Source organism: Dromiciops gliroides, chromosome 3, assembly GCF_019393635.1.
Source record: "Dromiciops gliroides isolate mDroGli1 chromosome 3, mDroGli1.pri, whole genome shotgun sequence".
Taxonomy (NCBI): domain Eukaryota; kingdom Metazoa; phylum Chordata; class Mammalia; order Microbiotheria; family Microbiotheriidae; genus Dromiciops; species Dromiciops gliroides.
In genome coordinates, this window is record NC_057863.1 from 489,845,010 (window position 1) to 489,917,098 (window position 72,089).

At 39.6% G+C, this 72,089-nt stretch overlaps 2 protein-coding genes across 6 annotated transcripts; both read left to right on the forward strand.

The window, feature by feature from the left end:
- Positions 1 to 17,842: 17,842 nt before the first annotated feature.
- GJB6 (gap junction protein beta 6) lies at positions 17,843 to 32,372 on the forward strand. Of its 5 annotated transcripts, none has more exons than XM_043998113.1 (3): positions 17,843 to 18,509; positions 21,348 to 21,545; positions 30,651 to 32,372. In XM_043998113.1, the coding sequence occupies exon 3, from the start codon at positions 30,669 to 30,671 to the stop codon at positions 31,452 to 31,454; it is 786 nt and encodes a 261-aa protein (XP_043854048.1). In that variant the 5' UTR covers positions 17,843 to 18,509; positions 21,348 to 21,545; positions 30,651 to 30,668; the 3' UTR covers positions 31,455 to 32,372. The 5 variants fall into 5 exon arrangements, with proteins under 5 accessions (XP_043854048.1, XP_043854045.1, XP_043854044.1 ...); XM_043998109.1 differs by having other exon boundaries at positions 18,003 to 18,509; positions 21,348 to 21,502; XM_043998111.1 differs by lacking the exon at positions 17,843 to 18,509 and adding an exon at positions 18,655 to 18,947 and having other exon boundaries at positions 21,348 to 21,502.
- A 31,753-nt stretch (positions 32,373 to 64,125) lies between these two features.
- Positions 64,126 to 71,334, forward strand: GJB2 (gap junction protein beta 2). The gene is made up of 2 exons (XM_043998354.1): positions 64,126 to 64,669; positions 69,059 to 71,334. Exon 2 carries the CDS (start codon positions 69,081 to 69,083, stop codon positions 69,759 to 69,761), a length of 681 nt encoding a protein of 226 aa, XP_043854289.1. The 5' UTR covers positions 64,126 to 64,669; positions 69,059 to 69,080; the 3' UTR covers positions 69,762 to 71,334.
- The last annotated feature ends 755 nt before the right edge of the window (positions 71,335 to 72,089 follow it).

A 72,089-nucleotide genomic window follows, 5' to 3' on the forward strand; every position in this document is an offset into this window, starting at 1 on the left:
CTTAGAAAAGATTTCATCTGAGGTGGGCCTTAAAAAATGAGCAGAATTAAAATAAGCATATTGGGGGGGGGGCTCAAGAGAAAGGAAACTCCATAATTAAGGAATAGTGTTAGCCAAGGCACAGAGGTAGGAAAGCATTGGATATATTGGATAACTAGCCATGTAGAGTAACTAAAGGTTAAGTACTTCAAAGACTTTTACTCATATTTAACATTATTAGATCTCAAATATTTATATTGAGGGGTGGAAAAAAGGTGCATATAATACAAATCAAAGCCAAAATATATAGAATTTGGAATAATGACAATACAATTATGATTCAATTAATGCATAACTATGATAAAAATGGAAATGGAATGAAATTTACCCTTTGTATTATTTATTTTTAAGTATTTAACAAATTAATACTACAAAAAAGATTGAGGATATTAAGTTACTAATGATAATAAGTTTTGCTAAGACCTGTACAAGAATTCTAAGTAGTCCTTATCTAAAGTTTATTAAGATAAGTCTTCTAAGAAGCTCTATTAGTCAGTCCATTTTAGCCCAGTTCTAGTTACTATCTATCCTCAAAAATAACAAGACTGAAATTATTTTAAAATTCTCTTTAATTTAATCTTTACTACCTTAGGTGATCTTCCCAATCAAAGCAAAGTGTTACCTTTTTAATAATAATAGCTATTATATAAAATACATTAGGATTTGTAAAGTACCAATAACTAATTGTAGTGTCCTCCAATATTTCCTGTATATATATACATACATACATACACATACATACATACATTGTTGTTCTTGAGTCATTCTTCAGTCATGTCCAGCTCTTTATTTTGAGGTTTTCTTGGTGGAGATTCTGGAGTGGTTTGCCATTTCCTTCTCCAGCTCATTTTACAGATGAGGAAACTGAGAGAAACAGGGTTAAGTGACTTGCCCAGGGTCACATGGTTCATAAGTGTCTGAGGCTGGATTTGAACTTAGAAAGAGGAGTCTTCCTGACTCCAAGCCCAGAACTCTATCCATTGGGCCACATAGCTAACCCACAATCCATATCCACATGTATAAAATCTCATTTCATTAAACAGCTTTGTGAGAAAAATGCGATTATTATCCTCATTTTTCAAAGGAGGAACTGAGACTCAAAAATGTTTAGTGACTTTCCCAGGAGCATACATCTAGTAAATGTCTGAGATAAGATTGAAAAGCAAGTCTTCCTGACTCCAAATCCAGCAACCAGTCAGCCATACTTTGTTGTCTCAGAATTAAACCACATTACTAGAAATGAGTGTTAGACATTCTCAATACCTCAAACCAAATAAGGCATTCACACTAGGAAGACAACTCCACAAGAAACTAGAAAATTGCCCAAGTTTCCATTTTGTCTCCAAAACCTCCCATCTCAAGTCTACTTGAAGTTTGCTACTCCAGGTAGATGAGTTTTATCACAAGGAATATCTGGTATTTGAACTTTGACTGTCAGGCAGGATTTAATGGGATAGGAGAGGCCTCCAGAAAAAAATAATCAAGCAATTTAAAACTTCAACTAGGCAGACCTGCAATTTCAAGCCAGCCACATTCAAAAAGACAAACAAGAAAAGAAATATTCCCTGAAGAATGTACAAAATAAGTAAATGACAAAAAAGAAAAGAAATCTACGTGAGCCACAAGAACCAGGAGCACAGGGTGTTCTTAAAACCCTTTCCCCCCCCACACCCAATCCAGCCCCTCCTCAGCAAAACCACTCAAATGAACCACAGGACTTAAAAAAAAAAGTCTCCCTGGAATGTCTACAGGCTGAAACAGACAACCTAGAAGCATCTGATACCATAAAGCCAAAGTAAACAGTAGAGCAAGCCAGCTTCAAAATACCAAAGGGCTGATTGACGTAGGCAAAAAGTAAGAAACAAAGAGACTGATGTATCTCAAAAAAAAACCCAACAACAACAACAAGAAAAGCATCTGAGTTTAGATTAGAAACTGTGCCACCAGAACCCAGAAAATTAGGCATTGTGGAAGGACCATCAACAACATCCTGCGAAGGCCAGAAAGGAAGAAGGGTGAGGCAAAATTTATGTGAACAATTGATAAAGAGTTGAAGTGCAAGGGAGGTCGGCTGAGAAAACAGTCAATTCATTTAGAGACTAGAAAACTAAAAAAAAACCATCCTTGACCCAACCAATAGTTACTTAACAAGTATCTCCTAGTTAAGGATCCTAAAACAGGATTGTGCTACAAACAACAATAAATACAATGAAATATTAACCCCAAAGATCTTAGAATAGATTTGGGATACAAAATCAACATGCAAAAAACAATTCTGTGCTAAAGTGCATAGTGGTGACTCTAACTGCAATGGAAACTAGGAAAAGGGAGAGATTAGTGTGAATTTGAAAACTGAACTCCATTGTGTTAAGTCCTTTAAAGAGCCCTATAGTCTGGCTAAACAAAATCAGGGGTAACCATGTCACATGTCAATGTTTTACTCAGTAGGGCTTTTATTCAAACTTTTATCATAGAGCTTTTACTCAAACTTTACTCAAGGTTAAGTTTGAGCCAGGGAAGGACTTGATTAAGGATATTTGTTAACAGGGATATTCTACAAGAAGACATGTATTTCACCCATGATCATCTCTGGTTCCCCACAAGCATTCTGAGGTACATCACAGTACAGCATCCACTTCTGCCAGAGATTATTGATTTTTCTATGAAGTGTCAAAGTACTCAGATAGGTGGTGGTTAGATTCAGTGTTCAGTGTCTTAGCTTAGTCTGGAGTCTGCCACGAAAAAGGACTCTTCTCTGATCTTCATCTGTCTTGGGAACCTGCCATATAAAGTAATTAGAGCAATGGGCTGAGTTTATCCATCCATCCATCCATCCATCCATCCATCCATCCATCCATCCATCCATCCATCCATCCATCCATCCATCCATCCATTCATCCATCCATCACATCCATCAAGCAATTGATAGAAATTTCTTTAGCACCCACTATAAGCCAAACACTATACCAAGCACCAGAGATACAACAACAAAAAGAAACAATCCTTGTCCTCAGTGAGCTCACATTCCTTCAAGGGAGATAGCATGTACATATATAAATATATTCAAAATAACTAAATTAATACAAAGTCATTGGGGGGAAGGCACTAACGGTTGGGGGATCAGGGAAGGCAACAGGTAGAAGAAGACATTGGAGATGAGCAATGTAGAAAGCAAGGGATTTGAAGAGGCAGAGGTAATAACTGTGATCATTTCCCATCCCAGCTGCAGGACTTTAACAGCCTCCCTACCTCCCCACCCCACTTTCAGCTTCTTTTATGTGTTTTCTTTCCCCATTAGATTTGTGAGCTCCTTTGAGGGCAGGAACTGTCTTTTATTTTTCTGTATATTCCCAATGCACAGTGCCTCACACATAGTAGGCACTTAAATGGCTATCGACTGACTAACTGTACAAGTGCATAGACAGTGGAGATAGGGTATTCATTATAAAAAATAGCAGCAAGGCCAGTTTGACTGTGTTTTAGGGAATGTGAAGGGAAGTAATAGAGATAAGGCTGGAAAGGTAGGTTGTAAAGGGCTTGAAGGGCCAGGCAGAGAGGTTTGAATTTGATGAAAGAAGACACAGGTAGGGGGCAGCTAGGTGGCACGGTGGATAAAGCACTAGCCCTGGATTCAGGAGGACCTTGGGTTCAAATCTGACCTCAGACACTTGACACTTACTAGCTATGTGACCCTGGGCAAGTCACTTAACCCTCATTGCCCTGCAAAAAAAAAGAAAAGAAAAGAAAAGAAAGAAAAAGAAAAAAAATTAGTTCCAAATTTTCTCTCTCTCTCTCTCTCTCTCTCTCTCTCTCTCTCTCTCTCTCTCTCTCTCTCTCTCTCTCTCTCTCTCCCTCTCCCTCTCCCTCTCCCTCTCCCTCTCCCTCTCCCTCTCCCTCTCCCTCTCTCTCTCTCTTTCCCTTAGTCTTATCCATGGATTGGGTAGGGGAGGCGTAGGTGGGCATTAAAGAGATTAAATAGCTGGAGGATTTTTGTCTCTGTTAGCCCTATTCAACAAATTCATAATGTTTGAAGAAACCTAATTAAGTCCATCCCAAAACAAAAACATGTCTTACTCCAAGATGCTTTACCACCCATACACAGTCATTTGAACAGTGTTATCCATACAATACAGTACAAGATTTTTGAGGGGGAAAGTAGTACTTAAAACAATAAAATAATCAAAGGGGGTAACAACTGTTCAGTTGTTTCACTCAAATTTCTAGGATTCTAGTACATACTGTTAATGAATAGATTGTCTTTTATGATACGAAGGGGATTTTCTAGTTCTATTATTTCATTCTACTTGACAATATTTTCTTGTTTTAATACAGAAATGTAGAGAACGGGAGCATGTTGTTTATTTCAGAAAATAGAGACTCCTAATGACTGATTGCTCAGGACTGCTGTATATGGGTAGGACTTACATAGGATTAAGAAAGGAGAGAAAACATTCTGGGTAGGAGCAGAGCAGCAGAATGAGAATCTAAGGAAGTGGGAGACAAAGGAGGCATATGTATACTTACTTATATGCATAGATGCATAACACATACATATACACATACATAGTCTATATCTATAGATAGAGATGTTACAAAGGTGAAATTGACAGGCCTTTCAAGACATTGAAATATGGAGGACGAGAGATATTGAGTTGAGGATGGCCCCTGGGGACTAGGAGAATGCTGGTGCCCTCTACATTTATAGGGGAGTTTAGAAGGGAACAGGGTTTGAAGGAGAAAGATAATGAGTTCAGGTTGGGGCATATTGAGCTTGAGGTGTGTACAGGACATCCAATTCAAGATGTCTAATAGGTAATTGGAGATGTGGGACTGGAGATCAGCTGAAGTTAGAGGTGTATAAGTAGATTTGAGCATTGAGATGATAATTGAATTCATGGGAGCTGATGAGATCAACAAGTGAAAGAGTACAGAAGGGGATGAGAAGAGAGCCTAGGACAGAGCACCTGAGGGACACCTAGGGTGAGTGGGTATGACCTGGCAAAAGAAAACTGAGGAGTGATCAAGATAGGAGGAGAAACAGGAGAGAGGAGTGTCCTAAAAGCCTAGAGGGTTTTGAGAAAGATGAGAGTCAAGGAGGATGAGAATTGAAAAAGGGCCATTAGATTTGACATTTAAGAGATCATTGATAACTTTGTCTTATGGAATTATTTGAAGGGATTTAGAGGGATTCAGGAGAGAGCTCTCTGGAGTCACTGCCTGTCCTCCACCATCTTGGCTCTGATCATTGGTAACTTTAGAGAGATCGGCTTCAAAGTAGCTGAGGAGGCTCCAAAGGCCTAGATTCAAATCCTGGTTCTGTTAGTTTCTGTGAGATCCTAGGTCTCTCTAGGTCTCTTTCTTTATCTGTAAGATAAGGAGGTTGAACTAAATGATATCTAAATTCCCTTCTACCTCTAAAATCCTTTGATTCATTGATCTGGAGCTGGCACGGACCTCAGAGGCCAATTAGTTCAACCTCTTCATTTTACAGACCAGGAAACTGAGGTCCAGGGAAGTTGTAACTTGCTCCAGGTCCCCTGACTCCCAGAGCCAGTTAATTCCAGTTTATTACCTTTCATTTTAGTTGTGTCCTGTTCTTTGTGACCCTATTTGGGGTTTTCTTGACAAAGATACTACAATGGTTTGCCATTTCTTTCTCTGTCTCATTTTACAGATGAGGAAACTGAGGCAAACAGAGTTAAGTGACTTGCCCAGAGTCACACAGCTAGTAAGTGGGTGAGGCCCAATTTGAACTCAGGAAGATGTCTTCCTGACTCCAGGCCCAGTGCTCTATCTTCTTCACCACTAACCAGCTATAATATCCTTCCTCCTAATTGTTTATGACCTGTCACTAGGGTCCTGATTTGCTAAATTCTAATTCCCCAAATACAGTCTTTGGGACTCTGGTGTGCAGAAAATAGTCAAAGAGAAAACAAATAAAAATACCATCTTTTCTCTCTCTTAGATCTCAATGCCAAGATAAAAGCAGGAAGGGCCATGAATTTTTTTTTTAAGAGGATAAAAAAGATCACTTAATGACATATATTTGGGGGGACAGCTAGGTGGCACAGTGGACCTGAGTTCAAATCTGGCCTCATACACTTGACACTTACTAGCTGTGTGACCCTGGGCAAGTCACTTAACCCTCATTACTCTGCCCCCCCAAAAAAAATAATAAAAAATAAATGACCTATATTTTAGAAAGAATGCACAGAAGATGATTGCAAAGTTCACATGGAAAGAAATAGAGAGAGGCCTGACCTGAGAATACATGAAAAGTGAACTTTATTCTCTTTTTAGTACTATTGCTGACCTCATCTAACTTGTAGTGTGTTCCAGTGCCCTTTGCTCAGTGCCTTAATTCAGGTTTCCCCTATCATTTATCAGTCAAAGGTGGAGTAAGCCTCTTCATCCTGGGTGTGATCTCAAAGATTTAAATTCCATTGTTAAAATGCTTACTATGTTAAAATAATCCCATGGCAAGACTGTCCTATCAGGACTTAGGCATGTTGTGGAATGACCAAAGAAAAAGTAAACAAAGAAAACAAAGTCTCCTGAACGAGGGGGTTGCTTTCAAGAAAGTCATGATAAGAATCGAGTTGAATAATCTGGTGTTTTGTTTTCAAAGGTACTATTTTCTGCACTTCCAATGTAACTCCCCTGGATCTCAGTGGTAATCAGAAGATAAATTTCCCTGATATGCTTTTCATTATACTTAAAAGGATGTAGAAAATGGGTACTCTCAAATTCAATTCAAACATTTATTAAGTCCCTACTGTCTGCAAGACACTGTTAAGCTATAAAGGCAAAAATGAATTGGCCTCTACACTCAAGAAACTTACATCCTACTCATAGTAGAAGGAGGTTGGGGGACTGGGGAGCAATATAGCAAGTATAAATAAATGAGTACATGGTGATTTGATGATGGAGAGAGCAGTAACAACTGGCAGTACCCAGAAAAGACTTCATGGAAAAGGTAGTAATTCAAAAGTTATCAGTGACCTCTTAATACCAAAATCAGAGTCCATCCTCATCCTTCTTGACCCATCATCCAACATGCTAGTCACCTTTTCCTTTTTAAAATGATGTCCTGTTTCTATTCTTATCTCTGAAGCTTGCTCCTCTGTCTTCCTTACAAATTCTTCTTCTTCCTCCCATTAGCTAATTATGGACTTTCTTCAAGGCTCCATCTTTGGCCCTAATCTACCCTCTCTCCACATATTTGCCCTCACCTCTATGCTCACAATTCCAAGTGTCTGGCCTTGCTCTGAAATCCATCATCTTGTGATACTGGATATTTCTTCAACAACTTCTCACTAAATATTGACATGACTTTCTTCTGGCAGCAATGTGATAAGCATTTATTAAGTGCCTACTATGTACTAGGCACTAGGAGTTCACAATCTAACAGATGAGACAACATGTTAACAATTATGTACAAGCAAAACCTATACAAGATAAATGTCATTCAGTTGTTTCACTTGTATACAACTCTTTGTGACCCCATTTGGGGTTTTCTTGGCAAAGATACTGGAGTGGTTTGCCATTTATTTCTCCAGTTCATTTGACAGATGGAGGACAGCTAATGTCACTGGAAAGGGATCTTAATTCATGATAATTCATCAAGAGTTGACTAATGCAACATGATTCAATTCAGAGGCAATATATAATAGAAACACTACTGAATTCTGAGTCAGAGGACCTGAGTTCAAATTGTACCTTTTCTATTCATTAACTTTATGATCTTAGGCAGGCCATTTAACTTCTCTTTGCCTCAGTTCTCCCATCTAAAAAAATTAAGTCCCTGCAAAGACTAAAATTATGAAATCACACATCTTCCTTCCTTCGTTTCCCTTCCTTCCTTCCTTTCTTTCTTTTTTTCTTTCTTCCTTTCTTTCTTTCCTCATTCCTGAGCTCCAGGCCAACGTCTACACCTATCTACAGGACATTTCTACTTGGGTGCCCCATTTTAAGCTCAAACTCAGTAAGTCCCTAACTGAACTTATCATCTTTCTTCCCCCCCCAAACTAGTTTAATTCAACAAACATTTGTTAAGTATGTACTATGTACAAGTCATTAAGCTAAATACTGAGGAGTCCAGGATGATTTAGATCTAATCACTATCTTCAAGGGGCTAATCTGTTGGCAAAATTTGTGGAAGACATAAACAAAAATAAATAAACAGCAGATGATCAATGTAAAGGATATATCTACATAGGATTCTAGGAGACAATTGGAGGGGGTAAGCTCACTTTCAACTATCACTGTAAGTACATGGAGTTGTGAAGGAAGTAACAAGGAAAGTTTCATGAAATAGTGACAGCTTGAATTGAACCTTAAGGATGGACATGAATTTTAATAGATGGAGATTTGATGAGGAAGAGGAGCCTATTCTAGGCACAAATGATGACTTGAGCAAAGATATGGTAATACAAGAGGTTGGGAGGAAAATGGGTCAATGTATAGTTCAATCTGATTGAAAGGTACAGAAGTGGCATCAAATTCAAATAAACAGTTTTAGTATACATAAGGATCCTTGGGGCGTGCACGTTGACTTGGAAAACCACATATTAACATTATCTGTTTTGTTATACTCTAATTTATTTATTTATTTATTCATTTATTCATTCATTCATTCATTCATTCATTCATTCATTCATTCATTCATTTATTTATTTATTCATTTATTTATTTATTTATTTATTTATTTATTTATTTATTTATTTATTTGTTCATTCATTCATTTATTTGTTTTTGCAAGGCAATGAGGGTTGAGTAACTTGCCCAGGGTCACACAGCTAGTAAGTGTCAAGTGTCTGAAGTCAGATTTGAACTGGGGTCCTCCTGACTCCAGGGCTGGTGCTCTACTCACTGTGCGACCTCTCTGCCCCTATTTTTATTTATTTTGTTAAATATTTCCCTATTACATTTTATTGAGCCAAACTCAGAAGTGTTGAAGGAAGCAATGCAGCACCAGGGGCCCCATGTTTGAAAATTCTGATGTATGGTTTTTGAAGGGGTGTAGAGAGAGATCATGTCAGAAAGGCACTATTGATGAACTTAGTAGATAATAGAGAAACTTCATACCAAAAGTTTTTTTAGCAGAGGGAGGGGTGAGGTGATCAAACAGGGGCATTAGCAACATTACTTCGGCAGCTTTGTGAAAAATGGATTGGAGAGGGCAGAGATCAGAGTCAGAAAGATCAGTAGGGAAGCAATTACTATAGTGTAAGGCAAGAAAAGATAAGGGTATAAGTGAAAGTGATGGCAATGAGAGGAGACAAGAGGCAATAGATGCTATTGTTGTTTTGTCCTTCTTTTCAAAGGGAACAATGAAATCATGGAATAATATCTTGACTTGAACGTGAATTGGATTTAAAGTGAGGGAGAATTGCACAAAGTTGTCAGCTTCATTCTCTCTTCCGGGGTCATCAAAGTCCAGTGGCAAGACAAAAGTCAGAATGACTAGGGATGACCCAGAATACAGGGGATGACCTTGGTGTTTTCAATGCTTGACCAAGGTCTAAGCTCTCCACAGTACCTGCTTCAACCATCTTCATGGCCCATCTGCTGAGATGGTTTTACCAAGGTGTGGCTATATTACATCTTCTTGGAACCACAGGTAAGAGTTGAGTGTGAGATGGATGCCAAAGGTAGATGAGCATCCCTGAAAAGGTCTTGGCAAGCTCTCACACCAGAGGTCCTAGTCCCCATTGAACTCCCCATACATCCCAATGAATGCAAGAGATATTTCAAAGGCAGAATGGACAACATTTGGCAGTAACTCCAAAGTCTTCAGCTTGAATGACTGGAGGGTCATGAAGCCACCAAAAAAAAAAAAAAACACCATAAAATAGGGATGGGGCAGATTTAAAGGTGGGGGGGAATATGATTAGATAAGTTTTAGATGTATTAAATTTGAAGTGAAGGTAGGTAGTAGATGCAGGAAAAGGCATCCAGGTGGCAATTGGAACTGTGGGACTGGAGATCTTCAAACATTAACAGAAATTCATGGTATCATCTTTCTCCCAATCACCCTGAGTTCAAAATTTTCAAATCATCCTTCATTCATCAGTAGAGTCAGTCAGGGGCAGCTAGGTGATGCAGTGGATAGAGCACCAGCCCTGGATTCAGGAGGACCTGGGTTCAAATCTGGCCTCAGACGTTTGACACTTACTAGCTGTGTGACCCTGGGCAAGTCACTTAACCCCAATTGCCTCACCAAAAAATCAAAAACAAAAACAAAAAAAAATAGAGTCAGTCAATAAGCATTTATTAAACATCTATGTGCCAGCCACTGTGCCAAACGATGAAGATACAAAGAAAAGTATAAGAAGCTCCCTCAAGGAGCTCACAATGGAATGGGGAGGAAGGGGAGAGAAAAACATAAGATGGAGCTTGGGGGAGAGGGGAGTGGATTCTGTAGGGGACATGAAGTCCTGCAGCTGGATCTGGATGACCCTCTCCAATGTACACCCTTCATACTCTTCAGTCATAGGGAGGAAGGGGGCCCAAGGGCAGGGAGTACTGAGGAGATATGAATTTCAGAGTCGATGTCATCTTGTAGGATGCTAAATTTCTTAAGATCATGAAGTCCAGAAGAGTATAAAAGAAATGTGAGTTTCAGAGTTGATTCATCCCTCTCCATCTCCTATATCCAATCTATCAAACATATCATGTGACTCTTCCTTGAAATGTGTTTCATATTCCACTGATCTAACCATTCTGGAGAGCAATTTAGAGCTATGCCCAAAGGGCATACCCTTTGACCCAGTAATACCGCTACTAGGTCTGTATCCCAAAGAGATCATAAAAAAGGTGAAAGGACCCACATATACAAAAGTATTTATAGCACCTCTCTTTGTGATGGCAAAGAACTGGAAATCGAGAAAAGCCCATCAATTGGGGAATGGCTAAACAAGTTGTGGTATAAGACTATAATGGAATACTATTGTGCAATAAGAAATGATGAGCAGACAGATTTCAGAAAAACCTGGAAAAACGTAAGTGGACTGATGCTGAGTGAAGTGATCAGAACCAAGGAGAACATTGTACACAGTAACAGCAACATTGCGCAATCATCAACTGTGATAGACTTAGCTCTTCTCAGCAGTGCAATGATCCAAGGCAATTCCAAAGAATTCATGATGGAAAATGTTCTCCACATCCAGAAAAAAGAACTGTGGGATCTGAATGCAGATTGAACTATACTGTTTCTACTTTTTGGTGGTGGTTGTTGTTTTTTTCTTTTTTGAGGTTTTCCCCTTTTGTTCTGAATCTTCTTTCACAATATGACTAATGCAGAAATGTTTCTTTCTCCTTTCTAGGTGTAAGTGCAGATATTACAATTACTCAGGGACTGTTTCAATTTTATTTCCATTTACATTGTAAACAAATCATCCTTAAACATCTCTCCTCTGCCAAAAAAACTTCAGTTACTTCCTATAACCCAATAGGTCATATTTAAATTCCCCTGCTTTGCTTTGAAATTACTTTATAATCTAGGCTCATTCTATGTATTCCATTTCACTTTCCATAATTTTGTAACTGTGAGAATATGGGTAATTGTCTCCTCTCAATGAGGATTTAACAATCAAGCATATTCCTCCTGACCTCTTTTTAGGACAAAGGTCTCAGATCCCCTCCTCCCCCTCTGGATAACAAAATCACATGGTTCAAGGAGCCCTGGTCTCAATAAGGTCCACTCCTGAGTTGTGTCCATATAAGGAAGAATAAGGTCTGCTCCTGAGTTGTGCCCATATAAGGAAGAACTGATTAGGGATGGGAATACTGCATTCTGATTAGCTAGGTTTTGCGCATAGATTGTAACCCTTGAGTAATCGGACCAATGATGAAAAAAGGGAGAATCCATTCACATTAGAGACTAGAGTTTAAAAGAGGGCCTTCAGCCCCCATTCTTTGCACCCACTAGCTGCACACTAGGGTACCCCCTTCTCACGAGAAGGAAAAAAACGAGCCTTTGTCACATTGCTGCTGAGTTCCTGAGAATTATTGAGAAGAGGATTGTTTTCCCTCAGAGTAACACACATGATCTACTCTAGCTAGACCAAATTCCTAGGCATCTTGCTTTGTCCATAATACGTTCTAACTAAATGTTTAAATTGCTTTGAATATATGTGCACTTTTATGCACTTTCTTCAACCATTTTGATCCACTTACAATACTCGAAGCCTCATGGTGTTTCAGTTAAAATCCTACTTTCTCTAAGAGGCCTTACCCACTCCCACTTAATGCTAATGCCTTCCTTCTAAGATTCCTTTTCTATTTATCATGTGTATAGCTTGTTTGCACATAGTTGTTTGCATTTTGTCCCCTTAGTAGATCTTGAGCTCCCTGAGGGCTTTGTAGCACAAGCTTAGCACAGTGTCTGGCACATAGTAGGTGCTTAATAAATGGTTTTTGATGAACTTGACCTGGTTTAATGGATGCAAAATCAGAAAGACATGGATTCTAATCTCACCATTGACTCTTAGAAACATAGAAGAGATAGAAAGGTAGAAAGGACTGAGGTTCAAGAAGGTTAAAGTCACTTGCTCAAGTTCTTACTGGTAGTAGGCATTAGAGGTGGGATTTGAACCCAGGTCCTCTGATTGACTATATTGATATTGCTATTTCCCTCCCTGGTTATCAGTATTTCATTAGCCATTCTAAGCTTCAGGCACCTCTTCAATGCTTATCTACTCAACTACAAAACTTGAACCAGTTTTTAAATGTCTTCAAGCTTCAGGCAACTCTTGGATTTATCTACTAAATTATCAAGGATTGTAATCTGCATTTAGAGGAAATCACATATGCTTTGATGTATTGACTCATCATCCTTTGTCCTCTACCTATACAAATATTCCCCATTCTCAAGGTCCAACTCCTTGACGTTTTTCCTAGCTACCCTCTCACTGATCTCTGCCTTCTCTGAAATATCATTGCACTTATCCATTGTGCCCCACAATTTAGCATATAATTACATCCTACCTTATGTTATGCAATAATTACCTTACATCTCTCTTATCTCAATTACAAGTTCCCAGAAAGCAGGAGCCATGTCTTATACACCTAATCACCAAATCCAACGATCTTTATTTTCTATCCTCACTTGTATACTGTTGATCCTTCCCTATTCCTGGATATTGTCTTGCCTCCCCCACCTTCAGAGATATTTTGAGTTTATTCAATTAATTTTTTTAAAATACAGATGTACAACCATTATAATGTCACCAAGGTTTCAGTCAAAAATATCCTTCTAAATAAATAGATAATAATGATAATACATGGTAGATTGCATCCATTTAAAACCTATATATGGGCAGCTAAGTGGCACAGTGGATAAAGCACTGGCCCTGGATTCAGGAGAACCAGAATTCAAGTTGGACCTCAGACATTTGACACTTACTAGCTGTGTGACCCTGGGCAAGTCACTTAACCCTCATTGCCCCACCAAAAACAAACAAAAAACCCTAAATGCAGATATGGTCAATATGTGTATCTAATATAAAAATAATAAAGTAATACTTACAATGACTCTGTAACTGCTTCCCAATTAAATGAGACTGAAATAATTATGCTCTGCTAAAACAGTAAAAAGATCTGTCTTTCTTCACTTATATCCATTAAACTCTCCTGGTTGTCCTCCTATCTCTCTACCTAACTGCTTTTTTCTCTGGTTCTTTGCTAGCTGCTCATCCTCTAAATCCCTAAATGTGAATGCTCCAGAGGGATCTGTGTGTGTGTGTGTGTGTGTGTGTGTGTGTGTGTGTGTCTATCTGTCTGTCTGTCTTTCTGTCTCTATCTCCTTGTCTCTTTCTTTGTCTCTGTCTCTGTAGCTCTGTTTCTGTCTATCTCTGTAACTCTCTCTGTTTCTCTATCTCTCTGTTCTCCCTGTCTGTCTCTTTCTCTCTCTCTTTCTCTCTGTCTCTGTCTCTGTCTCTCTCTCAACACATTCATTCTCATGGTTTCAACTTTTATATTGAGAACTAACAACTACCTCTCTCAGTCCTGACATTTCTTCATACCTTCAGCTGCTAATAGAATATCTACATCTAGAGGTCTCTGTGGTACCTCCAAAGTGAGACCTGCTCCTCTTTCTGAATTCATAATTTCTGTCTACCCATACTGAAAATTTGGGAATTATCATTGGCTCTTCCATCTTCCTTATCTTGGATACTCAATCTGATTCCACATCCTAATGATTCTACCCATCTTGAATCAAGATCACCAAAATCATTGTAAAGGTATTCATTATCACTCATTCAGACTATTTGTATTTGCTTCCTTAGAGGTCTTCCTGTCTATACTCTCTCCTCCTCCAATCCATTTAACTTATTGTCACCAAAATAACTTTTCTTATGTATAGATACAGCTGCTGATGAGGATGAAAATAACCATATTTATAAATTACTTTATGATATGCAAATCACATTATTTCATTTGATAATAGATCTGATAATCCCATTTTTCTGTTCAAAAATCTTCAATGGCTCCCTATTTCCAGTCAAATAAAGTTCAAAACTCTTCTACCTCCACCATACCCCAACAAGAACAATAATAGCTATCATTTGTACATTACCTTCTATGGGCTAGGTGCTTTGTAAATATTATTTCTGCTCCCAAACAGTTTTTTATTTGTGACTTTGTTATCCATGTATGCTTCCTTGTTTTCACCTATTGAATTTTAAAGGATTATCCCATTCTCTAAAGCCCATTTCAAAAACCATCTCCTCCAAGAAGCCTTTCCTGATTCTTTCCAGTCAGTAATGACCTTCAGTCTCTGTCTTCATATAGCATTGTTATTTTATATGTTTCTAAGGTACTCGTTATGTAACAATTTGTATTTTGGCTGTCTGTGTTGGTGTCTTACCCCACTGTCAGACTGTAATCTCAATGAAGGCAAGAATTTTGTTAAAAGATCCCCTCCAATTCCTTAGAACTGTAGTCAACACTGATCAGGGGCTTAATAAATATTTGCTGTTGTTCTGTACCTCCATAACACTAAACACCTAGAAGGTTTGCAGACAATTCTTCCTTCATTGTACAATAGGAATTTCATTTATTCAGTAAGCAGTCACTGAGCCCTTTACAATCTGGTTGCAGTCAGCCATTCCAAGTTTACCATACATTACTTTATTTCATGTACTCTATGGTCCAACCAAACTGGCTTTCTTGATCTTACTCATAAATGACACTTCATTTCCTGTCTCTATAACCTTGTATAGGTTGTTTTCTATGACTAGAATGCACTCCCTCCTCTGTCTGTCCTTAGAATCTCTAGCTTACTTCCAAGTTCAGATCAAGTACTACCTCCCACAAGAGGCCTTTCCTCATCCAAAGGCTATTGCCTCTCCACTCACCCCTCAAATGACTTTGTATTTATATATATTTTGTAAATCCCTATATGGATCTATGTTGTTCTTCTCTTCCTTCCCCCAAAACATTGTAGGCTCCTTAAAGGCAGGGCTATTTTATTCTTGACTTTGTATCCCTAGTTGTTATTGTTCAACCGTGTCTAACTCTTTGTGACCCCATTTGGGGTTTTCTTGGCAAAGATACTAGAGTGGTTTGCCATTTCCTTCTTCAGCTCATTTGACAGATGAGAAAACTGAGGCAAAAAAAGGTTAAGTGACTTGCCCAAGGTCACACAATTAACAAGTGTCTGAGGCTGAATTTGGACTTAGAAAGATGAGTTTTTCTGACTCCCTGCTCAACATACACTTCACCACCTGCTAGCCGCATATCCCTAATATGTAGATAAAATGTTTGGAACATAAAGAATACTTATTAAATGCTAGTTGATTGATTGATTGGTTAGTTAACTAAATAAGTATTGTGAAAGGTCTGTGGTTTTTATGAGTCTAGTTTCTCCTAATGTAAGACAGTCAATAAAAGTTTATTAAACACCTACCATGTGCCAGGCACTGTGCTAACAATTAAGGAAACAAAAAGAAGCAAAGGATAGCCCCTGACTTCAAGAAGCTTACATTCCAATAGGGGAGACAACAAACAAAAAGATATGTACAAACAAGCTATAAACAGGACAAATAGGAAATAATTTTAAAAGGGAAATTACTAAAATTAAGAGGGTTTGAGAAAAGCTCTCTGTACACAATGGGATTTCAGTTGGAACTTAAAGGAAGCTAGTGAAAGCAAGAGAGCATTCCAGGCATTCGGACAGCCATGTCATAGGTACCTTCATGCTTTCTTAGTCTGTGTAACCATACTTTTTCCCCCAGAAGTTTACCAAAGTACTAAAAGTCTCTTCATTATTTTGTTTTATCTCTGGGTTGCCGTATTACCAGTGTGTCTGTACATATATTGAATGTCATTCTCAACATGACCAGACCACCCCTTTTCCAGCTATATATTGTCCTTAATGATGTCAGTTCATGATGCAAATCATCTCTGTTAACATGCTCTGGCTCATGTCTGTCATGAATCTTTTCACTCTTACATGTAATTTTTGTTGACTAAATTAACTTAATAGAGATAGGGACTGAGGATGTCATTGATAGACTCCTGAGTGAAGAAACTATACCAAATTCTCCTTCACCTTTCATTGTAGAAAGTTGCCTAGAGCAGTAAGAAATCAAAGGAGGTTAAATGATTTGCCCAGAGTCCCAGAGAGGGAAATAAAATTTTAAAAGACAATACAGGGTTGGTATATACAAAGAATAGATCTTATTTGAAGGAAGTGGAGATCACTTTGCTAAAATAATCAGAGATGGTTTCATGGTGATGAGACTTGGAACAGGCCTTGAAGGATGGATTTAGACATGAAAAGGAGAGAAGAGGGCATGGGAGTTCTTGTTCTCCATAGAACATTTCAGGATAGAATGTACAACCCTACTCGAACCTCTGTGACTTTGAATAGATGTCTAAAGACTTGCCACTGGACTTGACTGCATCAGAGAATCTAATTCAACATCAGGGCAACGCTTGGTGGGTCACTTAAATACTTTCATCTTTGTTGTTGTTTTTAAATAAGCAAGTCTCATATCTCTTGTCTGATTTAGATCAGGTTAGAACCTGTAGGACCAGATCCCTAAAAGGCCTTCAACAGTTGTCTTGGCTAACTTCCTCCCAAATATGACTACATCACTCCTCTATTGTTAACCAATGATTGGCTGGTCTCTGTAAAGGAGAGCATCACAACTACAAACCAACTGTTTCTCCAAGAAGGAGCCAGACAAGTATGGAGGTATCTAATTTAAATGATCACTAAACAAAGGCCAATGTATCTAAGTACCATAAGGTAGCATTAATAAATAGTAACAACAACAACGATATTTGTGTCCGTAGGCAGCTCTTCTAGGAAAGCCGAGGGCGAGTTGTACAAGGTCTTGTACAAGGTCAACGGCATGGCCTAGTGGATAGAGTTCTGGATTTGGAGTTAGGAAGACCTGTTTGAAATCTGACAGGTACTTAGGAGCAAATTACTTAAAGCCTCCAATGGTCTCAGTTTCCTCATCAGCAAAATGGGCATAATTATAACACCCACCTCAGAGTGCTGTCATGAAGCTCAAATGAGATACCATGTCAAGTGCTTTGCAAACCGTAAAGTTACATACACGCTAACTATCGTTGTTATTGTTGTTATGCTAGGAGAGAATATGAAAAATTAGGTCCGGAGAGGTCTGGGCCTAAAGGCAGTGAAAAGGGTCCTTCTTTATGAAACACACACACACACACACACACACACACAATTAAGGTCCTGGACTGCGTAGAAAGCTCTTGGCTCAAGGGAGGCAAAAGCGTCTTTGCTCTGGTGGCCAGTGGCAGGAGCATCCATCTCTCCTTCTGGTCCTCGCCTAGAGACATCTGCGCAGACCCCTTGCCTAAGGAGATTGAAAAGAGAAGAGAGAATGAATGGCACCCGAAATACAGCAAGCCGTGCCCCATCGGGCTAGCTGCACCGGCCCGCTGGCAGCTGACCTCGTCAGGGCCAGCGGGCGGAGGCGTGGATGGAGTGCACTGGGTGTCGCCCTTCCTTCGCGGTGGGCGCCTGGGGCACTGCCCTCCACTCGTTGCTCAGCCGCCGTCGCGCCCGCTGAGCTCCGCGGAGCTGGAGGGCAACGGGACTGGAGTCCGCCCGAGCCGCGTCAGGGAAGAGGCGGGGTGGGGGGTGCGGTTAAAAGGAGCTGCAGGTGGAAAGCGAGTGCCCTAACCTAAACTCGGCAGGAAACCCCTGAACTTCGTACACTCAGGCAAGAGCCTGGGCTAGAGCCGGGGACGCAGCCGCTGTAGAGAGAGCTGCCAAGTGGCGGCCCCCGGGGGGAAGGCAACGACCCGGGCGCCCGACCCCGGGAGCAAGCCCGGCACTGGAGGGCGCGCGCCCCTCGCCCCTTCACATGCTGCCCAGCTGACCCTCCTCCCCTCGCTCCCCTTCCCTCATCATTCCCTCCCGTCCGCCCCCTCCATCACTCACGGATTGTCCACACGCCTGCCACACGCCACTGACACAGGTAAGCCCTACGCCACTACCAGCCTGCGCTGGCTACTAGGAGAGGGGTTTGGGGGCTGGGGTCCGGGTCGGGGTTGTGTCAGAAACTGAGAATCTGTGCGCCCCGCCTGTATCCACACCCCTTAAGGAAGCTCAGTATTCATAGGATGGTCAGTCCCTCTCCTTCCGGTCCTCCCTCCCCATCTCGACCCTAAAATGGGAAGACCCCAGGATTGCAGGGATCGATTCCTCCCTGGAGAGTTATGTGCTGGTGGAGAATCCGTTAGCGGCTGCTGAAAAAGGAGGAGGAGAGACCCTTTGCACTCATACAAACTTGCCTGTGGGGCGTGTGTATGGGGGTTACCATCGAAGGGGGAAAAGGGGTTCGCTGATACAAAACTGAAGATGCGCGTTGGATAGGGGCTCTGGTATCTGCCTAGTCATCTGCATCCTCCACCAGGTACACCTGAGCCAGCGGCTGTGCCAGTTAGGATAGGGGGAAAGAACCCAGGGTGTTTTCTTACTAAAGTGACCCCCAATGCTTAGTCAAGAGGATGTGTCTGGTTTGACTTTTAACCTAGGCTGCTTCCTAATTGACTTGCACAACAGGTTTTATAAACGTATAGTGTTTAAGCAGGCAAGAGTATGGTGTCTGGCCTTTCCCAACCCCTTCTTGTTTGTCCTGATTGCCGTTCTCTTGTATTTGTGGGGTCTTGGCATTCGTGGAGAAAAGGTAAGACGACATTTCAACCAGTGGTAACACCCAGATACTTCTAACCAGCTTGCCTCCATGGCATGCAGCTTCAGAGACTTGTCAAACCCTGATGCCTAGAGTCGTGGACAACAATAATTAAGGGTAATTGTTGACACACCTGATTATAAAGGAGGAAACTGAGGAAGGACACTTCCCTGTCCAGTAAAGGAGACCCATCCCAAAGTATCACAATGTGTCACCTAACTTCCCTTCCTGGAAGAGCATAGATGGAGTTGAGGTGAGTGCATGGTTGACAAGCTCTCACATTCGGAGGCCCAGCCTGAGCTGAGTGCTGGCCAGCCTCACACATAGACAGTGAAGCTAGGGCTCCAAAAATTCTATTGTCCCAGCCTTGCACCTCTTTATAGATCGAATCCAGTTGTCAACTTACTGCACAACTGATTTGATTGTGGACTCCAGGGCCACTGCTTTATTTCCCTTAGTTGAATGTGTTTTCTAGTATAAAGTACATTTCAGTGCCCCAGTTTTCATCAAATATAGCCTCTATGTTCTAGAAGAAAATGTTCTGCCCCCATTGCATTTCCCTTAGAATTTCTGATCTTTGGGATGCAGCTCAAAACTGTTCTTGTACAGACCTTTGTCTCTTGTTTGGATCAGGCACAGTCTTTGGCAGTTGTTTTGATTCTGCCAAGAGAAAACCCAAGGAGGCGTTGAAAGCTGGAGGGAAAGGGTTAGTCAAGTCCATAGGTAATTGGCAATTTCAGCACTTCTAGAGTCTAATTTACCTTGGCAGGATCTAAAATCACTTCCTCCCTTCCCAGTTTACAGCTGTAAACTGGTGTGTGTGTGTGTGTGTGTGTGTGTGTGTGTGTGTGTGTGTGTGTGTGTTTTAAACAATTGGATTGCTTCAAGAAATTAAACTATATTACTGGTTTTTGGTAGCTTCTGGGGCTATATATGAAGATAAGTTCATTCCATTTGTTTTGAACATCTTTTCCACTTAAGTAAACCCAAAGCTGGGAGATGGTGTCAAGAAAGTGACACATGGAGGCTGACTAAACATTTTCTGGATCCAATGACATAATATTTGTAAAGTGCTTAGTATAGTTTCTGGCACATAGTAGGTATTTAATAAATGCTTGTTGAATTAATCTAGAGGGGAAAAATCTGCATCCTTCTAGTCTCATCTTTTCGTGTAGACCATTGTGAATTGCTGTGCAAAATTCTTGGCTAAATTATAATTGGTGAAGCAGCATTTTAAAAAAATTTTCATTGGTTGAATCTGCATATTTCATGAGTTCATACTGATTCTTCTAAATTAGTAATAAAAATATTAGAATTGGGGCAGGAAAGAAGTTTTTAGTCAACTTTTCTAGTTGATGAGCTCTGAATCTTTTAAATGACTCCCATTACCTCCTCTGGAGGATAAAATTAGGTACACAGAAAGACTTCTCATTCTTTATTCCCAGGGTCATTTCAACCTGATTATACTAAAATAGTTGGAAAGGAAACAGATTTGCCTGAATGAACAGAGACTTTGCTAATAAGCCTTAGAGTGAAGACTTAACTTTATGGGAGTCAACAAGAAGAAATTTTAAAAATAAAAAAATTATCCTATTTAGATTATTAAATATCATAAAAAACTTAGGTAATAATGCACATCTCAAATGTCAACTAATTTTCCACACATCTCCATTGGAATTCTGAGTTTTAGCAAACAGAGAAGAACATATAAATCTATTAATATGTTTGATCAATATCATAAGTTACAATAACTAGGGATTCACTGAAGTTTCATTTTAAAGGGTCTTTATAAACTAAAATTCATGAAACTTGATTTCTTAGGAGACCAAGAAAAGGGTAGGGGTTTTTTTTAATTTCTAGTAAAGGTGATTTGAAAAAGGAGAAATTTTTATTTTTAAATTTTGTTTAGAGAATTTTGTTTTCAATTAATAACAGTTTCAGAAGCCAAAAACTTACTAACTTGGGAGAAGTTCTGATTTTTAAAAAATTATCCTATTAACCTTGCCTTTTTCTGAAGTCCTGTAGATACATAAAGGGTTGGTCCCAAAAACAGAATAGAAATTCATTTTTTAAAATCTTAGGGTAAGTTAAAAACAATTACTGTTTCTTATATTTTAACAGGTGGCAATAATCCTGAAATTCTGAAAACAGAGTAAAGAGTTGCATTATGATGCAGCTTGGGACTTCTGAGCAATCCACTGGTGTAGAAGATTAAGGCTCCCACTTTTTAAGGACCCAGACCTTGATCTAATTATCTTCTCTTCACCAGAATCACTGTGAGTCCCTTGAAATAAAGCTTGAACAACAACAACAACAAAGGTCAGGGTAGGGGGAATTATTTTGTTTTTTCCTTTTTTTTTTTTTACCAATATAGGCACCCAATTTAAACAAACTGGGAATTAAAAGGCCTATAATCTAGTCTCTAGTCTATTAATTATTCACTAAGTGACCTTGATTTCAAGTCTTTAACTCAGTTTATCTATTTTTAAAGGGAAGTAATATTAACCAGAACAATAAAGAACTATCTAACTCAGTTCTGCTGAGAATTGATGAACTACTTTGAGATAGCTTGCAAAGTTTGGTGAGGGGATTTTTGTTTTTTGGTTTTGGTGACTTTTACTGTGACGCTAAAATATTATTGCATCTACAAGTTACAATTGTATTATTGTAAAAAAAGAAGAATTGAAATTAAGATCTCCCTAAGTACCTAACACAGTGCCTGGCACATTGTATGCACTTAATGAATATACCAGTTATTAGTGAATAAATATATCTATTTAAAAATTATACTATTTTGGTAGAATTCTGGTATATCCATATACTTCAAAGCAAGTTAATCTGGAGTAGGGAGAGACAAGGACTATCTCCTTATTCACAAAGATGCCTAAACTTTGACATCACCACTGTAGTCACAGATTTTCTTTTTTAGTTAAGTGTTTAGCGCTGTGATTATGGCTTTTGTAATATGGGTGTGATGCTGAATTACTCAAGTTAATTATGCATTTCACATTTTTAAAAAATTCTACCAATCTCTTGTAAATTCAAATGCCACCATATTTTCTTAAGTTGAATTATACTGAAGCTAAGAAGTATGCTCTTTTCCCTAAGAGGTAAGTAGAAAGTCCCCAGTTAAAATGAAATTTTGTTTAAATAGACAAAGTTAATATTTTACTTTTTACTGCAGTAGTTCCTCCCATAAGGCCCATAGCTCTCTTGAGGAAGAAAAGGAAAAAGGCATTTTGTTTATTGAAATTCGAAAGTACTTAGAAAAGTGAAATTCACTTTCAGAAATTTATTTTTTAAAAAGCAGAGGGAAATTCATAAAGCATGTTTGACCTATATTTTAAATCTTCTATAACTAATAAAGAATTTTTAAATGGATATATTTATTCACTAATAACTGGTATATTCATTAAGTGCATACTGTGTGCCAGGCACTGTGTTAGGTACTTAGGGAGATCTTAATTTCAATTCTTCTTTTTTTACAATAATACAATTGTAACTTGTAGATGCAATAACTTCTATAACTAATAAAGAATCATGCTAAATGAATTATCTTTATTTGAGAGAGAAATAATAGTTTGGAATTTATTTCATCTGTTCTTCCTTCCTCATGATTTACAATTTGATTATGTTACCAAGATGCAACAATGACTTCCAAACATTTTAGGCTTACAGTACATTAGTGCCATTAAAGTGAATTGAAATTTATCTTGAAATCAACTAAAATACCCCTATCTGAAAACACACTGAAGTATTCTAGGTTCATCATTGGGAACCATTGCATTCTTAAAGAAGTATATATACATACATCCATACACACACACACATTCAATATCAGTTAGATTTACCTAGTAATATAATTTCATTTGTTTTCTTCCCACTCACTAAAGGGGTGTGTGTGTGTGTGTGTGTGTGTGTGTGTGTGTGTGTACTCAGTATCAGATTTACTTGGCGATATAATTTCATTTCTTTTCTTCCCTCCAACCACCCTCTCAGACCTGTGATTTTGTTAGTTTAGGTCAGTGGTGTCAAGCTGAAATAGAAATGACTAGTATATAAGGATCCTTGGAGGCTGCATATTGACTTAGAAAATCACAAAGGTTCAGCAACTTGCTTATGGTCACACTGCTAATATGTATCAAAGATAGGACCTGAACCCTTTATTTACCATGTTATTCTGCTAGATTTAAAGTTCTAAGGGACCTTAAAGTTCATATTCTAACCTCTTCATGTTTCAGGAGGAGAAAAACCCACTAAAAATCTTCCAGGCTCTTATTATTATTATTATTTTTTTTTTTGCGGGGCAATGGGGGTTAAGTGACTTGCCCAGGGTCACACAGCTAGTAAGTGTCAAGTGTCTGAGGCCGGATTTGAACTCAGGTACTCCTGAATCCAGGGCCGGTACTTTATCCACTGCGCCACCTAGCCGCCCCCCAGGCTCTTATTATTAAAACTCATTTAACATTTATTATTGGGGCAGCTAGATGGCAAAGTGGGTAGAGCACCAGCCCTGGATTCAGGAGTACCTGAGTTCAAATCCAGCCTCAGATAATCGACACTTACTAGCTGTGTGACCCCGGGCAAGTCACTTAACTCCAATTGCCTAAAAAGAAAAAAAAAACATTTATTATTAAACTTCATTGCATACTTCTCCATTACTTATGGCAGGAAGAATTCAGGGGCCAACCTGTGCTTGGGCCTTGGTTTCCTGATCTATAAAATAAGGGAGTTGGAGCAGTAATCTGTCAAATCCCTATGAATATATATAGGACTTCATAAGATTCTAGTTTCTAGTGAATGTATAGTAAATTATATACTCTCTTTCTCTTCATTCGAAATAGTTTATCCATTATGCTTCTGGGATAGCTGTCCTCTAACAAGACCACAGAGAATGACAGAGATCATTGAGGCAACGGGTGGCGCAGCAAATAGAGCACTGGGCTTGTAGCCAGAAAGAACTGTGTTCAAATGTAGCCTAAGACACTTATCAGCTGTTTGACCCTGGGCAAGTTATTTAACGTCTGTTTATCTCAGTTTCTTTTATTGTAAAATGGGGATAATAATCACCATAATAATTACCTCAGAGGGTTATTGTGATGATCAAATGAAATATTCACAAAGTGCTTAGCACAGGGCCTAGCACATAGTAGGCACTATATTTATTGTTTGGTCATGATTGTTCATGACCCCATTTGGGGTTTTCTTGGCAAAGATACTAGAGTGGTTTACCATTTCCTTCTTCAATTCATTTTACAGTTGAGGAAACTGAAGCAAACAGGGTTAAGCGACTTGCCCAGGGTTACTTAAATAGTAAGTGTCTAAGGCTGGATTTGAACTTAGGTCTTTCTGACTTAAGGAAGCTCTACCCGATGATGATGATGATGATGATGATGATGATGATGATGATGATGATGATGATGATGATGATGGTGGTGGTGGTGGTGGTGGTGGTGGTGGTGGTGGTGGTGGTGGTGGTGGTGGTGGTGGTGGTGGTGGTGGTGGTGATGGTGGTGGTGGTGGTGATGATATGATGATGATAGAGAGTAGCTAGGAAGTGCTTATTGAATGACTGGCACACAGAACACATTTCTAGAATTAAATTGTCAAGTTACCTAGTAATGATAGTAACTAAATGGAAGGCAATGCATGATTGGAAAATAAAAATCTTCACTATTAGACAAAATCAATGCAGATTTATTTAACATCCTTTGTTCTGTATTTGGCGGTATGTGTTGATCCCAGAATCTTTCTGGGTCTTGTCTTTATCAAGTTGACAAGTGGATATTTGGATCTGATTATTTGTTAATTGGATTAGTCATCCTGAGTGACCACAGCATATCAGATATAACTGCATTTAGTTTTCAAATGGACAATTCATAACAATGACATTCCTGTCTCCCAAGCATACATCTAAATGATGCAAAATTCTTTGAAGATGTAATGTATGCACATTAAGTGACTTCCATATACAAAGCTTTCTACTAAGGCCATATTCCTATGACTCATTATGCCAAAGAATGAACTCTAGGCTCCTGTAGGCTCTCACAAACTCCTTGGAGGTCTTACCAAACTGAAAAAAAAAATGCTTAAAGAAAGTCCCAGTAACCATTATATACTTATCCTTCAACAACCAGCTTTGGAGTTGTTCATCACCAGGCATTTTGCTGCTAGGTCAAGAATGAAGGCCTTTTGGTCACAGCAGTCTACTGAGGAAGACATGAAAGAGAGGAAGTATCAGCTCTATAAAAAAAAATCACAGATTCTTGAAATATTCAATTAAGTTTATGCAAAGTAATGTGCAAGGCTCTGAGAGAAATACTAAAGATGTTAAGATATAATACCTACCCTCAAAGAACTTACCATGTTATAGTTCTGTCCCTTTTCCTAAAGGTATGTGTTAATTATGATGTAAACTGCAGTAAGACATGTATGTCAGCTGGAGCCTTCTCATTTAGTTAGTGCTCCCCTCTCCTCTGCTTCACGGCCATAAAATCTCAGTTGGAAAAAAACTGAGAGGCTATTTCAGTTTCTATCCAAAGTGGATCCCTCCAAACCATCCCTGACAAGATGTCATCCAGCCCATTCTAGAAGGCTTCCAGAGAAGGGAGAACACATGACCTCTCCAATCAGTACATTCTACTCTTGGACAGCTTAAACTTTCTTTCTGCTCTGCCTCTCCCTCACCCCCCGCCGCCATTTCTTCTCCCCTTTTAGCTTTCTTTTCTTTTCTCTCTAGATCACATGTGCTGGGGGCCCAGAAAAAGTCTAGAAAGGAAAATGTAGCCCACCTCCCTCATTTCTTTTTTGGTGGAGAGAGGCCCAAAGAAAGCTGATCTGAACTTGGGCTGCGGAACCATCTTTGCCCACCCTCTCCAGATGCTATTATATTTCCCTTCAATTTTTCCTTTGAGGTGTTCCCCACACCTTGAAATTCATTAGAGCCAATATGCGTTTCATAATTTTAAGTTGACACCATGATTTGCTTGTCTCTTGAAAGAAAAGCTTCAAATGTTTGAGTTTTTTTGGTGAGTATGTAATAGGGATAAGTAACTTACTTAGTATGATTTTACTGGTATCAGGAACTTCCAAATGAGGAAAATCTATGCACCAATGCAGGTCAGTACCTTCCCAGTGACTTGAGTCTTTGAGAGTTGCCTAGAGCAGGGCTTCTTAATCTTTTCCCCCTCCCAGTCCCTTTCCACCCAAGAAATTTTTACATGACCCCAGGCATATAGGTATATAAAATAGGTATACAAATCAAGTATTTACTGCCAAATTTTTCATGAACCCCACATTCAGTTATACAACCCCATATGGGGTCTCCACCCACAGTTTAAGAAGCTTTGGCCTAGAGCATTGCAATGTTAAGTGACTTGCCCAGGGTCATACAGCCACTGTGTCAGACTGAAACACTTGAACCCAAATTTGCCTGTATCCAAGGTCAGCCCTCTATTTGCTAGGGCCATAGTTCCTCTTGACAAACATGTAAGATAATGAAATGGCATGTAGAGAAAATTTTTAATTCATACAGTATCACCAGAAGAATATTATTCATATGATGGGTTTTGCTTCAGGGAGAAATTCAGTTACTAAAAGTGTTGTACCTTTTCCCAAGGGCAATCCAGCCATTCCTCTAGTCAACCCTGGGCTCAGCTCATTGTCCATGTATCTGCCTAAGATATATGCTAATAGACAAGCTCTATGGGTTGTCCATCTGACTGCATATCATAATGTGAACAACAGGTATATTTTATCTACTTTTTATGCATATAATTAGGCCCAAATCTTTTGAGAGATGAAGGAAACAAGACATTTTTGAATTATTGCCTACAGAAGACCTTCAATTTATAACTAACTACACAATGATACAATGCAAAAGTACAAAGAATATAAGATCCCCATTGTGCTTATTGTCTGTTGACTATTTTTTTTTTAATTTTGATTCAGTAAAGCAAAATACTGCCTTAAGGGTTTTCTTCCAACACAATATCTCCCATGAATATATCAAAAGTATACAGGATTCCTAAAAGATGCAACAACAGAGCGACCTTTGTTCAACTCTCTGGTTGTTAGTGTCGAGCAAGGCTTAAAACAAGGAAATGTATGTTTACCAAAAGTGTTTGCCACCATCGTGGATGCTTTCCAGCATAATGTCCAAATGGAAAATGTTCTCCAGATTTTCCTGTTTAGAGGTGACATTTTTTCTGCTTGCATCATATTTAAATGCATAAAATAAAATATATAGGAATACAAAGATTAATTTTGAAATATGTTATAAATATATTATAAGGAAAAAAACACAAAACAAAATTTGAAGATTCCCAGACAAGAACTCTTGGACTAGATGACTTCTGAAGTCCCTTCCAGCTCTAAAATCCCCTGGCCCTATTTCTTTTGTATCTTTTGGAGTACCTAGAAGACTAGTTCAGTGTAGAGTAAGCACTGTGGAGGGAAGAATTTTCCCATAGTTTGCTTCTGTATATTTTGGCAAAGGGAAAAATTAGGGATGGGGGAGAATGGTGGAGAAGGTCTTGGAATGTGTAGCATGGAAATTCCTAATTGTACTTTTGCAAGCCTTCTCCCAGTGGAATATGTGTTCCAGCATCCTCATGCTCTTGTTTAAATGCATGAGAATTGTAAACAAATGGTCTTGAGTCTTATGAGGGAAGAGTGTATTTCTAGCCCCCATACTCTCATTATCTGAGTATGATCTTTTGTAAAGACAGAAGGGAGGAGTGCCCAAGAAAAGTAATTGAAATGGCAGCCAGCATTGTTTTGCAAAAAAGCCATGTTCCAGGGCTGTGATGACAGAGGTATATACACTTTAGCACCCAAGTGACTCCCAGAGGTTAGGGGCTGGATAGTAGCAGAGGAACTAAGAATGTTTGAGGAGATAATAATAGTGTTGCCATCATTGAGATAAGATTATCCAAGAGAGCAACTTATATCCCTGGGAGTCCAAAAAAGGCACAGTATTTGGAAGGTACTACTGATATATGCAAGGTGAGTGACACTAGGGACAGAAGGAGAGTGAGCTACTTTGTTAGAGCTTGTGTTACCATTTTATTAACCTTCTAAAGATATTCTTCCTTATGCCAAGAAACCTGTTGCACTATAATCGAATTCCTCCTCTTTCTCCATCTCCATTACCATGAGAAACAACAAATGAGAGAGGCCATGAACTGAAGACTTCAGCAACTTTATTTCTTCCTTAAGCTTCCTGGTAGGTGGTACAGTGGTTAGTGTGCTGGGCCTGGAATCAAGAAGATCTGAGTTCAAATCTAATCTCAGACATTTACTAGCTGTATGATGTTGGCAAGTTATATAGCCTCTGCCTCAGTTTCTTCAAATGTAAAATGTGGATAAAAGCAGCAAGTAATCAAATGGCTAAATATGAAAACAGTAAAAACAGTAATCAAATTATGTAACATTAGATTTAGAAGGGGAGTATCTTAGGCATCATCAACTCAGTATCACTATGACTTCTCAGACTACAATTCTTTTCCTTTGCCACCCACCACTCCCCTATATTTAAAAAAAATATTTTGATAGCTATATTTGAGTACAATTGGTTTCCTTTACATTGCTATGCGTTTTATGTTGTGCATTAAAAGACCATGTGTGGTTTTCCCTTATAAGCTCCTAGGAGGCAGCTTTTCTCTCTATGTTTGTATCTTTCTAGACCTTAACATAATTCTTGTGCCACAGTAAGAGCTTAATGAATAGCTTTTCATTCATTCAAAAGAAAAGGCCAAAAGGTCCCATAATCCATGTATAAGAAGAGTTGTTTTAAGGAAACTTTTGAAAAGCCTCAAATAATTTTGTTATTAAATTTTTTTTAATCTTATAATTTATTGGTGACCACTCATTAGATTTTTTTTAATTTTGGTGAGGCAATTGGGGTTAAGTGACTTGCCCAGGGTCACACAGCTAATAAGTGTCAAGGGTCTGAGGCCGGATTTGAACTCAGGTCCTCCTGAATCCAGGGCCGGTGCTCTATCCACTGTGCCACCTAGCTGCCCCTTTATTAAGTTTTATGAAATAGAGGAAGGGATATTACAGACATGGAATGTACCATGCACTTTCAAATGAGGCTGCAATGTTATAAGTTTTAGTTACTTGTTTTACTTTGTTACAAGAGACTTCATGGAGTGGGGACAATCTGTAAATATTTATAATGTAAAATCAAAACACATCAATAGTGGATAAAGCACTGGCCCTGGATTCAGGATGACCTGAGTTCAAATCCAGCCTCATACACATGACACTTACTAGCTGTGTGACCCTGGGCAAGTCACTTAACCCTCATTGCCCTGCAAAAAAACAAAGAAACAAACAAAAAAAACCCACATCAATAAAACATTTTTTAAAAAGAAAGTAATAATCTGTTGGGGGTGGGACTTCTATGGTGATGGGGAATGAGGAGGAATTCGATTATAGTACAACAGGTTTCTTGGCATAAGGAAGAATATCTTTAGAAGGTTAATAAAATAGTAACACAAGCTCACTCTCCTTCTGTCCCTAGTGTCACTTACCTTGCATATATCAGTAGTACCTTCCAAATACTGTGGCAAATATTTGAAGCAGATGACTGAACACAAGCTTTTGGCAAACATTAATGGTATACATAATGTATAATCACAGGCATTTGATTTCTATTTTATTCTTCTAATCTATTGAACACGATTCTATACAACTTTGAAGGATGACTTTTTATAAACTATCAATAGCTTTTTAAAATTCATTACATTTTAATCCTTTTAGAAAAAACAAACTGATTACATAATACATATTTACACAGTGAATTTAAAAAAGTGACAGGAATTAATTTGTTTACTTATGTTTCTGGATTAATTCCAAGAAGCCATTCAAATGCATAGAGCCTTGCTTTTACTTGTATTAAGATGGCTGAAAAGGAATAGTTGGTACCAGTTTTGTTATTGGATAAAGAATTTCCCATAGGACATTCTGTGAACCTCCTGTAATTAAAAGCTACCAGGAAGGGGGATAAGGAATAAGTATTTGTATTATCATCTACTATGTGCCAGAGACTATACTAAGTGTTTTTTATAAATATGTCATTTGATCTTCACAACAACACTGCAAGGTAGGTGCTACTTTTATCCACATTTTACATTTGAAGAAACTGAAGCAAAGGTTATATATAACTTGCCAACATCATACAACTAGTAAGTGTCTGAAATTAGATTTGAACTCAGATCTTCTTGATTCCAGGCCCAGCATACTAACCACTGTACCACCTACCAGGAAGCTTAAGGAAAAAATAAAATTGCTGAAGTCTTCAGTTCATGGCCACTCTCATTTGTTGTTTCTTATAAGATCATGCCTTTCTCTGTCAACCCTTCTCCAAAAATACCTGCACATATTTTGAGTGACATTTGCCTTTTTTTTTCTTATTAGGAATAAATCTGCAACAAGATGGATTGGAGTACACTGCATACCTTCATTGGAGGCGTAAATAAACATTCCACCAGCATAGGAAAGGTCTGGATTACTGTCCTCTTCATTTTTCGAGTCATGATCCTTGTCGTAGCAGCCGAAGAAGTGTGGGGAGATGAGCAAGAAGATTTTGTCTGTAACACGCTGCAGCCAGGATGCAAAAACGTGTGCTACGACCACTTTTTCCCTGTTTCTCATATCAGACTTTGGGCTCTGCAACTGATCTTTGTCTCCACTCCAGCGCTTCTGGTAGCCATGCATGTTACATACAATAGACACGAGAAAGTAAGACAATTTAGGAAAGGAGAGAAAGGGATTGAATACAAAGACTTAGAAGAAATTAAAAAACAGAAGGTTCGAATAGAGGGGTCTTTGTGGTGGACTTACACTAGCAGTATTTTCTTTAGGATTATCTTTGAAGCCTCTTTTATGTATGTCTTTTACTTTCTTTACAATGGCTACAACCTGCCCTGGGTGGTGAAATGCAGTATTGATCCTTGTCCCAATATCGTGGACTGCTTTATTTCAAGGCCTACCGAAAAGTCTGTTTTTACCATTTTCATGATTGCGGCATCTGTGATTTGCATGCTGTTAAATGTGGCTGAATTATGTTACTTGCTGATGAAATTGTGTTTCAGAAGGTCCCGAAGAGCACAGGTTCAAAAAAATCACACCAATCATACCATAAAAGAAAGCAAGCAAAATGAAATGAATGAGTTGATTTCAGACAGTGGACAAAATGCAATTACAGGTTTTCCAAGTTAAAAGATTTTAAATGAAAATAGAACTATTAATGACAAACCTGTAGTGTTCATCTGGATACCAATGCCAAACATTTATTCCCTAGGCTGATTTTTTTATAGCTACCAATGAAATTCATAACAAATAGAGACAAAATATTTTAGGAGAATTAATCACCTACATTATCAGAAATGTAGTAAACAATTCTGTGAAAGTGGAAAGACTAGATAGGTGATTGTGTACTAAAATATCTTTAAGTCTACCTTGAGTAGACATTCTAGTCTGTCTCACCTTCCCAGGAGGTGTGTTTCCTAAAAGGTTATTAAACATTTAGCTGCAAAGAGTGAGAAAATGTTTTTTGTCTAGTGATTGATACTATTATGATTACAAATGTTTTTTTATAGTATTACATGTTTTAGTGCTGAACTCCTATTCACATAAAAAGTATTTTTATAATGCCAGGTGTTCCATATTACTTAAGTACAACATAGTACACAACTGACTCATGAAAATAGCTGCAGTATTCTTATGGGGGTGGGCGGGGGGGGGGAGAATAAAACATGAGTTTTAATAATGACACTGCAGTTATCTAAACCTTGAAATTATAAGAAAATCTGTTTTGTAAATGCAATATGCTACACAGCTCAATGACAACCATATGACCAATAGTGATACTATCAAAATGGGGGTCAGGGGTTGGGGGCATGGGGGAGGAGGGAATGTTCTGGCTAATGTGTGTGCTCTTCAATACATTTGAAATACTTTGCTTGTTGTACAATGTGTTTTCACTGCCAAGATGTACCTTTCAGAAGGTAGACAGGACTATATGAACCTGAGTGCCTTTTCTTTTTTTTTACTTAGCTTGGAAACTGGATTTCAGCCTGTGTGAAAAGTTGAAATATGAATGTGATCACTTGAATAAAAGAAAAACTCTTCTATTGCTTAAAACACTGTGGCTCTCTATGGGGTCTGTTATCTGAATACCTAGTGTGAAGTGTTATCTGAATACCCCATTAGTGTGAATATTAGTGGGGCCCATAAATAATTCTTCCCCAGGAAGCCTCAAATTACTATGGGTGGGGGCGGCTAGGTGGTGCAGTGGATAAAGCACTGGCCCTGGAGTCAGGAGGACCTGAGTTCAAATCTGGCCTCAAGACACTTGATACTTACTAGCTGTGTGACCCTGGGCAAGTCACTTAATCCCAACTGCCTCACCAAAAAAAAAAAAAGTTACCATGGATGGAACTTCCAATGGGCTGGAGGTTGTTGCTACCCCCACTTGATTTCAGAAGATGTGGTTAAGCCAGCTGTTCTTTCAGCTCCTCAGCCCCATAAAAATGCACAACTGGCCATTAGTTAAATAGCTTAGAATCATGAGATGTAGAACTCTCAAAAGGAACTTAGAGACCATCTTGTCCAAAGTCCTCATTTTAGAGATGAGGAGCCGAAGGCTCCTCTGGGATCGTTCTGCACTGATAGTGAGAAGAATGGTTGGTTTCATCAGCTCTTAGATAAACTCTTTCCCTAAAGGCTCATTATTATGGCAGATTAGAACAATGTATCTTGTGTTACTCCTGTCCTCGTGCCCAATTTTCCCAGGTGGGCAGTATGTTACAAATGAAAGGAACACTGGATTTGGATATATAGGCTCCGAATTCAGGTCTTGATTCTGCCATTTCCTATCATGGGCAAGTCACTTTACCTCTCTAGACCTCAGTTTCCTTAACTGTAAATTTAAGAGGATGAAGTTGGATAAGATTATTTTTTTAAGTGAGGCAATTGGGGTTAAGTGACTTGCCCAGGGTCACACAGCTAGTAAGTGTTAAGTGTCTGAGGCCGGACCTGAACTCAGGTACTCCTGACTCCAGGGCTGGTGCTCTATCCACTGCGCCACATAGGTGCCCCAAGATTATTTTTAATATACCTTCTAGCTTTAAATCTGTGATTCTATGACCAATAGATAGATGCTATGACCTATAGAACATTACTAATGGCCTTGGTCCCATGGTTGGGAAACCCTTTTTATCAGGTAAATAAAGGGATGTTAGCATATAATTGTATGTATAATGTAGTAAAGAAAAATGACATTTAGGTTTTGAGAAAGTGGTAGTGCCAGTAACAGAATTAAGAAAACCAGGCTAAGGAGCTGGTTTGCATATAATAAATTCATTCGTAGACATATTGAATTTGAGGGTCAGATGAGGCATTCAAAGTAGAACTGTCCTGTGAGCAATTGGAAATGTAGAAATGGAGTTGAGGAGATAAGTCATGTCTGAAGAAGTAAAGTTGGGTGTCATTAATTAAAATGTGAAAGTTGACTCCATTAGCATAAATGACAGCACTAGAGCAGGGACCATTCCAATGGAGATAGCTAGCTGGACTAGACTAAAATTCAGGAGAGATATTGGTGCTAGAGACAAAACTAGGTGGTCACTGGATAGAGTACTGGACTTGGAGTCCGGAAGACCTTGATTCAAAGCATTCTGCAAGGCAGAAAATGTTTTTAAAAAAAAAGCCTTATGAAAGAACCTTGGAGAACATCCACATTTAGGGTGCAAAAGAAACATGAGAAGGCAGTGAGGGAGAAGATAAGGGACTGTCAGAGGGAAAGGAGGAAAGCCAAAATGCTGTGGTATCATAGAAACTATAAGAAAAGAGTTTTTGGTGTTTTTTTTCTTTATTTATTATTTTCCCAAATTACATGTAAAAACAAATTTTAACATCAATTTTTAAAACTTTGTGTTCCAAATTCTATTCCTCCCTCCCCACCACTCCCTTAAGAACTCAAGCAATTCAATATAAGTTATACATGTGTAGTCATGCAAAATATTTCCAAATTAGTCAGGCTGTGAAAGAAAACAGACCAAAAAAAAAACCTTTAGAAAAAAAGGAACTAACAAAAAAAATTATGCTTCAATCTGTATTCAGAAGCCATCAGTTCTTTCTCTGTAGATGGACTGCATTTTTTCATAAGTCCTTCAGAGTTGTCTTGGATCATTGCATTGCTGAAAATAACTAAGTCATTCACAGCAGATCATCTTACAATATTGCTGTTATTTTGTATTCAGTACATTTCATTTTGCATCAGCTCATGTAAGTTTTTCCAGGATAGAAAAGAGTTTTAAGGAAGAGAAATGGGTATTCAAAAGTGAAGTGCTAGGGTGACTTCAAGTAAGATAAGCTGGAAAAAAATGGATTTAGTGAATAGGTGGTCACTGATAACATTTGAGATAGCAGTTCCTGGATAATAGTGGGAGATAAGAAAAATTAAAAGGGTTAGAGAAATAGGGATGGGGAAGGAGAAGGCAATGGAAATTGAGGAATATAGTGTAGAATATCATTGTAAAAGATGGTAAAGGGAAAAGGCCTATACATATGCCTAACTTTCTCATCCTCAAAAGGTCTCAACCTCCTATAGCTCTGATTATCATCTCTATGTTAGAAGCCGCAAGATTAGCATTCACACCAAGCTCTAAGACTTACAAAGCATTTTATGAAGCATTTTACAAAGACATGTTCTCATTTGACCTGCAAAACAACCCTATCAGGTAGGTGTTATTATTGCCCCATTTTACAGTTGAAGAACCTGAAGCAGACAGAGGTTCTGTGTGTTCCCCGGGGTCATACACCTAAGTGTCTGCAGCAGAATTCAAAGAAATGCATCTTCCTGACCCAAGTCAAGTGCTCTATCCATTGTCACCTAATTTTATCTCTAGCACCAATGTCTAGAGTTCTAGTTTAGTCCAATTAGACATCTCCATTGGGATATACATCTCTCGGACAATCTCTGACACCTTCATTTCTTGTGAGCTATATCCTTGGATTCGACTCTACCATTATGCTCTGCCTCCACTCCTCCCAGTAAAAGCTCATCACCTGGAAACTCATCATCATGAAGATTGCATCACTTTTGGTATTCATACTTCATCAGTACCCTCAGTTGCCTCTGCCTCTATAATTGGAAGGATAGATGATGGAGCAAAAAAATCCTCCAAAAGCTTCCATTTAAATTGGGTTCAAGAATTTAGCACAGCTTGAAATATAGTAGGTCCATAGTAAATATTATATTGTATCAACACTTTAAAACTTTTTAATTCAATATGCTCCAAATTACTCCCATCAACTTCCCCTCAAAATTTGTCCTTCTTCCCAATTCCCTATTTCTGACACCACCATTTTGTCACTCAGAATCAAAATCTCCAAATCTTTTTGTCTTGTCTACTGTCTCTTTTGATAAATGACTAGTCTACTTTTCCAGTCATATATCTCTAGAAATGTATAGTCAAGCAAATTTCAAAGGGCATATTATTAACATATAAGGAAACATAATAATAATAACCCCCTCAAAGTCCAACCAATCATCCATCCATGTTGCAATTTAGAGACAGCAGCAGCAGCAGCAAAAAAAAAAAAAAAAAAAAGAAAAGAAAAGAAAAAGGAATACTAGCTGGAGTGGTATATAGCAATGACTCTTACCTAAGATCACTCTGGTAGCTGGAAAGGCCTCATATACCAGCTGCTGATTGAGTTGGTAGCCTGGCTAGTGTGCTATAACTACCATGAATCTAAGATATAGACAGGGTGGCATTGGGTTGCAGGTTGGCTCTATTCAGAGCTATAATGATGATTAGCTTTACCCAGAGGACAGAGTGACAAGATATATTGGAGCAAATTGGAAGTGTGGCACCAGCTTTAGACATGTCCTTGCAGATGGTTCTGACCCCTAAAATAAGCAAGCCACTGGTATTCATTAAATGAACTAAGGATATGAATGCTTTTATTCTGCAATAGTACATAAAACAAAATTGGAAATAAATCTAGGCAAATATCCCATACTGTTTCTTGTCAATATCTTTAGCTCCAAGTTACACAACAATGGATTGGAAATGAAGGGCAATCATAAAAATTGACTTCTTTCCTCTACCCATTATTGTGGACTAGGCCTAAATTTGATTTAGTCTAGCAGTTTTTAGGGTTGGTCTGTTTGTTTGGGTTTTGTTGTTGCTGTTGTTATATAAAATACAACAAGAACCATAAAATTAAATTAAAACTTTTTAATAATTGAAGTTTAAAGCACACAATGCAAGAATAAAAAGGATATAAAACATAATCACAACACCCTTTCCAAAGTTAAGAACTGAAGGAAGCACCCTGCAGTCAGCTCCAGCTCAGGAAAGTATTTCTGACTCCCTTCCAAGTCCCTAGTTCTTTTATAATTTTTATAATTCCTTTTGTAATTAAAGCCATCAAGTTTGCCAAGTGCTAGGTGGGGCTGAGACTGAAAACTGGGTGCTTTGACCATAAAAGCCAAAAAAGCCCCAAGAGCCTGCCCAAGACCCCACCACACCCAGATTTGAGATTTTACAAAAATATGAAAATTTGAAGGTATTGAAAATCTCCTACAAAACTCTTAAAGTAATACCTAATTATGAAACAGATGGCAAAAAAGTCCCTATATGTCTTCATTTCTCACCCAGCTGCACTCCTTTGAACTTATCACACTGTGTTTATATTTCCAGTGCTTATCACAGTGAGTGAGATGTAGTAGGCATGTAGTATTGACTGTCAAAATCACTTTGAAAAGGAGATGGGAATGCTTAGGAAAGAATTTTTAAAAGCTTTTTAAAATTTTTAGTTTGAGGCACAAATCCAACCAATAGACCAACTACACCAAAATAAAATGATTGAAGGAGGTGCTATCTGCCACCACTATGGTGAAAGAATATATTCTCCCAAATATTGGATATAAGCAATTTAACACCAATCAATAATAATACTATAGAGGGGGAGTTCTTGACCTTTTTTGTACCCTTGATCCCTTTGGCATGGACTGCGTCTGGCAAAGCCTATGGACAAAGCCTTCTCACAATGTTTTAGTTCAATAAAATAAAATACATAGGATTACAAAGGAAACCAGTTAAACCAAAACAGAGTTTTAAAAATATGTATTTTTTTAAAGTTCACTGACCCCAGATTAAGAATCCCTGCTAGAGAGGATTGTGAAGAAATGAAATTAGAGTAGAAAGAGAACTTCCCAAGGAGGATGTTGAAACTTTCTGGTCATCTATGTAGTCAAAAGAATTCTAACACAACAAAATCTAACTTGGATTTAAGTGAAAAATGAAAAGTTTGTGCCCTGTTCACATAATAGGAGTAATAGGTGGCATAGTGGATAGAGGGCTGGGCCTAGAATCAGGAAGATCAGAGTTCAAATCTGGCCTCTGACAATTACTAACTGTGTAACCCTGGGCAAGTCATTTAATTTCTGTTTGCCTCAGTTTTTTTAAGTGGTAAAATGGGGAATATTGTACCTGCTTCATAGTGTTGAGTGAGAATCAAATGAAATAATAATTATAAAGTACTTAGTAAGGGCACATAGTAAGTGCAACTATGAAGGTGAGGGACATTGCATCAGATCTCTAATAAATTAAAGATATAGAAGGAATTGACACAAATTTACAAGATCAAGATCCATTTCCCAAAAGATAAGTGGTCTAAGTATACAAATAAATAATTTTCAAAAAAAAAGAGAGAATACAAATGAAATAAAAATGCACCAAATCACTAAAAAAGAGCAATGAAGAGTTAATCAATTCTGAGATTTTTTTTTACTTTACACTCATTGAAGGTCAAAGATTAAAAAAATAAAAGGTCGATGTTGGAGGCTGAGGGCTGTACGAGGGAAAAGACATACATTTGGAGGAACTATGAATTGGTTTAACTTTTCCATAAAAACTATTTGGAATCATGTAAAAAAATCACTAAATTGTTCATGCTTTGATCTAATGATTCCACTGAAAATAACAACAATGAAGTCAACAGGAAAAAAATCAAACATACATTTTCACATCAGCAATTTTTTGTGGTAGCCAAAAACTGGGGGGAGGTGGGAATGGCACCCATCTTCCCATCTTTTTTTTTTTTTTTTGCAGGCGACAGGGGTTAAGTGACTTGCCCAGGGTCACACAGCTAGTAAGTGTCAAGTGTCTGAGGCCGGATTTGAACTCAAGTACTCCTGAATCCAGGGCCGGTGCTTAACCACTGCGCCATCTAGCTGCCCCATCTTCCCATCTTTTAAGGAATGGTTGAATAAATTCTGGTATACGAACATAGTGGAATACTATTGCATTGTAAGAAACAATAAATACGAGAAATTCAGTGAAACCCCAGAATACTTATATGGCCTGACGCAGAGCAAAGTAAGCAAAGCTGAAAAAACAAATACGCAAGGACTACAAAAGTAAAATAACACCAAAATCAATCAATCAACCAAGAAGTAATTTTTAAGCTCCTACTATGTGCCAGATACCATGCTAGGCACTGGGGATAAAAGTACAAAGAATAAAACAATCCCTTTTCAAAATGAATTTACATTCTAGGGGAGAAAACAAGTACATATAAAAATAAGTGTAACATAAATGCAAAATTAATAAATACATACATATATAAAGTTAATAAATACAAATATATGTAAAGCCATTTGGGAGAGTGGACAGTACCAGGGGATGGGAATCAAGAAATGCTTCATGCAGGAGATCATGCTTGAGTTGCAGGAGATGTTCAGATGATTGTTTGGGATGTTCAGGGAAGACTAGGACCTCTGGTGTGAGGGCTGCTCAACCACCTTTGGTGTCCACCTCCAACCAACTCTCACCTGTGGCTCCAAGAAGCTGTAACATACCACATCCCAGTGAAACCTTCTCAGCAGCTGGGCTAAACCAGGTCAAGGATAACTAACAGGCAGAGTTGGGAAATTAGGGAAATGTCTACCCCCAGCAGGATGAGCCGATAAGAAAAATGTGTTTCAACAACCAGGAAGGCAGCTGAAGCAGGCACTATGGAGCATGTGGAACATGGTGAGCCATCAAAGACATGGAGTTCATCCATTGCATCCCGGATGGTCACTAGTTGTCCCGATTTTTGTCTGGCCACTGGACTTCAATGGCTCTGGAAGAGAGCGAGGCTGACAACTTTGTGCAGCTTTGCCTCACTTAAATCCAACTCACCCACAAGTCAAGACATCACCCCGTGATGTCATTAGTCCTCTTCAAAAAGAAAGGCAAAGAAGGAAGAACTATGTGAGGCAAAAATAAAGAGAAAGAGCATTCCATACATGGGGGATGATAAGTGCATAGGCGTGGAGACAGGAGATGGAGTGTTCTGTGTATAAGAGATAGGAGGCCTGTTTGGTTAGATTGCAGAGTGGAAAAGGGAGTATGGTGTTCATTGAGGTTGGAAAGATAGATTGGATCTAAGTTGTGTAGGCTTTAAGAGCTAAACAAAGGCCAACAAATTCAGTGATTACAATGATCCAAGGCAATGATCATTCTTGGTCTCAAAGAACAAATAATGAAACACATTTCCTCCCATTTGGTGGAGAAAGGAGAAACTCTGAAGGAAGAATGTAGCATTCACTCTCAAGGGCAGTCATTTTGTCAGTTGCTTTTGACTGTTTTTTTTTTTTCTTGCTACAAGCGAGAATTGGTCATTAGGATAGATCAGGAAATGACCTCTTTTTTAGACATAAATAAAAAATTAAAAGTAACTAGGCTCTAAGTTGTAGAGTATTATTATTATTCATAATGCTATGCCTCAACAAAGTTGCTTCCCAGTGGGGGTCAAGTCAGTCTGATGGCCAAGTCCTAATTTCTGGTGGATGGAGAAAAAAGCAGACTGCCCTTCAGAAAATTCAGTTCCTCAGGTGATCCTTCTGACTTGACTGCTGATTCAGAGTTTGAGGAATCAGGGAAGTATGGGGTTGTGTTCACCTGTTTCTTTGTGGCATGAAGTACAAGGGTTTAATAGATCCTCCTTTAGGGGACTATGGGAGTAGAACGGTACTCTTCTTCAGTCTTGGGAACATACATACATGATTTAGAAATGAATAGGCAACAAAGCCTTGCTTTAAAGACATAAGATTGACCAGGCAGAGTGATGCAAAACGATCACTTTCAATTGTCCATTGACAATTGGTAGACAAAAGGTTTTGATGAAATATTTAATCTTTTTTTTGGTGAGGCAATTGGGGTTAAGTGACTTGCCCAGGGTCACACAGCTAGTAAGTATTAAGTGTCTGAGGCCAGATTTGAACTCAGGTCCTCCTGACTCCGGGGCCAGTACTCTATCCACTGTACCACCTAGCTGCCCTGAAAGATTCAATCTTACCAATTAGTGACCCTTTCTAACCCTCTGGTCTTTAGCCACTCAACCTTCTTCCCCTAGAGAAGATGTGGTTCTGAATCTTTGTGTGTCATGGACCCCTTGGGAAGCCTGGTGAAACCTATGGTCTCCTCAGAATAATGTTTTTAAATGCATAAAATAAAATATGCAGGAGAACAAAGGAAACTTCCCATTTTAAAATACAATAATCAAAATCATTTTTTAAAACCAAGTTCATGGTCCCCAGGTCTAGTGATCTTGATCTAGAACCATTTCCCATAGACCACTGTAGCTGTGAAGCGCCTTCTACTGCTATCCTCAGTGTTAAACTTTCTGGGATCTTGTAGGCTAAAGGAAGGGGGAAACAAAGCAAATATGCTTTTATTAAGCACCTAACTATGTACCAGGCACTGTGCTAAGCATGTTACAAATATTATCTCATTTGATCTTGACAATAGCCCTGAGATAAAGGTGTTATTAACCTCATTTTACAGTTGAAGAAATTGAGGCAGACAGGTTACATGACTTTCCCAGGGGTCACATAGTAAATATCTGGGGCTGGATTTGAACTCAGGCCTTCTTGACTCCAGGCTCAAAGCTTTTTCTACTCTACCACCTAACACTTGTAGACTGAAAGATGATATCTTGTCTCTCACTACAATAATAACTATCATTCACATTTATAGTGCTTTCAGGGCTCTTAAAGCACTTTCCTCACAATATCCTTTTATTTGGGGGGGGGCCATGGGGGTTAAGTGACTTGCCCAGGGTCACACAGCTAGTAAGTGTAAAGTGTCTGAGGCCAGATTTGAACTCAGGTCCTCCTGAATCCAGGGCCGGTGCTTTATCCACTTCGACACCTAGCTGCCCCCCCTTTTTTTTCAAGGACAATATCCTTTTGAGAAAGCCATTATCCCCATTTTATAGATGAGGAAACCTCGATTCAGGAAGATCAAACAAATTGCCTAGAGCCACAAAGCTAGCAAGTTTAATTTCTACTCATACCTAGAATCTGGAGCTAGAAGGCATTTTAGGGATCATCTAATCCTCCACACTCATTTTGTAGATGAGTCTAAGGCTTTGAGAGATTAAGAGCTTTACCCATAGTCAAACAGGTGCTAAATTGCAGAGCCAGTACTTGAACCCCCAAGGTTTCTTGGCCTCTAAATCCAATGCTGTTTCCATGATACTTTCCCAGTTACTGGAAACTGATCCACCTCCAAGATCCCAAACTCTGATACGATTAAGTAATGATTTCTTGGCATACGCTGTCATTCTTATTAACAAGAGCTTATTTTCCTCATCAAAAGTGGTAAAGTTGCCTGAGATGTAATTAGAAATTAATGTTATGGAACCTCAAGGCAATCTTCCAGGAGGCATTGTGGGCCTCAATGATCATGGGCATCTTTTTGGACTTTTCAGCATTTGGAAAGAGAAAGGCAAAAATAAGTAAAAATGTGTTTAACTCTGAATTAACTTCTTCCTAGAGCAAGCTTTAGGGATATAGGTGCCTCCTCATTTTTGTTCTTTTTAAATAGTTTCTTCACTTGAGGTTCACAGACCCTTAAAAGATCTGTGGATAGATTTCAGAAAGTCCATCAGTGAAAATGAAGGGGAAGATATCATCTTTGTTTTCAATAATCTCTAACCGAAATTCAGCATTCCCTTCCATTACTTAGTCAGTAAATAAACATTTATTAAGTATCTACTATGTTCTGGGCACTGTGTTGTCAGAGGGAGGGAAAAGACCCAGGGGAGGAGGTAATGCTGAGTTGTGAGTTTCCAAGGTTGATGTTGGTTGTTAAACATTTACCAGCCTAACTCCCACATATCTATTCCAGGTTGAACCTGAAATTTGTAACAGATCAAATAATGACAAAGAAATCTAATGAGAAGCTATAGTAAAAAAAAACAACAACAACAACAAAACATAAATAACAACAACAACAAAATCACCATTATTATAAGAAGGGATCCAGAGGCTTCACCAGGCTGCCAAAGGGGATCCATGACAGAAAAATGGGTAAGAACCCTTTTCTAAAAGCAAATTCCCAGGAGACCCCTGAGCATGTATGAATGAGCAGCACATGAGATGACCAGTACATAGAGTATAGAGTACCTAATCTAGGGCTCTTCACAAGGGAGGATGGGAGGCTCACTGGGAGACACCACTGACCCTGATTGCTATCACATATGTCTGATTCACCAACTGGACACTGGATTTTGGAGAGTTCACAAAATTATACCCTGACACCTGTGAACCTGACAAAGATTCAACTTCCCTCATAAGAGCTAGAGCCAGAAAGGAGCCTGAAGGTCATTCTTAGTCCAATCCCCTAGTTTTAAAGATGTGGAAACCAAGGTGTAGAAAGGTGGTTATTTGCCCAGTGTCACACTGGCATTCAAACTTAAATCCAATACTCTAGTCAATTCTCGATTAAGGACTTTGAAAAAAATTGAACCATACCACATTTGACGCCTGCATTTGACTCCCTGCCACCTTAGCTTAACAGCTTCTGCCACTGAGGGCCAATCAACCATATTTCCTGGGAAAAAAAGTTCCTCACTCTTTCCCTTCAAGCACTGTCCCATTGGACTGATTTTATGCAGTTAGAATAGGAAACTATTTACAACTGGTGTTACTTGAGGGGAACCAAAAGGTCCCATTGTCTTCAGGTTGGCCACACCACACTGTCTGACATTTGATCATTAGAAATTTCTTTTCAAATGTGAATATTCCTTTCTCCCACAGAAAGAATAATGCATTAAGCTGCTATGTCTATAAAATCACTGAGGTTGAGGTACTAAAGAGAGTATGAGGACACTATGGAATGTAATTGTTGTTTGTCCTTCATTCTCAAAGAGGACCATGACATTGGGAGGTGATGTCCTAACTTTCAGTGAATTTGATTTAAGAGAGGGAGGGCTTTGCAAAGTCACCAACCTCACTCTTTCCTTAAGAGCTATCTGGATCCAGTGGCAAGATGTATATCAGGACAACTGGAGGTGGCCCTGGATGTTTAAGGCAATTGGGGTTAAGTGACTTGCCCAGGGTCACACAGCTAGTAGGTGTCTGAGGTCAGATTTGAACTCAGGTCCTCCCAACTTCAAGGCCAGTGCTTTATCTACTGTGCCACCTAGCTGCCCCCTACTATGAATTGGGGAAAGGAGGGAGCACAGGGAGAGATTTAGAAGGAAACTGACAGATGACAGGGAGATGGAAAGGCATTGAAGATGTACTTCACAATTTTGCCTAAAGCCATCCCTGACCATCACCAAAAACCACTCTCCCCCAAAAAACCCCAACTCACAACCTTGCCGCCTACAGTAGTACTGTGTCGACAAACTATGTCAGAAACTTGTGGGCATGATGGAGAGACTGGACTGGACTGACCAATGGCATGTGTCTGATGGGAATGAAAGGGTGACATTGGATATGGATGATGAATGTGAGTCAAAGGAACTTTTAGTGGGAAAGGATTGGGAAAAAACCCTCATTAAGAGGGACTTTTCCAGTAAGCATACCCTAATTGATCCTAAGATTTCACGGGTGACAGAAATACAAACCCACGTATAATTAATGAGATTTCACAAAGCTATGTCAGCTGGCAGGTAACCTAAGCTGCCAACAGTTGCTCACAGGGTAGTGAACAGTAAATGGTCCCATGTAAAGCATAGGGAAAGTATGGGAATTTCCTGACTGGCCTCAGGTCACAATGAACACATAACAGGAAAGTTGCTGAGACATAGGACCTATGTAGGGTGTGTGTGTGTGTGTGTGTCTATATACATTTGCTTGCTAAGAAGAAACATATCATAATGGAAAGTCAATTTCTGCTTGCAAAAGGAAGGATTGGGGCAGCTAGGTGGTGTAGTGGATAGAGCACTGGCCCTGGAGTCAGGAGGACCTGGGTTCAAATCTGGCTTCAAACACTTGACACACTTACTGGCTGTGTGACCCTGGGCAAGTCACTTAACCCCAATTGCCTCACACACAAAAAAAGGAAGGACCAACTAAATATGTGGAGCTCTAGTCCTACAGCACTACCCTAACAGTCCTCTATATTCTAAACCTTTCTTGATTTCCTACAATGCTAATGCCCTCTTTCCCTAAAATACATTGTATTCATTTTATGTGCGCATATACACACATATATGTAGACCATTTGAATTTTTAGGATCTTTATCCCAACTCTCACCCTTACAGATGTCTCAAGCTTTGGTAAGAGGGTATATCTCCCCTTCAGGATTCTAGGGATACCCCTGAAAAGTCATGGATCATTTTTCAATGCCATAAACTTGACTCCTTATGGATATACTTCCCCTGAGCTCATCAATTGAAATCACCTTAGCCTAGCATTAAGTAGTTTTTAGAAAGGGTCATTTACTAAGTTGGTACCATAAAAACACCTGGTACAAAGAAATTTCCACCAAAGTTTGTGACACACTTTCCCACATATAGAATCCAGGGGAAAGTGGACTCCAGTCTAGAGAGCACAGGCAGCAAGAGGGTAACTCCTCATCACCAGAAGTCTTTTCCCTATTTGTGGGGTGCTCCAGTGTAGTACAGTTTCTTTGCTGGCCTCCTTTATGTCCAGTCTGCCCTTGGTTCTCAATGATCCAGGTCCATTGGCTTGGACATTGATAGAAAGATGGAAAATTCATTCCAGACCCTTAAAATTTCACAAAATACTACTCCAGCCAAAGGGGGGGGGAAGGGGAGGGGGGAGAAAAGAGACTCAAGTCTCAAATTGAGGCTTCTCCTTCCATTCTCTACCTCTTTCTTATGTTCTTTCTTACAATTAGCTAGAATGCCATAATTGCTATGACCTCTATAATTAAATCACCTCAACAATCATTTACCAGGCACTCTGCTAAGCAAAAAGTGGTAAAAACAAACAAACAAACAAAAAACACAGTTCCTACCTTCAAGTAAGTCACAGGGGAGAAAACATGAAAATAACTATGGACAAACAAGATATATAGATATGACTATAGATCTATATAGATCGTTTCTTGCTTGTACATATATGTGTGTATACACACACTAAATTAGAGATAATTTTAGGGGAAGACATTAACATTAAGGCTTTTTAGAGAAAGTAGGATTTTAGCTGGAACTTCAAAGATTCTCAGGAAGTCAGGAAGTAGCAAGGAGGAAGGAATAATTCTAGTCATGGGGCATAGCCAATAAAAATGCCCAGAATTGGGGCAGCTAGATAGCGCAGTGGTTAAAGCACCCGCCCTGGATTCAGGAGTACCTGAGTTTAAATCCGGTCTCAGACACTTGACACTTACTAGCTGTGTGACCCTGGGCAAGTCACTTAACCCCCTATTGCCTGAAAAAAAAAATGCCCAGAATCAGGAGATGAAGTATCTTGTTTGAGGAACAGCAAGGAAGCTGACTTTGTGGAGAGAAGTAAAGGGTAAAAAGACTTGAAAGGTGGTTGAGTATGGGGGCAGATTATAAAGGGATTTAAATGTCCAACAGAAGATTTTATATTTGATTTTGGAAGTAATTACCAAGTCACTGGAATTTATTGACTAAGAATGTAACATGGCCAGAGCTGCATTTTAAGAAAATCTGATTCATAGCTGGGAAAAAGAAAGACTGTAGTGGGAAGAGACTCAAAACAGGGAGGCTTTTGGCTCTTGGGGGGGCCAGAAGGCTATTGTAATAATCCAGGAATGAAAAGAGGAGGACCTGCACAAGGGAGGTGGCATAGCCAGAGGAAAGGAGGGAGAGTATAAAAGATGCTCTGATGGCAGAATTGATAAGACAGGACATTGGAATGGATAGTTAGGAAGAAGGAAGTCTTGGGAGAAAGATAATGACAGCTTGGAACATGTTGAGTTCCAGGTCTCTGTAGAACATCCAATTCAAGATGTCTAACAGGCAGTTAGAAATTCGAGATAAGAGGTCAGAAGAGAAGTTAGGTCTGGATGAATAGATCTAAGAATCATTTGCATAAAGATGATAACTGAATCCATGGGGACTGATTAGATCACCAAGTGAAATAATATAGAGGAAGAAAAGAGGAGGGCCCAGATCAGATCCTTGAGGGACACACATGGTTCGTGGGTATAACCTGGATGAAGATCTAGCAAAGAACCCTGAGAAGGAGGGGTCAGATAAGGAGAATCAGGAGAGGGTAGTGTCTCTAACACCTATATAGAAAAAAGTATTGAGAAGAAAAGTTTGATCAAAGGCTGCAGACAAGTCAATAAGGATGAGAATTGGGGAAAAGTCATTTGGTTTGGCAATTAAGAGCTGTTTAAGAGATCCAGAGACAACAGTTCCAGTGGAATGATGAGGCCAGAAACCAGGTTGCAGAAAGTTAAGAAGAGAGTGAGAGAAAAGGAAGTGAAGGCACTTATTATAGACAACCTTCTCAAAGAGTTTAGCTCCGGAGTGGCTAGGTGGTGCAGTGGATAAAGCACTGGCCCTGGATTCAGGAGTACCTGAGTTCAAATCCAGCCTCAGACACTTGACACTTACTATCTGTGTGACCCTGGGCAAGTCACTTAACCCCCATTGCCCCGGAAAAAAAAAAGAGTTTAGCTCCAAAAGGGAGGAAATTTATATAGGAAAATAGCTGGCAAGGATGGATGGATCAAGCAAAATTCTTCTGAGGATGAGAAATACACACATGGATGTGTAGACAGCAGGGAAATATCCAGTAGACAAGGAAAGATTAAAGATGAATGTATTGATGTGGCCAAGGTTAGTCATCATATCTGAACAAGATTCTTAGGGGAATGTCACTACAACTTGAAGGATTTTGCCACACTTAGTTTAAGGTCTATGAACAAGATTGGTTGTTTGAGCTTCTTATCATTTACCTTAAGCATGGTAGGGGTAGAGTTAAAGCAGTCATATCTGTATGCATTGTTTCACCAGATAGAATACAAGCTCCTTGAAAGAAGAAATTGTTTCATTTTTGTCTATGCACCTAGTACAGTGATTGGCACACAGTAGGCACTTAAAAACCATTTGTTGACTGACAGTAATTGGAAGGGCTCCTTATCTGCTTCATGAATAACTGTTCTCCATAGCAGGAACATAGAAGTGGAGTTAGAAAAAGAGGCATGAAAAATGGAAATACTGTACATCTAAACAATAAGCATATAAGCTTCTGATTGTTCTCTTGGACATGTAGCTACATGTCTCCTGGCCCCCAGTTTCTCATCAATAAAAATTAGTAGTGCCTACCATGAAAAAAAGAAAAAAGAAAAGTGGTATGAAAATCCTTATATCTCTGACCCTGCCTCCATCAGTGCCCTTCTTTCAGCTAAGATTGATGCCTGAAAGCCTAGGGTCACTCCCAAAGGCAGCAGAAAAAGCAAACAATAAGTAGTTCCTCGTCTAAAGTGTGGAGCACAGTACCTAACACGTAGTAGGCTCCATATAAATGTTCATTCCCTTCCTTTTCCCTTCCCTCTGATTAAACCCTGCTTCCTGTCTGCCTGGACCGACAGAACCAACCCAAACCTACCTGGATTAAATGATTCCTACTCTGAGATTTACTAATTGTATGACTATGCCTGCTTAGAACCAGAACCATGGCCTCTACTGGATCCCTGCTGGCTAAATTTAGGACTGAATTCTGGCGCTGCCAGGCCAGCTTTGTCCTGCTGTCCACCCACACCCTTGACAGCTCCTTGCATTAGACCAAAAAAAAAAAAAGCCAAATGGAAACCTTGACTTTGGTACTTGTTTTCATGGAATTTCGTGGATTACATTGTTATGCTGTTATTGTAACAACCAGCCAGGATCATACTCCTCCTAGCATAGCAGTAGAACACTTCCCATGCTGGAGGAGATGGTATAGGTCATTCGATTCAATTGATGCCAATTCCATAGGCATTCTTCATGATGTAAGAGAGTCGTGTCTTGTAGGCTAACCCACGATTAGTGTAACTAACAAGATACTCCAAGCCTTGATACCTTTATCAGGTGAAAAGGCTTCTTTGAATTGAGTTATAGAATCAACCAATCAATTCAATGTGTAAACCAGGTGTGGATAATTCTTGGACATTTCTATTGAATCAATTAGTCAAAGGAACAATTTAGTTAATCAAGTTGGGAAACAGTTAGTACTTCCAGCTGTCAGGGATGTGTAACCTGGCTTTAGCCACACTCTTGGAACTCAATCTGCCAGTCCAGTCTGAGGAGGAGAGTGAACCCAGATTGGGAGGGGGTGCTATGATGGGAAAGGAAAGCTTCTACAAACACAGGGGTTCCTCCTGGGACAGTGCATGCTATGAAGCAATTGCTTTGCTCCCCTGGAAGTTAAACTTGCCTTTCAGGAATGAGCTAACCTCACTCCCTAAACCCAAACCATTTTTCATGCTTCCCCTAAAATCAACATAAATAGGTGTAGGCACTCCATACCCTCTCTTGTGACTTGGTCTTTTAGTGACTGGGGAGCAAGGGGGCACACTCACAGAAACAATATTCCCCAGAGCCTGATTTTGAGAAGGTGCTAGGGACAGTGGTACATCAAAGCCAGCTTGCACCAACTCTTAGGAGATAATCCTTAAATTTTCATTGCAAACCAAGGCTTGATTTAGTGTTGTATTGATTCTTTAGACTTAGGAAAATTATAGAGAAATGTTAATAATACAGATTAAACTTAAAAGTGTATTGTGGGGCAGCTAGGTGGCACAGTGGATAAAGCACCGGCCCTGGATTCAGGAGGACCTGAGTTCAAATCTGACCTCAGACATTTGACACTTAATTAGCTATGTGACCCCGGGAAAGTCACTTAACCCTTACTGTCCTGTCCCCCCCCAAAAAAAAAAGTGTATTGTGCATGCATTTTTTTTAGAGAACTGGTTGTTAAACATATATCAGCACAATCCCTGACTAGGGAGATTCCAACCCCAAAGGTGCAGGGGCTAAGCACCAGATATAGCCTCAATCCCCTGTCTCCTGTAGCACAAAACCAAGGTAGATTCACAAAAGACAAAGCAAGAATGTGCTGGCAAATGACTGGAGACAGAGGGTGAGGGACAGTGAAGAGGCAAGGAAAGTGCTGAGGTTTGAACCTGAATGACTAAAAGGATTGTGATGCCTTTCATATAAATAGGGACAGTTGCATATTAGGTTTGGGGGGAAAGACAATAAATACCATTTTGAACATGTTAAATTTGAGATATCTCCAGGATGTCCAGTTTGCAATGTCCAGTTGGCAATTGGTGATGTGGGACTGGAGCTCAGGGGAAAGACTAGACATATATGCATACAGTTACGTGTATATATACACATATATATGTGTATATGTATATGTGTTATATGCATGTGTCAGCATACATGCACATGTGTGTATGTGTGTATAAATCATCTGCATACATTAGATAGTTAAGCCCATGATAGCTGATGAGGTTACAAAGAGAGAGAATATAGAGGAGGAGGAAGGGAGCACAGGTCAGATCCTTAGAGGATATCCACAGTTAGGGGGAACAATATGAATAATAAGTCAACAAAGAGCCTGAGAAGGAGCAGACACACAGGTAGGACGAGAACCAGAAGAGAATGGTGTCACAAGATCCCAAAGAGGAGAGAGTATCCAGGAGGAGAAGGTGGTCAATGTTGTCAAATGCACCAGAGAGATCTAGAAGGATAAGGATTGAGTAAAGAACATCAGATATGGTGATTAGGGATCATTAGTAACTTTGGAGTTTTAGTGGTAATTGAATGATGCAGTGGGAAGCCAGAGTGCAAAGGTCTGAGAAGTGAATTGAGAGGAGAAAATGTGGAGACAACAACAGGGAAGGAACCAGTACATTAGAAAAAGGTTAAAGGGGGCAGCTAGGTGGTGCAGTGGATAAAGCACCAGCCCTGGATTCAGGAGTACCTGAGTTCAAATTCGGCCTCAGACACTTGACACTTACTAGCTGTGTGACCCTAGGAAAGTCACTTAACCCCCATTTTCCCACCTAATAAATAAATAATTGTTTTTTTTAAAAAAAAGGTTGAAGATTTGAGTGAGAGAATGAAATGATTGAGGACTCAATCTGGTAGAGCAGACAAGAGGAGATAGGAGCAAATGCATATGTAGAGGGGTTGACCTTGGCTAGGAGAAGGATGGGCTACCTCTGTCAGAGATGGGGGAAAGGAGAAAGTGGGAAATGATATCAAGGGGTTTTGCAAAAATGAGTGGAAAAAGAGCAAACTTATGTTGAATGGCCTTAATTTCCTCAGTAAATAGGCAAGGTAAGAGAATTTCCAGCTGAGCAAGAGGAAAGAGGTGGAGATGTGGGAAACTTTAGCCTTAGTGCTTACCTTCTTAGATAATCTCCAGTATATCCTCATATCCTTCCTCTCTCTCTCTTTCTCTCTCTCTCTCTCTCTCTCTCTCTCTCTCTCTCTCTCTCTCTCTCTATATATATATATATATATATATATATATATATATATATATATATATATATATATGAAATTTGTTCACAGTTGTTTGCATGTTATCTTCTCAATTAGGCTGTCAACTCCTTGAGACCAAGGACTATTGGAGTTTAGGGCCTTTCTTTGTATGCCCAGTGCTTAGCACATCACCGGACATATAGTAGGCACTTAAAAAATGCTAGTTGACCAGGATGTAAAAGGGTTACCTTCTGAGTTCCCTTCTGGGAAGTGCTTTATGTATTTTTCTAGCAGTATATGTGTCTCTGTGAATCCTTTGTGTCTTATGCATTCTCCCTGAAATGAAATTAAAAGTGTCTCATACCCTATATGCATTTGGTACATTGAGTGATCGTACAGGAGCTGGGGACTGTTATCCATATTTGTGGAAACCTAGACGCGAGTTGTTATAAGGCACAAGCTGTTATATGAATAGACACTAGGAGATTATTCTGGAACAATTCCAGATGAGTGTAATGAGTCAAAAAGAGAAACTGATTCTCTTGGGTCATTGCCTAGAATCTAACCTGGTTGATGTGAGTCCAGAGTCTTGGGGCGGGGGGGGGGGGGTAGTGAGAATGGGGTCCTGACCCATAAGTTAATTTAAATAAATAGTAACGACAGTTATCCCTTCCACATGGCAGAGGTTAAAGGCACAGTGCCCCCAAGATCTGGAAAATCCATGTAAAATTTTTGGCTTTCCTTTTATACCAGAGAAGAAGACTGAATTATTATGGTATTAAGAGATAAAATATGTTGATATTATGCAATACTATACATATATTTTATGCACTTCTGCATTTCTAAACTTTTTCTGTTTTATCTTCTGTCCTTTGTGTGTCATCTTTGACTTCCACAAAACTCCCCCAAAATTCTCATTTAATTTCTTATGCCAACCTGTGATTTATCAAAACCACCATTGGGGAAAGTTGAAGGGATAATCGTAGTATTAGGCAAGAAAATGAGAACATACTGATATGCTAGGAATCTGAACCAATCAGACATTGGTTTTAACTAATTATTATTTTTGTGTAAAGGTAAAAATGTTAAGTACCAGGGAAACATGGGAATCTCTGATGGTAGGAACATCAACTGAGCTTGCTTGTGGTTTCCATTTCTGAAGGAGAGTGCCTACCGACTGAGGGGCAGGGATGAAGTAAAAGGTAACCAGTCAACTTAACAACTCATAGGTCATGTGGTTTGTGTGAATTTGTGAGAGTCCTGTGCCCTCTCATTTGGGTGAATTGGAGAAAATAGGGAAATGCTAAAAAGTTGTTATCAGGGATGTCAGCTATCAATCACTGACTTTGTAATACAAAACCAATGATCCTTCTGCCTTTTTGTATTCTTTTGTGCCGAAAACCTCAGGCAGTGTGCAACAAAGCCTTCCTAAAACTTTTCTTCTACTTGTATACAGACACACTGGGAAAACCTAAGAAAACAAACCTCAGAAGTCCCATTGGTGATGGTAGTGGTAGTGGTGGTGGTTGTTGTTGAGTTTTTTCAGCTCTTTTTACAGATGGGGAGCTGAGGCAAACAGGGCTGAGTGACTTGTGCAGGGTCATAAGGCTGGTCAATCACATTGCTCCATCCAAAAGACACTCCCTCCCCAACCCAGTTCTTTTCCTTTCCTGCCTTCCAGCACCCCTACAGGAGAACAGGCCAACTTAAAATCTAGCTCAGAGGTTTAGGACCTCCTGTGTTACTGGTGGTAGTGGGGTTAAGCACAATCGGTAGTAGTAGGGGGGGTGAGGGTTTTTTGGGGACAGAGAGGGTTAATTTCTTAAATACATGCCCAGAGTGGATGAGAGGCTGGTGTCCTCATTGAGGCTAGTGGAAATAACTGCTGCCTTACTGCACCAGAGAGCAGCTACCCTACCTATCTAATTGAGGTAACACAAGTGCTATGAGGTTAATCGATTTTGCTTAGTTAGGGGTCCCTCTCTTTAAGAATCTAATAACCTCAAAACAAATAGGACTTTATATAACTGGTATGATATAAATGAATTATAGGTTGATAGAATGTTCAATATGTAGACAGCTAGATATGGGTAGAGCACAGGGCCTAGAGTAAGGAAGACCTGAGTTCAAATCAGCCTCAGACACTTGCTAGCTGTGTGACCCTGGACAAGTCACTTAACCCTGTTTGCCTCAGTTTCCTCATCTTGAAAATGAGCTGGAGAAGGAAATAGCAAACCACTCCAGTATCTTTGTCAAGAAAACCCCAAATAGGGTCAGGAAGAGTCAGGCATGACTGAAATGACTGAACAACAAGAAAGTGTTAGATATGGAGGGGTTCTTTGTCCAACTCCTCATCTTCCAGCTGAGGAAACCAAATCTCAGAGAGGTTAAAATTTCTGGCCCAAGGTTATACCAGTAGGCAAAGCTAGGACTTGAACTCAGGTTCTCTGACTTGAAATCCAGTGTCATTTCTACAAGACAGATTAGAATACTGTACACAAGGGGACAGCTAGGTGGCGAAGTGGATAAAGCACGGGCCCTGGATTCAGGAGTACCTGAGTTCAAATCTGGCCTCAGACACTTGACACTTACTAGCTGTGTAACCCTGGGCAAATGACTTAACCCTCACTGCCCTGAAAAAAAAAATACTGTACACAAGGGTATTGCTTAGATTGTACAAAAAGCATTATACTGCATGTGAGCAGCTATCTTTAAAGAAGAAACAATTGAGTGTTATGGGATAGATGTGAATCTATATTAATCAGAAAAGTTTTTTCCTGGAGAAGAGCTGAAACATATAGGAGTTGAACAAATAAGTCAAGAAGTGATCTCATAGTATGATCCCTGTATTCCAGGCTTCTATGGATTTTCTTGTTCTTAGCTTCAGGTGTGTCCTTCTTCCTTCTCTATTAGAGATTTTTACAACCCAAACAAACTCTTTGATCACTCCAGGCAGTACAATATTATTTGAATCTTATTTAAGTACACTACATATTTTTTCTTTTTAGTTTCTTTTAAATTTTTAGATCTGTATTTTTTCCTTCTCACCTTCCCCACCCCCAACATTGAGAACGTGAGAATAACAAAACTTCTATTACAAACACATATAGTTAAGCAAAACAAATTCCTGCAGTGGCAGGGGCCCCAAAACAAATAAATAGATAAAGATATTTCAATCTGTACTCTCAGACTATCACCTCTCTAGCAGGAGGTTGGAAACATGTTTCATCATGAGTCCCCTGGAATTATGGTGGGTCGTTGTTTTCATCAGAATTCCTAAGTCTTTCAAAATTCTTTAAAATGTTGTTGTCATTATAGAAATTGTTCTTCTGTTTCTGCTCACTTCACTTTGTATCAGTTTGTAGAAGTCTTTCTAGGTTTTATGAAACCATCACCTTTATTTATTTATTTTTTTCGTGAGGCAATTGAGGTTAAGTGACTTGCCCAGGGTCACACAGCTAGTAAATGTCAAGTGTCTGAGGCTGGATTTGAACTCAGGTCCTTCTGACTCCAGGACTGGTGCTCTATCCATTGTACCACCTAGCTGCCCCCCTTTATTTCTTACAGTAAAGTAGTATTCCATTACAATCATATGTATATCCATGCATTTAGTCATTCCCCAATCAATAAGTACCCCCTCTATTTCCAATTCTTTACCACCACAAAAAGAGCTGCTATAGTTTTTACATAAGGGTCCTTTTCCTCTTTCTTTGATCTTTATGGGATATAGACCTAATAAAGTTATGATTGGGTCAAAGGGTATGCACAGTTCAATATCATCTTTTGAAGCATAGTTCCAATTTGTTTTCCAGAATGGTTGGACCACTTCACAGCTCCACCAACAGTGTATTAAGGTACATAGATTTTTTAAAAATTGTTGGGGGGCAGCTAGGTGGCACAGTGGATAAAGCCCTGGCCCTGGATTCAGGAAGAGCTGAGTTCAAATCCAGCCTCAGACACTTGACACATACTAGCTGTGTGACCCTGGGAAAATGACTTAACCCTCGTTGTAAAAAAAAATGTGAAATACCCTCATTATCGATTTCTAACTGACTCAGTGGAAAGAGTACCCACATACATGTTTTCACACAGCCATCAAAGCATTGAACTTCTTCACCCATTCCTACAAGCAGATGGGGGAGAAGAGTCCACCCGAATGTAGACTGATCTAGAAGAAGTTTCATTGTAGTTTCATGTATACCTTCATTTTTCAGCCAGAAAGTAAGACTTGGGGGCTGCCAGTGATGGAAAACTGTCAATAAAGTTTCCTCTGCTCCCTTGTCTGTCTGGTGCCCAGGCATAGGGTCTGATAATACATATCACTTTAATTTAAAAGTTTTGAATATAAGGCAAATCCACCGAAGGCAAGGATAAAACACCATTATAGAATCCTAGAAGCATAAATCTAGAGTTGGACAGGACTGTTTAGACTACTGAACCCAAACCTTTTGTTTTATAGACTAAGTGGCTTACCCGGGATCATACAAAAAGTGTCTGAGGCAAGATTTGATCCTAACTTGAAGTCATGCTCCTTATTAAAGACTTATAATTCTTGCCTTCCATAAAAATAAATTTCTTCCCATCTGAAAATATGATTGAAGAAAAGACAATCCTATTTCTACTTAGCTTTGGGTCTTTTACACACTCTGGAAGGAAAACACCTGTCAAGTCTTCCTACTGCCATCTACTGGACCCTTTATGTATGACAAGTCCATTTTCTTCAATACCTTACAGAGGTGAAGTGACTGAGAGTTCTTCCTGGCAAGCACAAAAATTATCACTACCTCATTAGAGAGGCCCACTTTCTAATTAAAAAGGAAAAAAAGAAATTGCTCTGAAATATCTTAGAGAGAATTTAAAATTGCATAGCTAGAAAAAAGGCAGCGCTTCTAACTCCGGGATCAAAGATTTCCAAACCTGTCCCCAAAGAAGATCATGTGTCCAGGGAAATGTTTTCCCAGTTCCAAACATGGACTTCATTGGGACCATAGGATTTAAAATATCTTTAACCATCATTTTTCATGCAGGCATAAGTTAAGTCTCTGGGCAAGAAGACCCCCAAATTTCAGAAAGACCTCCAAAATCAGCAACTCTTTGGAAGGACCTGCCTCTTTTTAGCCATTTTCTCTTATCCTTTAGCCTTATTTCAAAAGCAATCCTCAGACTGCTTGGACAGAACTTATTCCTTAAAACTATACCTGTTTGAGACTAGGTCTATTTTTTCCAAGTTTCTACTGTACATCTCTTTTCTCCACCCAGTTAAGAGTGCTCCCCAACCTTCTTCTTTCTATTTACATCAAAACAGCAAAAATCAAAATCAAGAAAACAAAAAGATGCTGGATCTGATACAAACAGAAATTCTCCTGCTGGCTCCTACCATGAGATTATCATTGCAAGACCAGTGAGTGACAGAGGGACACAATCAATGGGTTTATGCAGAAACATAAAAAAGTAAAGAAAGTAGCCACACAATAGCTAGCAAAATAAGGAAAGTATTTAAGAAATAAGTAGAGTCCACCCATAACAGCTGGTAAAAAAAGGCAAGCTAGCAAGGGGGTCAGAAAGGGCTCCTCTTCACTTCTAACTAGAAAAATAAAGACCAGACAATAAATAGTTACAAGGAGACCTTTCCAATCCACCCTAGTTTTTGTTTTCTCACTGAGACATCAATATTTCTGTAAGACAAATGAACATTCTCTGCATGGTGTCTGCAGCACTTTGTGAATGATACAGGAATTATTTTATCTTCCACCAAAGAAATTCTGGATTTAAAATTTTAATAGTGAGGAACTTTCGAGCTTCCTGGTTGATGTGTGGGTCTGGGCCAATCCTCCTCTGCTCAGAGTTGGAATTAAAAATCTTTACTAACCCCCTAATAATTACTTGAGGGGGAAAAGCTCTTTAAACTCCTTAGCTTGTTATTCAAAGCCTTCCAGTGTGTGTGTGTGTGTGTGTGTGTGTGTGTGTGTGTGTGTGTGTGTGTGTGTGTGTGTGTGAGACAGTCAGAGAAAGACAGAGACAGAAACAGAGACACAGAGAGAGAGAGAGAGATCTAGCTATAAATATATCTAGATATATTATATGTAGATATATCTGGCTCACAACTATCTTTCCATGCTTCTTCTACTGCATCTTTCTTCTCACATTCTATCCATGCTCTAATCAAAATGAACTACTAACTGTTGTCCCATCTAATCCTACTCTCTCCTGCATCTATACATTTGCTCAAATCAGTCCCCAAGTCAAATGGATTCAGACCTTCCCTTCACCCCCATCTCTGTCTCTTGAATGCTTTCTCCTTCTAAATCTAGTTCAGGTGTCATGCCCTCCATGAATCTTCCAATTTTCCCAATTAGAAATCATCTGTTCCTCCTTTGATTTCTCAGGTTACTCTGGCTTCTCCTGTACATTTATCATCTTCCACCTCTCATCATACTTATTTGTACTTGTGCCTCATCCCCCTATTACATTAGATGGAAGGGATTGAGTCATTTTTCATATTATATTTTTATTAATAAATACTTATTTAATTGAATGAAGGTAGTAATTTTTTACTACTTTCCACCAAAACAAAGCATAGCTATTAATTGGGTTCTGAGAAGCACACAGGCTTATCCAACATAAACTTGTTTAGACTCAGTAAGAGGGTTAGAGTCAGAATTGGAATTGAATTTTGGCTTGATTTTTGCTTAGGTGGAGAAAAAAATAAGGGCATTGAAATGCCCTTGCAAGAATAAGCAAATGTGACTGAGAAACAGTCACAGAGCTAAAAGAGGCTTCAGACCATGTAGACCTTTATTTTGCAGATGAAGAAACTCAAGCTAAGGAAAATTAAGGGACTTGGCCACTGACCTACAAGTAGTAAGTCAAAGGTTAGACTTGAACCTAGAACCTCTGACTCCAGAGACAGCACTTTCTCCACTGCACAGGGTGAAGATCTTATTACTGACTTTTGCTCCACATATGCCTATCGGTTTTTTAAAAGACTTACTTGCCCCTCTCTCCCAGTTTTTTTATTCTTCTGTGGGAAAATAAGAGTAGAATAAGACAACCCAGGAAGGCTTAAAGGATCTGAATAGATCAAATCTGAATTTTAGGGTTAGAACTTTGAGGAAAACGTTCCAATTTGAAAGTCATAAGTGGAAAAAGTTTAATTTACAAAGATTGAAAACAGCTAATTTTATGTTTATTGCTGTTTGAATATCAAAACTCAGTGTTTTATTTCAAGTGATTTGACTATTTTAAATAAAATAAGAGAAAATCTCAGATCAAAAGTGCAGAGGGTTGTCACTGTTATGACACTGAATCCTCCTGGGGAAATCCTTCCCAAGTATTAAACTGTATCAAATGGCCACTCCCCTTTTCTATTATTATTTTCATTATGGTTTGTATAAACAGGCTATAGTATATTACAAACAGTGACTTGCAAGTGAAGGGAATTACAAAAGGTACCACTGAGAATACACAGAAGAAAAGCCAGACAATTAACATAATAAGAATGAGGGATAACTAGAGAATATCCAGAGGGCTCCATTGGTGACCATGAAATACTTAGAGAACCAGAGGAAGGCTTTTAATGCACTGGAGAGATTCTCTGGAGGATTTTTTTAAGGACATGGGCAAGAATCACAGAAGATGAGAAGGAACCAATGGGTTGTGGTCCTGAATAGCGTGGCCATAGCCACACTGGCTAGGTCATGTATACACAGAATTAACAAAGTATTGTCATCACATTTATTAATCACCGAATTCTCTAGATGACGCAATGCATCTTTAGTTTTTTGGGTGCCATTTTTAAGAAGGGTTGGTTATCTATTATTTAATCATCTTCTATGAGAAGAAAGAAATCAAGAAAGAGGATGGGGGGAATAATCCTGACAGCCAGTGCCTCCCCACAGGGCCATATTCAGTGGGTAGAATTTGGTCCTCTATTGCCACATAAAAATAGCTGGTCTTTCAACATTGCTGCCACCGCATACCCATAATTTATGAGTCAGCAATTTAAGGGAAAGATTTCTAATGTACAGAGAGCTTCCTTCACGGGAGAAGTACAAGGTACTGTCTGTCCCATTAGGCAGCTTGCCAGGGATCATTAGTTCAGAGTGTTTCAGAAAAGGGATACTTTGCAACAATTGTCCCATAAAAGTGGAGCTACCCATACTTTGGTTCCTTTAAAAAGCAAATGAGTTAGATGTAATACACAAAGTAACTCTAAGCACTAATAGTCTCACTTGGTCCACTTGCTCATCTATGGGTTCTGAGAGGCCAAGAGGTACAAAGGAAAATCCATTGTGTTTGTGGCAACTTTGCCATTTTAGTCATTTCATTTCTAGGAGTCTCTCTTTCTTCAAAGCTATAAAATGAAGAGGATAATTAATTCATTAGCTATCTCACAACTGTTATGAGGAAATCAGGCTTGTAGTCAGGAAGACCTGCGTTCGAATCTCCCCTCCAACACTAGCTGCACGACTGAGAAAAAGTCACTTAGCCACTCTGGGCCTCAGTTTCTTCATCTGTATAATGGAGATAATACCTCATAGTGCCGTTGTACGAATCATTAAATAATTACATTAAATAAGATACATTAAGTAATATCTGCTCTTACATAGTTAATCATTTTATATAAAATTATTTATTTCTATTATAATCACCTGTTTGTTGTTGTTGCTGTTTTGGGGTGGGGGTGGGGGATCAGTTTGAACCTGTGACTTTACTGATACTGGGAAATCCCCAGAAGGAAATTGCTTCTACCAATGCAAACCAGCATCTGTTCTGCAACTCATAGATGGAAAAGTTGAACAGCCATGCAACTCTCTAAACCTAGTTTAAGAGAGTTTAGACTAGAGTCTTAAAGAGATTCCTAGTTAAATAACTTGTCTTTTGTTTCAGTCCAATCTGACTCTTCATGACCCTATTTTGGGGGGATTTTCTTGGCAAAGATGCAGAAGTGGTTTGCCATTTCCTTCAGCTTGTTTTACAGATGAAGAAACAGAGGCAAACAGGGTGAAGTAACTTTCTCAGAATCACACGAAGCTAGTGTCTGAGGCTGAATTTGAACTCAAGTCCTCCTAACTCCAAGCCCACTGTGACACCCTGCTGCCCCATTATTTGATAAGCCAGTTGTCTTTTGATATAACCAGTCTACTACAGAATCAGAAATTGAAACCATCTTTCTGATTTCAAGGGTAGCTCTTTATTGAACATCTTTCAAGATGAGATTTGCCTTCCAGAAAAGTCATGTTTGTGAAAATTAGTGGTCATTCAGTGTTTTGGAGCCTTTAAGTGACAGCATTGAAATTATCAGTTAATATTATCAATAAATATTTACCAGATGCCCAGTAACTCTGTACACTGAGCCAAGCAGTACTGTGAATTTCATTCAAAACCTGCTGAGGAGGTAAGAAAAACATCCATAAAAGCAGTCAGAAAACCACTATAAAGAGCCATCACAGGATAATAGATGGTCCGTTGAATTTGCTGTCAGGAGGCCAGGTTCAAATTCCAACTCAAAGTGGATAAGGCACCGGCCCTGGATTCAGGAGGACCTGAGTTCAAATCTGGCCTCAGATACTTGACACTAGCTGTGTGACCCTGGGCAAGTCTTTTAACCCTCATTGCCCCCCTGCCCCCCCAAAAAACATCCCAACTCAAGCACTTCGAAGCTATATAGAACAAATCCCTTATGTTCTTAGTCTCTGTAAATGGAGATGAGATTACTTGAACCACCTACCTTACAGAGTGGTGAGAGCTCTTTGCAGACATTAAAGTGATATAAATGTGAGTTGTGTTGGGAGCCATGTTTTCTTCAATGTTGAGGACTCCCTCCACAAGAGGCAGTTAGGTGGCTCAATAGATAGAGCACTGGGTATGGAATTAGTAAGATCCAAGTTCAAATTCAGTCTCGGACACACAATAGCTCTGTGACCTTGGACAAGTCACTTAATCTCTATATCTGTTTCCTTGACCTTAAAATGGGGAGAATAACAACACCTGCCTCATAGGGGTGTTGTAAAGATAAAATGAGATAATATAATGAAGAAACAGGCTGAGAAATTAAGTAATTTGCCCAGAGTCATATAGTTAGTAAATGTCTGCAACAGGTTCTGAAAGCAAGTTTTCCTAATTCCAAGTACTGCATGTACTCTATCCATTACCACTTTAAAATATATTTCACTCTATTTTAAATAGCTTACCTATGGTCATACAGCTGGTAGATTTCAGAGACAGGATATAAACCACGGTATTCCTGATTGTAGCATGTCATCAACTAGTTACAAAATGAAAATGAACTGCCCAACCAATTCTACCTGTTTGCCTGTGATCCATTTTGAATTGTCTTTCCTTTCCTATCCCTGAACTCTGAAAGCCTCTCTAAATAGCAGTGCAGGTCCTCCTAGGAATGATTCCTAGCCCAGCCTCAAACCCAAGAAGGCCATCCTCTGACACATACTGCTTGTCTGACCCTGGGCAATCCCTTAGGTAACTCTCTTTACAGAAAAGGTACTGACCTACATTAGTACATGTTTTCCTCACCTGGGGTGGGGGGGGGAGGAGTTCCCTATACCAATGAAATCAAAGGACCAGTCCCTATCACCATGCCTACTGTGTGCCATTATGACTAAGGAAGATGGTGCAATGACCAAAATGATCCCCCCCCCCAAAAAAAATCACCCGATTCTATCTGAAAGATGACCACTGGGCAACTGATCATGTTGTCCTTTTTATTTTTCTGACTGATTAAGTGACATTCAGGGGCATTGACGTAGCACAGTGGATAGAGCACTGGACCTAGAGTCAAACCGACCTGAGTTCGGATCTCACCTCAGATACTTACTAGCTGTGTGTGACCCTGGGCAAGTCATTTAGCCCTGTTTGTTTCAGTTTCTTCATCCGTAAAATGAGCTGGAGTATGAAATGGCAAACTACTCCAGTATCTTTACCAAGAAAAGCCCAAATGGGGTCACAGAGTTGGACATGACTGAAACTACTAAACAACAAACAACAATAACAAAAATTACATTCTCCTCCTGGATCAGCACCAACTTCAAGCAAAAGATACAATTTTGACTCAGTTGTTGTTTTTTAATAAGCTACATCAGACGATCCCACAGATGGGGTTGTCTCCCACCTTTTCTTTTTTTTTTTTTATTTTAGTGAGGCAATTGGGGTTAAGTGACTTGCCCAGGGTCACACAGCTAGTAAGTGTTAAGTGTCTGAGGCCGGATTTGAACTCAGGTACTCCTGACTCCAGGGCCGGTGCTCTATCCACTGTGCCACCTAGCTGCCCCTCTCCCACCTTTTCTAACAGAAATTATCATGACTCTGTCCGCCATGGACACACTCATCCTCCTACTTTTCTCTCAGGCTAAGACTCAGCTAGGAGGTTAAGAAAGTAGTTTAGTGACAAAACCAAGGCCTTGTCTAGAGAAAGGGGGTAGAGGGTGGGAATAAGCATTTATATAACATATAGCATATATTTATATGTGCCAAGCACCTTTACAAATATTTTCTCATTTGATCCTCACAACAATCCTGTGAGGTGCATACTGTTATCATCTCCACTTTATAAGTCACTTGCCCTGGATCACACAGACAAGTAAACGTCTAAGGTCAAATTTGAACTCAGATCCTCATGACTCTCTCTATTGTACCACCTAGCTTCCTTAGAAGGAAAACACAAGCTATCTGAAAAACAGTTTTACACAGAGAAACAGAATGAAAAGGAAACACATCTGGAAACAAACCCCAACAACACTTTTTAGGGGGAAGCTGCTGCCAAAGCATGTCTCCAAACCAGTGGGCTTTTTCCTGGGAAATTAAAAATAGCCGCTAGCATGTATACAGTGCCTTACAAATATTCTACTTTCTCCTCACAACAACCCTGGAATATAAGTACTATTATTGTCCCCATTTTACAGATGAGGAAACTGAGGCAGATTTAGATTAATCGACTTGCCAAGGGTTACAAACCTATTAAAATGGACTAACTCAGGCCCAGCAAACTATCATCTTGCCACTGTCTGTCTATCTGCTTTTAAGAAATGGGCATCTCCTTTTTTCTTTGCATGCCTTTTTTGGGAGAGAAGGAGGGGTTGAATTCTTCTATATAACTTTACTGTAATTTCTTCATCCTAAAAGTACGGAAAGAAGGAGGAGCCTAATTCCTTGCTGTATGAGAAAAGCTGACGTGACAGAGCTGGGTGGGGTTATTAATTGCTCTTACCATATATGACTTGTCCTTCTCATTGAATACACGTAGAGTCCTGTTAAACAGATTTCAGAAGTGTCCGGGAACATTATCTTCCTTTTCTTTTCTTCCTGTATCTACAGTTGATCCTCAGGTCACCCACTTCCCCCAAAATCTTAAATATAACAATGAAAGAAGTGAAATCCAAAATGGGAGTTCTGCATGTGAAATCAGCCACCACACTGATATTCTTCTCTCCCCGACCCCTTTTCCCCCCCAAGAGCCCCTTGCCTTTCCTCCACCTACAAATGCATCAGATAAGGGCAATTTGTATTGCTACATCTACAGCCCTATAGCTGAAAACTCTGGCAGTGTGGTGGGTTTAACTAGGGAAGTGGAAACCCCATTCATTGATAAGACAGAGGTTCTTCCTAGTATTGGGAAGAAGCATCTAAAAAGAAGAAAATAGATAAAGATCCTCTTCCTCCATTGGTCATTTCAGTAGTAATAGCAAACAATAATAATAGTATTAAGCTCCACAACAAGAGAGCAAACCACTAAGAGAACATATACATATGCACATATTAGGTATGTGCATATATGTGTGTATTATATACACATACACACACATACATATGCATACGCGTGTAGATAGGTAGGTAAGTAGGTAGACAGATAGATAAATCGATAGATAGATGATAGATAGATAGATAGATAGATAGATAGATAGATAGATAGATAGATAGATGGATAGATGGAGGGAGGTTTGAGGGGGTTTTGCTTGCAACCTTTTTTATTTTTAAAATTTTATTGTGTCCTTCCACCGGGATTTTCAAACACTTCTCACCTTTTTCTGGAGTTTTCACGGAGCCGAATCGTTTAGAAAATCAGTGAGAGCATCAAATATACAAATCCTCCCCTTCCCGCCCCTTCCCACTGTATTTTTTTTCTTCTCCGCCCTACCTAAGAGCCCAGAAGTTCCAGTCTCTAGACTCTACCAGGCGCGTAGGGCAGGGGCTCCGGGGAACTGGGGGGGCTGGGAGAGCTGGGCTTTGGGCTTTGCATTATCAAGTGCGCTCGCCCAGGGCTATCCGCAGCCCTCATCTTAGTGCGAGTCCAGCCCTGCACCCCTAACTTGTTGGCTTGGGTCGGCGTTGGAGCCGCCTCTGCACCCTCTCCCCCTCCTTAACTTTCTAAATAGCTTCAGGGAAGAGGCGGGGTGAGAGGTGCGGTTAAAAGTCTGGAAACAGGTGTCTAAAACTTAAAAAGCTCAGAGGCGCCTCTCCACTTCTCAACTTGGTGAGTCAGAGAGAGGCACACAGGCCACACCGGCCACACCGCCGGGGGAGCGAGAGAGCGAGTCAGCTCCCTTAGGTCGCAGTGGCCGGTGTCTTCCCGAGCCACCGGCACCTAACCAGCAGAGTTGGGGGCTGAGCCCGCCGCTGGCCCCCCCAGATCAACCTTGTCCGCCCGGGCAACGCTCCGAACTGCTTTGTGGTTACCAGCTGCCGGGTGCTTCTGACACAGGTAAGGCTCGCTCCTCTCCGGTGCGCTTAGGAAGAACCGGTAGCACCAGATTGTCGGGAGGGGCGGTGGGTGACCCGGAGATCGGTTCTCATAGGAATCCGGCTTGCCTCGAGCGGCTCTAGGGAAAGGAAAGAAGAGAAGGACTCTGGTCCGAGTGAGACCTCAGATTGCACTTCGGGGATCCTGGAGCCGTGGCCTAGACCGCCAGAGGAGGGATCTGAATAGCCTCTAGGGGGGCCAGATCTCGAGTGTCAACAAGTTTCTTCGACCTAGTTCCGAAGCGCGGCTTTCCTCCGAGCGCTCGGGTGTGAGGCCCCACGCGCAATCCGGACCGCTCACAAGTCACAGGGCTAGGAAAAGTTGAATGGGGACACCGGACTGGGGGAGGGAGGGGACCGTAAATCGAGGGGACGCGGGGGAGGGGAGAGACAACGAACGTTCACGGTCAAGTACAATGGAAACGTGCGGATGGAACAGTAGCCTCCCATTGGGGTCATTTCATTATGTGGTTTACCTGACGCTGGGCTGGAGAAGGACAGTCACTTTTTAGAAAAGAATAAGCCAAGATGGCAATGCCCACACAAGAGGACACCTTCGCTATTCCTTCTCCACAGGCACCTTTGTAAAAGGATAATAATTTCCTGCAAGGTGGTGGAGAAAGGTTAGAATTAAAGGAGAAAATCTGACGCATACACAACTCTCTCTGTAGGACAGCTTCAGACCTAAGGCTACTTTTGAAAACAACGCCCCCCCCCCCCCGAGAGAGAGAGAGAGAGAGAGAGAGAGAGAGAGAGAGAGAGAGAGAGAGAGAGAGAGAGAGAGAGAGAGAGAGAGAGCGAGAGAGAGAAATCGTTTTCCAAACAAATGTAGAGTTCGTTCACCTTTGGTGTTCTCTAGCCGGAAGGTGTTGCGAATATTATTTACAATAGGCTTGTGGGGAGTTTGCACCGTGATGAGAAAATGTTTTCTTTAGAATAGTTGCCTCATTCAAAAATGCACCTTAGTTGAGAAGTGGAGGGGTGTGGGGGGAGAGACATAACTAGACACTACATAGTCAGACTTCCTGAGAAATGGACACACAACTTGTTTCATACCCTCTGAACCTCGCTAGTGTAGCGGGTCTTTGTAATCTGACAACATCCGTCCCCTTATCCCTAAATCTGTCCTGTGTGCTCCTTAGCTTCAGAACTTGGTCAGTCAGAATTACGGACTGAGGAGATGGGGAGTTGGTCCAGACCCAGGGCTAGAAGTTCAATGTGGGTGTCAGATGCTGCCCCTGGTTTGGCCACTGCTTCTCCTTGAATTACCGGCAGAAAGGGTAGGGGTGCAGAATTCAACATTTCTCCTTTTCTAGTACTGAATCATCTTCCTTTGATTCATCCTGTGCTGTCTCAGATAGCCAGGATGCCTCAACTCGCCCTCTGGCAGTATCACTCCATAATTGCAGGGTGGTTCAGGGTAAGGATCCCACTGCCCCCATCAGGAGGGGTGGCTACAGTTTAGAGATCAGTCTTTCAATTTGCTATTTTGTGTATGGGAATTGTTTTTGGTTTTGTTTTTAAAATCAATAACAGGATAATTTGTTCCTCAAATCACAACCAGCTGATCTCTAGGTCCTAGAATGGGAACAGTATCCAAAGACTCAGAGCTGGAAAGGTCCCAATCGAACTTCCTCACCCTCGATTTACACATGGAAAGGGAAAAGAATAAGTATTTATGTAGAACCTACTATGTGCCAGGCACTGTGCTGTGACCCTTCGAGATAGCTCCCATTATTTATCCTCATTTTACATTTGAGGAAATGGAGGCAATTAGAAGTTGTTACTTGCCCAGAGTCATAAAGCTACTGTTTCTGTGGCCAACTTTAAACTCAGATCTTCCTGATTTCAACCTCTACCCATTGTGCCACCGACTGCCTCTTATGAGAAAACTAAGGCCTCAAGACTGGTAGGTAGTAAGTGACAGGACTGGGATTAGAACCCAGGACCTCTAACTCCAATCCAATAATAGCCAGTACTTAGAAGCACTTAAAGATTTGCCAAGTACTTTACATGTTATCTCATTTGATCTACCATGCTTTCTACTCTGCCATTCTGTCCCAATTCTTTGCAGGGGAAGAGGGTCAAAAGCTTAAACCTTCTGTAATATATCCAGTAGGGAAATTCTTCCTTGATAATAGAATTTCATGCCTTTTTTTTTTAAATCAGGATCAGGGCCCTTGGCCATAAGAGACACTAGAAAGTTTTGAGTTTCATAATCTGATTCTTTATTGTAAGTTCATTTCTACTCTTGTTTGCTTCAAGTTTACCTACATATACACCTCCAATAACGTAATAAGAATGGAAATGAGTGGAAACTCAAAAAAAGACATCTAGTTTCATTCCTAACTTCCAGGAAGGTTTCCCTATAAATATAGTAAAATCTGTACTTGAGTAATTCTTTACTTTTTTCCCCCCAGTTTCCCATTTTCAAGCTGTATTGTGCTAGGTGTTTCAGTACTCAAGTTTAAACTATATAGTTTTTGCCATGTTTGTGACCTTCTCCAGATCTCTTCTGCTTTGATGGTATTTGACGAGGTCCATCAGAATGTTACCAACTGAGACATTTGATGTCAGTCAATAAGTGCCTGGTTGCTGGCAACCACTGTAACGTAATGCACTGTAATGAGAAGAGATTTGGTTGAGCGCTTGCTTTAGGTGATAAAACAGGACAAAACTTGCTCAGAATAAGGAGAGCACAAACTTTTGAGTAAGAGAAAGATGTCAGGTTCATTATAATGGGTGGGAAATAGGTTACTCATCAGGGTAGTATGATGGGCGGTCCTTTTATTAAAAGGGGGTTATAGAGGGGGCAGCTAGATGGCGCAATGGATAAAGCACTGGCCTTGGATTCAGGAGGACCTGACTTCAAATCCAGCCTCAGACATTTGACACTTAACTAGCTGTGTGACCCCTGGGCAAGTCACTTAACCCTCATTGCCCTGCAAAAACAAAAAAAAAAACCTAAACTAAAAGGGGGTTATGACAGAAGGTGTGCAACTATATGTAAATGAAGACTATTCATATCCTGTAACAAGAGTTAGAGAGCTGAACCAACGGTTATTGGTACTGCCAAAATTGTGAATCTCCCCATCTTTCCCCACCAGTTTTCATAGTTAACATTTAACCAAAATAAGCTGTGGTTATTAATGAACCAAGATAATAGTGTTAGGTCAGAATTATAAGTGATCATTAGGTCATATCCTCTGCTTTTTTTCATGATTTATCATCTTATGAAATATTTCCAGAATTAAAGCCAAATCTCAAGTTACTTAGGTTATAAAAATACTTTCTAAGACTTGAAAACAAATATCCCCCTAGAAGGGGGCTCCTAAATTATAGTGGAGCTCATCAATTAACTTACTGAGTGACTGACTATTGGATGTAAGAGAACTGGGGACCTGTTTATTTTGCATTTAGTAAGGGGAAGTAGTTTCCTTTTGAGAAATTTTGCCCAGAGGACCTTGTATATAAACCAACACCACCAACTTCTGTTACATGTCAAATTCTGAAATAATAACAAAATTGGTTTTTAAGTGATGTATTCTTCAGGACGACTTGACTCACTGTTAGTCAAATGGCCTCAATCAAGTTGTTTCTTGACCCTCTGACTCAGATTTCTCCAACCTCTCTGCCTTTAAAGCAAACTTTGGCTCAGGATGGAATATATCCCAATAGTGGGACCCAAACCTGAACTCTTGTTTTTTGTGATTGACAAAATGAAGAGATGGCCGAGTTCAGCTATACTGGTTGTGAAATGTCTGAAAATTTCTCTTAGGGAAATGTTTCTCAAACTGTGCTGAAAGAAACCCTGAAACTCCCCACATTTTTTAATGAACCTTGTGTTGTTAGTAAACATTAAAAATTATTTTAGAAGATTTCACTTGTAAGTTTCTGTCAATGAATCATTTAAACTGAAGGGTTCTACCACGCAGAACCTTAGATGATTCTGTCATTTCTGAGTTCATAGGTGTAGTAAAATTGAAGTTTTAAGGTGTAGTTTCACTCCCAAGTCATCATATTATTAAATTGTCAAAGACTGAAATCTCCAGATGACCTAACTACTTGTAATTAGCCCATTCTTTAGAGAACACATTAAAACTTGTCCAAGATAGCGTGGGTACTATACATTTAATCCTTATGACAAACAAAATTGCTGATTTTGCTTTTACCACTTTTTGTTATTACTGCTGAGATTGCTTAAGTGTTGGCATTTGCTTGAGGGGGAAAGATTTTAAATAGTTTGCTCAGCTGAGTCTCAGAGTTCTCATCAGTCAACATAAGACTTTTGGTCCTATTTTCCTCTGCCTTTACTGTTCCAGGATTGATTATCTTCCTTTTTGTCTCTTAGTGCAAAGCCTGAAGAAGAGAAGATGGACTGGAGCACACTACAGACTATTTTGGGGGGTGTCAATAAACACTCCACCAGCATTGGCAAAATCTGGCTCACTGTCCTCTTCATTTTCCGCATCATGATCCTGGTCGTGGCTGCTAAGGAAGTGTGGGGAGATGAGCAGGCTGATTTTACCTGCAACACTCTCCAGCCAGGATGCAAAAATGTGTGCTATGACCACTTCTTCCCCATCTCTCACATCCGACTTTGGGCTCTGCAGCTGATCTTTGTGTCCACCCCCGCCCTTTTGGTGGCCATGCACATCGCTTACCGGAGGCATGAGAAAAAGAGAAAGTTCATCAAGGGAGAGATGAAGACTGAATACAAAGACATAGAAGAAATCAAAAAACAAAAGGTTCGCATTGAAGGTGCCCTGTGGTGGACCTACACGAGCAGCATATTCTTCAGAGTCATTTTTGAAGCGGTCTTCATGTACGTGTTCTACTTTATGTACAATGGATTCTCCATGACTCGAATGGTGAAATGCAATGCTTGGCCCTGTCCCAATACCGTGGACTGCTTTGTTTCTCGACCCACTGAAAAGACAGTCTTCACTGTTTTCATGATTTCGGTGTCTGGGATTTGCATACTGCTAAATGTCATTGAATTGTGTTATCTGATGATAAGATATTGTTCTGGGAAGTCCAAGAAGCCTGTTTAAAGAATTTCCCAACTGCCAGATAAAAGGTAGATGAGTCAAAATGGATGTGGCAACTTCTGCTAGCTGTCAGGACACTGCCACCAATATTTCCCAAAATACAGAATACAAACCCTTTTTTTTTTTTAAGTCATTAATTGAAATCCCTATAGTCCCCACATGACACTCCTGATGACAGTGCCAGTAATCTCCAGTTGGAGATTTACTCTCTTAAGGCCTCACAGAAAGGTCCAATTCTACCCGTTTTTAGCTTTTTGTTCTTTAAGACAAAAGTTAGCTGCAGTGACACCCTGTACCGGGAGCATTCGTTCCAAGATGCTTTTCTTTTTTAAAAGTGGGAATGTGCTTTTGTTTCTCTGACTGCAATAGTGGGAGTGGAGGGAACATTAGATCCTGGAAGGGCTATGGGTGAGCTTGATCGGTCTGTTTCTTCTGGTGATGACTTCACTAATTAACCACAAATTAAAGCCGGACACATAGAAATCGGAGACTTTGTAAAATGTAGCCACGTCATTTGGAAGAGTTCATTTCCAAGGCTGTACAGTTATCTTATGCTCTAACTTGCATTATGCTGGGTTGTTCTTGGTTTTTAAATGTTAGAACAAGATACATCCTATGATCGACACAATGCCCTGATTACTCTGTACCTTTGCTGTTCCTCCTATTTCAAATCTTCAGCTTTGTAACATGTACATGACATGTATTTAGCTACTGTCTTTTACATGTCTTTATTTAAAATACAGACTTTTGGTCATGGATAACTTGCAGTGAAATAGAGAGGGCCTCTAAAATATTGGTGATATAGGGGGTAACAGTATGTCAGCACCTCTCAAGGACTTTTCTTAGAAATAGCCACAGAGAAGTGGTTACTCTTGATTCATGGTAGCAGGTCTCTGTGTACCCTAAACAGAAAAGTGATAGTCTATAAACAATGAAAAGACTTGTGCTAAAAGTTGAGTGTTGGTGCACATCTGGCATCAGATAGTAATCAGTTGCTCTCCTATATTCTCCTATGATATGTCGGCATCAAAATGGCAATGATTTTATTATAATATGTTCTGAATACAATAAGCTCCTTGAAGACAAGAACTGTTATCATTTTCATCTGTGTCCCCGATGTCTTGAATATAGTGGGTACTTAGTGAATATCTGAGTTGGGGCTTAGATCAATCTTGATTATTAAACATATGAAGTTCAGTTATTTTCAATAGTTTGTTTCCTTTAAGGGTTAATAGGAAACTGAAAAACATTAAAGCAGGAATGTGGAAGGTGTGATGAACAAAGACAAAACTAAGGATTAGATAAATACATCCGGGGTGTAAAATATGGTTAGCCGTTCCATTAGGACAAGTTGAATCCCAATTGCACTCTGTTCTCAAACAAAGGTACTTTTCCTCAAAGGTACTAGCATTGGGAAACCTTTTGTAATAATGATTTTTTTTACTTGTAAGTTCATAACTAAAATAATTGTGTAATATCTAAAATTGTACTTGAAAGTATTACAAAGCATAATGGAGTCATGCAGATGGCTATTTTCATTAGATTAAATTTTTAATAAAACATCAACTCAGTTTTACCTGTAGTCTATTTTGTGTGTAATTACATTTCTATTTTACATTTCATGCCAACAGTTTTAAAAACAGATAATGTTATAGTGTGTCTACCCCATACCAGCACTCTTCTACTCCAGCTACATAAAAATCACCACAAGGAAGCCTGGCAAAAGAGGAGTTAAATCCCCCCTGCAAGAGTTTTTCATATACCCACTCACTTTTGCTCAGTGAGAAATGAGGACCTCTTGACAGGAGAGGTGGATATTGATTGTATGAGTTGAGGGCTTCTGGGTCATCATAGCTTTTGGCAAATTCAGTTTAAAGCCCACTGAATTAGTTTTAAATTAACTGTTTGACTACTAGCTGAGTCATAGTAACCAAGAAATTAAAATGGAGAAAACTGACCATAGCTGAATAAAAAACATGTGCAGTATGCTTTTTATGGCATTTTCTTTCTTTATTTATAACCAAGGCTGGTTTTTAAAAATGGCTTTTTGTTCTTTGGTGTACATTTCCATGGGAAATAAACCAGATGGACCAGCCCTTTGTACTTGTGTGTAAGACTGTAATATGTTCATGAAATCCTGCCAGCTTGCCTGACCTGTTATAGACGCTACTGAAATCCAGATTACTCTTAGTTATATGTCCTCTTCTCAAAGGTAATAATAACAAAGATGATGGTGATTTATGATGCTGACCTTGCCCATTCAGTACAGGCCTTAAATCCCAGAAATTCAAAGCAATTTATGCAATTTATACACAGATAATTATTAGCATC

Coding starts and splice junctions, on each gene's coding strand:
- GJB6 (XM_043998113.1), top strand. CDS start 30,669: ATGGATTGGAGTACACTGCATACCTTCATTGGAGGCGTAAATAAACAT.
- GJB2 (XM_043998354.1), top strand. CDS start 69,081: ATGGACTGGAGCACACTACAGACTATTTTGGGGGGTGTCAATAAACAC.